The sequence below is a fragment of the Gossypium arboreum genome, chromosome 10 (genome assembly GCF_025698485.1).
Source record: "Gossypium arboreum isolate Shixiya-1 chromosome 10, ASM2569848v2, whole genome shotgun sequence".
NCBI lineage: Eukaryota > Viridiplantae > Streptophyta > Magnoliopsida > Malvales > Malvaceae > Gossypium > Gossypium arboreum.
In genome coordinates, this window is record NC_069079.1 from 2,407,715 (window position 1) to 2,471,336 (window position 63,622).

At 30.9% G+C, this 63,622-nt stretch overlaps 4 protein-coding genes across 7 annotated transcripts; 3 read left to right on the forward strand and 1 right to left on the reverse strand.

Annotated features, from left to right (window-relative positions):
* Window positions 1-5,477: 5,477 nt before the first annotated feature.
* On the reverse strand, window positions 5,478-7,773 carry LOC108487505 (dof zinc finger protein DOF3.1-like). The gene is made up of 2 exons (XM_017791862.2): window positions 7,488-7,773; window positions 5,478-7,280 (listed from the first exon to the last, which is right to left on the reverse strand). The coding sequence occupies exons 1-2, from the start codon at window positions 7,551-7,553 to the stop codon at window positions 6,477-6,479; spliced, it is 870 nt and encodes a 289-aa protein (XP_017647351.1). The 5' UTR covers window positions 7,554-7,773; the 3' UTR covers window positions 5,478-6,476.
* Window positions 7,774-27,189: 19,416 nt separating this feature from the next.
* On the forward strand, window positions 27,190-28,703 carry LOC108488727 (squamosa promoter-binding-like protein 3). The gene is made up of 2 exons (XM_017793014.2): window positions 27,190-27,705; window positions 28,391-28,703. Exons 1-2 carry the CDS (start codon window positions 27,401-27,403, stop codon window positions 28,509-28,511), a joined length of 426 nt encoding a protein of 141 aa, XP_017648503.1. The 5' UTR covers window positions 27,190-27,400; the 3' UTR covers window positions 28,512-28,703.
* Window positions 28,704-38,359: 9,656 nt separating this feature from the next.
* LOC108487293 (receptor-like protein 4) lies at window positions 38,360-48,310 on the forward strand. Of its 4 annotated transcripts, none has more exons than XR_008272195.1 (12): window positions 38,360-38,669; window positions 39,869-40,924; window positions 41,071-41,218; window positions 41,795-41,866; window positions 42,021-42,092; window positions 42,440-42,511; window positions 42,585-42,662; window positions 42,813-42,994; window positions 43,093-43,225; window positions 43,340-43,508; window positions 45,044-45,110; window positions 46,759-48,310. XR_008272195.1 is itself a non-coding variant. In XM_017791595.2 (10 exons), the coding sequence occupies exons 1-9, from the start codon at window positions 38,600-38,602 to the stop codon at window positions 43,212-43,214; spliced, it is 1,872 nt and encodes a 623-aa protein (XP_017647084.1). In that variant the 5' UTR covers window positions 38,360-38,599; the 3' UTR covers window positions 43,215-43,225; window positions 43,340-43,656. The 4 variants fall into 4 exon arrangements, 1 of the variants encoding a protein (XP_017647084.1); XR_001871620.2 differs by having other exon boundaries at window positions 45,048-45,110; window positions 46,759-47,042; XR_001871619.2 differs by lacking the exon at window positions 45,044-45,110 and having other exon boundaries at window positions 46,759-47,042.
* On the forward strand, window positions 47,639-48,310 carry LOC108488460 (ethylene-responsive transcription factor 12). The gene has a single exon (XM_017792738.2). It carries the CDS (start codon window positions 47,639-47,641, stop codon window positions 48,146-48,148), a length of 510 nt encoding a protein of 169 aa, XP_017648227.1. The 3' UTR covers window positions 48,149-48,310.
* Window positions 48,311-63,622: the final 15,312 nt, after the last annotated feature.

A 63,622-nucleotide genomic window follows, 5' to 3' on the forward strand; every position in this document is an offset into this window, starting at 1 on the left:
AGACTGATTTTTGGGGGGTTATTTATTTCCTTTAATAATAATAAAATTTGTGAAGTCTCAATGTCAATGCCAAAATTAGCGTAATGGAGTGAGATCCTTTGTCTAATTGTCTTCTGCTAATTATGTCATAGATAGTGAAGGGTGTGATTGCAACACTCAAGGAAATTTAATTAATTTGTTGCAAACTATTGAGCCACGGAAAAGATGATTGAAGCAAAAGCTAGCTTTTCTTTTGTCCTTTTTCTTCAGCCAAATTGCTCAATGGTCAAAAAGATGAAGATCTTGTTGTTTAATGTGATATTGCAGAAATGTATGTATGTATGTATGTATGTATCAACATAATGGAGTTAGGATTGGCCTAAAAAACATGAAAGCAACTGATATCAGAGTAGAAGGTATATTCACGACTGGGCCTCAAGTACTTAGCTAGCACACAGATTTATGGGCCGGGCTGGGCCTAAGTATTATATTAATAAATTTTATGTTTGTCTAAGTCCGATCCGTCTCGAAATTTAGGCTTAAAATTTTATCTAAACCCGTTCATATTTATAAAATATTAATTCAAGCACATTTTAGGCTCACCCATATTAATTTTTTTTATTTTTTTAAAAAAATATTTATATTATTTTATTTTAATATTGAATAGTTTTATACATAATGAAAATTTTTATGGTCATTTTAACATTTTTTTAATGTTTACATAATAGTAGTATTATATATTTAGTATATGTTTATTTTTTAATGTATTCTAAATTACATAATATAAAGTATTATAAATTTAAAATGGGTCGAGTTCGGGCATTGAATATTCAAGATGAGCCCGACCCATATTTTAAATAGGCCTATTTTTTTGCCCAAACCTATTTTTGGACCTAATATTTTTGTCCAAATCCTCCAATTTCAGTGGGCCTTGAATCAGGTGGGTAGCTCAACCCATAAACAAGTCTAGAAAAATACCAAACTTATACATGAATTTTGTATCATTATATATCAACTTTAATTCGGTGCATTTATATACATCAAACTTTAATTTTGATTCATTTTCACATTTCATTAACCCGCTTACGTATGTGACATAGTTTTCCATTAAATTATTGTAAATTGTTGTCATGACATTTTATTAGGTTAAAAATAAACAAATAAATTTAAATTATTTTCACCTAAATTTAAAAATAAATACATTGAAAAACGCTTTCTTATTTCCCTCATAATTTTTCTTTTATTAATCTAGATGGAAATAATTTAAATTTATTCGTTGATTTTTAACCTAAGAAAATATCGTGTCACTAATTTACACATGATTTAATGGAAAATTGTGCCATATAGAAAACGGGGTTCAATGAAATGTGAATGTTGAACTAAAATTAAAATTTGATCTATACGAATGCACCAAATTAAAGTTGGATATTTGTGAGTTTTTTTAGTGTAGTGTAGTACTTGTATTTAACAAAAATTATATATTTTGATATCCAAAAGTAACAACGTTAACTTTTTAATGTTTAATTCGAGTTTTAGAGTTGATTTGACTAAAAATAGCTAATTGCTAATATTATTAAATTTAAATTTTCATAACTTTTTTAATAAAATAAACAAATAATTATTTCATACATGAGCCGTGGAAAGTTTTTATTCCACAAGTAAGGTTTAGATTTTGCCACATGTTCTTTTATTTTTTAAATACAACTTAATAACACATGACAAAATCTCAACCTCATTTATGGAGTTAAAATTTTCCACCGCCAATATACCGGATAATTATTTAAAATAAATTTAGTTTTAATTTTATGTTTAATTCATTAAATGCAATCAATGGTTATGATTTTTTTTTATGTTTTAAGATTGATTTGATGAAAAATAACCGCTAATATTATTAGTTATTATAAAATTTCATCAAATCACGTCCTGAAATACAAATTCCAACACTCCTAAAACTTATATTTGTCTTGTAAAAACTTCGTATTCCAAACTCGACCAATTCCTCTCATCTATTCTTCTCCAAACTCGACTCCTAACTAGAGTTATTTAAACGAAGTCAAAAGGAAAAAATTTAAATAAGTTAAGCAAACGATACATACAATCAATTGAATCGAACTAAATTTTTTAATAATTTATTAATTAAATTATTCAAATTAATCATACCAACAAACCGATAACTTAACCAACCATATATTAGCCGTACTGTATTTTCACCTCGTGTTTCTAAGTAATCAATTACAAGCCCATAAGAAACCAAAGAAAACACGAAATTAATGCAGACAAGAACTCAACCACAAACAATCAGCTGCCTTCTTTTAATGAATAATAAGGTCAGTTTTTCTCCTTTTTGGTTTGGTCATGTCAGTTTGATGTTTCTGAAAATGTAAGAAAATACAATTTAGAAAAAAAAAAGTAAATAAATAATTATTTTTAGTACACTATAAGAGAAAAATAAATCTTAACAGTAACGTGATTAGCGCAACACGAATTCAGATTATATTTGAGATGATAAACGATTTGATGATTAGATCAACACGAGTTCAAATAAATAAATAATTTTAAGCTGAATATAAGAGTAGCAGTAGATGGAATATGTAAAATTGGTCCCCCCGTAGACAATGGAGGGACACCCACTTAGAGTTCACGTATGCTACAAGTTATGAAATGAAAGCAATGGGACAAATAGTGGGGAAGCTCAGTCGACCAGTAATGGCAGCAAATAGCACCACCACCTATTTAGTGCTATATTTAGTAGATAAAAGAGTGATTAAATTTCCTAGGCTTAATTCAATGTTACACGACAGACCGTCCTATTTTGTACACTACAGCAATATGGATAGGCCTAACTTTAGGGGTTGTGGTTCCAATTTTTTTTTTTCCTTCATTTATTTTTTGAGAATAAATTTTATTACATAAAAAGTATGTATTTTAAACATAACATATAATAAATAATGAAACACATGATTTAAAATCAATTAATAGTAATGCATGCAATATGTATGAAATTAAAATGAACAAAATAAATTAAATTAAGCAACATAAAATTTAAACACGTAAATGCACCAAATTAATAATATTAAATGTATTACAATTATTTATCACGGTGTTGTATCAATCTTAAGTTGATATCGAGTTAACTTGTGATACCAATTCAATTAATAACATTATCGATATATATACACAATTCACGAAAGTTATAAAAGTGTGCATAATAAAATAAAAATGTATAAAACATTAAAGCTTTGGTTGAGCGGTAAAGTTAAAGTTTTATCAACTCGATGCAAATGTCATGAGTTTAAATCCAACCATATTCAAATTATTTATTGATTTCTTAAAAAACATGTTAAAGTACCCTAGAATATAACTTATTTTAAAGACAAAATAACATTTTCGTAATTTTTCTAACTAAGCTGGTGCTCGGTAGACCTAATCATCAGTTAGGTCAAGTCAAGCAAATTTTAGGCCCTTTTTTAAGCCTAGGCCCCACCCGGTAAAATGGGCCTAAAATTTTGCTTAAGCCTGACACATACTAAAAATTCTAAGCTCGACCCGGCCCGCATTATTTTTTTATATTAATTTTGTAACAAATTTTCAAAATATAATATATCAAATACACTAAAAACATCAAAATAAATGTTTCCCAACAAACTGGAAATACATTAAATAATTGCAACTTATCACGCAAATGCCAACAAAATAGTAACAATATAATAGCAAAATAATAACAAAATAACAGGAAAATGGCAGCAAAATATCAACAGAAAAAAAGTTCAAGCTGATTCAGGATGGGCTTGAGCTAAAAAAATCCTACCCGAGGCTCGACTCATTTAAAAAATAAGTCTTATTTTTTGTTCAAGCCTATTTTTCGAAATTATATTTTTACCTAAACCCTCCCACTTTTTAGACAGGCTTTTGGGCTTAAACGAGCAACTCAACCCATGATTAGGTCTAGTGCTCAATTGGTTGGTGAAAATAACTCAAGAGTTTAAATAATAGTATAAATTATTATTTTTGTTTAAATTTAAATTGGGATAAAGTAATATTTAGTCCATAAACTTGACATCTTTTCTCAAGTTCGTCCATAATTTTTTTTGTCCACATTAATCATAAAACTTGGTATAATTATAGAGTTTTTATGTCATCACAAAAATCAAATTTGAGAAAAGTTACCAAATAACAGGAGTAATGTGAACTAAAAAAAGTTTAATGGCTAAACTGAGAAAGATTACTAAGTTCAGGAACTAAATGTCGTCTTATCTCATTTAAATTTGATTAAACGATTCGTTTTTTTCTTTGGATAAATGCATTAACCTGTTTTTCTATTAAAAAATATAAATTTAAAAGTTTTATATTCAAATTTATATAATTTTATAATTAAATTTAAATAAAATAATATGTGATAATTTAGTCTAAATTCATTTTGTTGGATGAATAAGTTGACCCTTGAACAAATTTGTGGTATTTTCAAAGTTCATTTGAAAAAAAATACACAATAAACTAAATCTTTATTGTTGAATCATGCATTAATCCAGGATTTCCTTTGAATTTAGTGATGATTTTATGCTTAAAATCAATTTTGCATTAGTGACTTGTGGACTAAATACTTCTTGATCTTGTGGGGTATAAATGTAACACATATACCATCAACCTATCTATAAATGCAATATATGTGATTAGTGTGTATATATAAATATATATATATATTAAAAAGTCAAATTCCCAATTCCAAAATGTTATGCCATAAACATATTATATTTATTAAATTAAATTTTGCTATTTTAGACTCTTACGTGACAAACATATTATCATATATGTAATGTTATGTTAACTTGTTATGTCTACATAATATTTACAAAGTAATCATATTATTTTAGTTAATAGATTTAACGACTATCATTTGAGTCGAGATTGAAATTTTACAATTGAAAAGTATAGAGACTAAAATGATCAAATTGAAGAATAAGATTACATTATCAACTTACTAGACCAATAGCGAATCTGATCTAAAATAAAATTTAATTGTTATCATTTAGGTCAAAGCTAAAATTCGAAAAATACAAAAATTAAAATTGATCATTCGAAATATAAATGGACTAGTTAACTAATTCAAAGTAAAGAGACTAAACTCACCCTTTTACACCTAGGACAGAGATTAATAGTAAAATTTGACCTTAAATATTTTTATATAATTTAAAATGTTATTATAAATTCCTTTACACATGTGTATGTATATATATATGCGCTAATGTTAGGGTTTCTAAAGAGAAGTTTATATGCATAACTAAAGAATTAATTCGACAAATTAACTCACCCATGTGTATATATATATATGCAATAGCAAGGTTCGCTACGTATATTACATCTAGTTGGATTCTTAAGACATATATATATATATAGGTGCTCCCATATGCATTCTCATCTTTCCCTTTCATTTTAACACAAATTCACATACACAAAACACATGCAGTACTCAAAAACAAAACAAACACCGAGAAAGGAAGTGGTAATGAATTGGTGTTTTCATTACAAGCAGCCAAGCTGCTAAATTCCAAAGTGTGGACCTTTAAAAAAATTTCTCATCACAAAATCCCTGCCATAACTCAACTGTGTTGTTTCTCAATGTCTGGATCGTAAAACCGGCAGAGAATATCCAGCCAACTAAATTCCAAACCTTTAAACAACAAAAATAAACCTATACACATACACATTCATAGCTTTGCGTACATTCATTGTCTGTACCAACTTATTACATAAAAAGAACTTCAATTGATACATAATCTATATAGGCATTGCTCATGCAGCTTTAAGGTTTAAAGATGACACATAAAAGTTATTAACAGTCACACCAACAACAACAAAAAAAAAAAAAAAGAAGAAGAACAACAGACCAGCCACAGTAAATAAGTGCTTAAATTGCAGTTTGCAGGTACAAATCTCCCTCTGTTCTATACTATTAATTATACCCCAACTTCCCAAAACAACAAAAATGGAAAAAAAAAAAGAAATTAAAAGAAGAAAAAAATGAGTTCCTCTTTTACTGAGGACTGCAACATATACCACCCTTTCTAAAAACCCAACCTAAGAACCTGTAATGCAATATATATTTATATATATATACATACAAAATAGAAGCCAAACTTACTGGATTTAAAAAACAAAAAGAAAAAAAAAAGTTGCAGCAAAAGGGAGTTAAAGCCTGTCTCTTCAACATATTGCAGACGGTGATGAAGAGGATCCGAGGTTCCTCTCAGCGCAAATTAAGGGGTTTTTTTCAGCCTTTTTTGAGAATAAAACTACAGGCTGAAATATTCTTGCAGCTGACATGATCGCTCCGATCCAATCTTCCCTTCCCATGCTTTGATCAGTACTCTCAAACTTTAATTCATTCCCACACCATACTTTTGACTATTAGAAACTAAGGACCTAAGGGGAAAAAAAAAGACTCTAGTGAAAGAGGGAGATGATTTGAAAGATCAATAAGGTACTAGTGTTGTTGCTTGCTAAATCAGAGAGGTGACTGAGGACCCAATGTTTGTTGGATCATGCCAAGCACCTATATTTGTGCTCCAATAAAGTGATGGATCAGGTAAAGTAATTTGCTCAAGGTGATTCTGGCATGGTACTTTGATATCTTTCATGGCTGTTGTTTGAAGATCTTGAAAAGGTGGTAAAGCTTCTGTGTTTTTAACACCACCATTGATGAATTTGTGTTGGTTAAGAGTAGAAGCCAAAAGAGAAGCAATGGTGGGTGTAGTAGTGGTAGTAGAAGAAGAAGATGAAGACCCAAAGATATTGGTATAGCTTGAAAGCAATGGTGGGTAATGATCAGTATTATCCCCAGAAGAAAACCCTAATCCAAGACCACTCATTTGAGGTTGGAGATCATAACCAGTGACAGTACTAGAACGAGAAAATGGAAGATTGATAACATCATGATAAGGGTCATTAGCAGTTAAACCATAAAACAAAGGGTTGATATGGTGACTTGAGGTTGTTGAATTAGGATTTACAACACCACCACCAGATGTTGGTGAAGCTCCACCGATAGACGGTGGTGTTGAAGCTGAAACAGTTGGCCTTTTAACACGCTTGTTCTTCCTACATCCACCACCGACGGGAACGTTCCTCAAAGTACCACCTCTAGTCCAATAACGCTTACAAGCTTTACAAAAATGTCTCGGCTGTGATAAACTGTAGTTGTTGTAGTAGCAAAACTTGGTGTTCGATGAATCACAACGAGGACACTTTAAAGCTTGTTGCTGGTGCACCTGTTGTTGTTCTTGGCTTGGTTTCTCCATAAGCTTCTGCAACCAAAGAAGGGTCCAAAATAAAAAGGGAAAGAAAGAAAGAAAGAACTGAAAGAGGTGTTATTAGGGTAAAAATAAACAACACAAGACATAGAGATATTCTCTTCCAAAAGCAAAGCAACAAAAATGGGGTCATCTTTTTTTTTTTCCTCTCTAATAATTGATTGATTGAAAGAGAGAGAGAAAGTGAAAAAAAAAAATAACCTGTGGCCATTCATTAGTAGCTGAAGAAGTGATGACGGCAACCATCTTCTCGCAGTTACGCAACATTTCTTCTTCTTCTTCTTCTTCTCCTCTCAAAGGAATCGTCTGAAACAAAAGAGTAAAGAGACAAAGAGCAGTTGGCAACGTGAGGCTTCGTTAATGGGTTTTTTTTTTTTTTTCGACCGACTCTATATGTGTGAAGATGTGATTTAGCATTACAAGGAATATTACATTTACCCCCTTTTTTAGTCTTTTGATTTGTTAATCATATTTCCACGTGATGGGGTCTGTGGTCTATAATTCAAATTATCTAGGTATTTAATTAAAGGTAAAATTTTTGTTTTAGTCCCTCCATCATGCTCAAATTTGAGGTTAATTTTATATTTTATTTAACATAATTTGATCGTATTTACTTAATCTAAATAGTTAATACTAGTAACACGAATTTTTGCCTAAAAATACATCGTATTTATTGTACCGAAAAGATAATGTAAGAAAAATAAAAATATCAAATTAAATATTGAAAGCAAACTGAAATATCAAATAAAAATAAAAATAAAAACTCGAACACCAAATAATGTATGAACCCTACCTTTAAAAATAACTAATCTAAATAAATTTATATAAAAATAAATAAAATTTCCACCACCCACTAAACCACTTACCCTTTTAATTTCTTCCCACACTTATATCTCATTTCTCAAATTTCTCTTCTTCTCTCACACTTTCTATAAAAATTTTACAAGATAAATGGTCAGTCTTTCAATACTTTCGGGTGGGTCTCTCTAGTTTGATAACTATTCTTCTTTTCTTTTCAAGTTTTATTGATTGGTTTCTAAAAATTAAAATTTCGGCTTTTCTTATGATATATTAAGATTCTTTTGCAAGATTCTTTTTATTTATTGAATAATTTTGGGATATTGATTTTATATGAAATTACCGACATTTTGATTGAATAATAATTTTAGTGATTGATTAATAGAAATCCTTCAAAAAATCAAGATTGATTTATACTTATATAATCTTCAATTTCTTTGAATGTTGCTTAGAAATTTAGTACTCTTTTATCCAGAAATTATTATTACTAATGTGATTATTTTGAATCTTGTGTTAAAAATTGACATATTACATTCTCATGGCACCAAAAACACTTGATTGATTTTTCTTTTTTTTGAAATAAAATTACTAGTTATATCTTGGCTTCAAGAAAACCTTTATGTGTTTAAGTTTTAGATTTATTTATTCTAAATATTTAACAAGAATGAAAAAATATTTAAAAAAAAAGGTTTACTATTGAAATAGACGAAGAACAATTAAAAAAAAAAGTGTACGGCCAAACTAAAATACAAACTAATTTGGTCTATTGAGTCTTAACTCGATTGACATGAGCATTGTTACCAATATAGGAAGGTGTGTGTTCGAGTGCGCTGAAGCGCATTATCCTGTTATTTATGGATTGAGGAGGAGCTATGGGTAATTTTAAGTATTGTGTTAAAAAAGAGCAGATCGGAACCTATAATGAGATTATTCAAAAAAAATACAAATCAATTTGAAAAATGGTCAAAAAAATAAAATTGGGATCAGCCACATACATTGATTTATCATGCATCAGTTTATATTACTTTTATAAATTTTTTAATTTTAAAAAAAAAATTGACCTCACAATCTAATTTTCTAGCTCTCCCCCTAGATACAAGGACCAAAATTTCGAACAATCTTATTATAAGTTTTGATCATATTTGTTTATTTGGGCACAATGCCTAGAATTACCCATAACCCCTCTTAACTCCTAAATAGGAGGATAATGCGCTTTAGCATACTTAAACCCACATCCTCTTATATTGACAACAATATCTATATCAATCGAACTTAAACTCAATTGATTTAATTAAACAAATCTTAAAATGAAATATAAAATAATAGGAAAAGAATATTTGTAATGGAGGACAAATATTCAAAATCCAACAACAAGACAGAGTGGTAAAAGCAGCAGAAGAGATGATGAAACTTGAGAACTTCAAGAAATAATATATATATATACACACATAATATGGTAACATATGAAACTATTCCATTCCACATCACAATGGGTGTAAAAAAACATTCCCCCCTTTGAATATAGTGAGAGGGAATCCCTAGTGAGTGTGGCCTCTCCCATTCCCCAATGCTGTAGCAAATCCCACTCCCTTTACTTTATTATTATTATTTGTAACCCCAAATAATTAATTATATTTACATGCACCTAACCAAGAAATTTAATTGAAATGTGTTTGTAAAGTGTGGTCATTGATTAACATGAAATCTGCATCCCTTATACAATGCCGCTAATCAATGCATGTTTTTGCCATCATTAAATCTTAATTAATGTATGATCAATCGACTAAGTAAGAATGTGTTTAGGTGTAAAATAATATTTTTATGACTTAGCGATTATCAATAGCTGGTGGGGGGAGCTGTTAAAGAGAATTTGAAAATTCCAAGAGAAAGCGACAACACACATGTATATACGAGTATATAGGAAAGGGATAAATTGCACGTTTAGTCTCTAAACTTGGCAATTTTTCTTAATTTAGTCCCTAAACTTTTTTTTCCAGGTTGATTTTTGTGTAATTTTTAGATATATTCTTGAGGGTTCATTCTTTGCTGTGTGTTTCCATGGCTTCCATGCTTATTTTTTATTGCTTTTTGAGAGAAATAAAGGAAGGGAACCGTTAATGGTGTCAGAATAAACAAAGTGATACAGGGCCATGTGGTGAGCAGCACAGCTTAATTATAAACATAAAAAGAAGATGTATAATAATTTTATGTGTTTTAAGTAAAGTTTTGAGTTTAAACCTTGGAAATTAGATGTAATTATCAAATACGAAAAGATTTTCAAATAAAAAAAAAAAGCCAAAAACAAAAAGCAAAGTACAGCTTAGGGAGCAAATGGATTTTGTAGTATTTCAAGGGATCTTCTCATCTCCCTCACACCCCATCCCAATTATTATTGTGCACCCTTTTATTATTTTCTTTAAAAAATATAATAAATAAAAAGGTAAACTATAAAAATAGTTACTTTTATTTGTCTCAATTTATATTTTAGTTATTTAAGTTATTGTTTTGTTACGAAATGGTCACTCTACCGTTAAAATCTGTTATCTCTCAAATGGTAGTTCGATTTGAAAGTTAAAATGGGTTTTAAATGTCAATGTGAATGTCCAACTGGAATGAGAAATTTTAAATTTTTTTTTATGAAAATAGAATACCAAATTTTGCCCTAAAACCCAATCTTCTCTGATTTAAAAAGAAGCAATAATTGAGTTTTTTTTTTTACCATCAGAGAAGAGAAAAGAATAGCAGAACAACGGAGAAGAAGAAGAAGAAATGGATGCACGAACCTCTATACCTACTTGCTATTGTGGTTATCCTTTTTGTTTGTCATATATATAGAAAAAACATGAAAAGACGGATCACTTTTTTGCAAAAAAATCATAATATTTGAAACCAAAACCCTTGTAATGAATAAAAAAAACTCATTACTTATTGTAATCCATGTCTCGACCTTCCATTGAATTGGTTCTATGTTCTTCCATTTTGAATAAAAAATTGAACCGATTGATGAAACACTCAATTTAATTTCTATTGTTTCGATTCAACAAAGATTGCTATGAAAATAGATGGTTTTTTCAATTAAAATAAAAATGAAAACTAAAAGAAAAAAGAGACAAAGGGTTCTTTCCAGTTCAAGGACTAATCTAATGCATTGATTTTGATTATTTCGGGAAACCAAATTAAAATTTTAATTTAATTAATTAAAAATTTTCAATTAATTTACTTGTTTATACATTCACGTTAGCATTTAAAATCCATTTTAACTACCATGTTGGACTATCATTTGGGAGGTACTAGATCTTAACGACAGAGTGATCATTTCGTAACAAAACGATAACGCAAGTGACTAACATTTTAAACATAAGTGACTAAAATGTAATTTGAGGCAAACAAAAGTGACTATTTTGGTAATTTACCCTAAATAACAAAAATGGGTTTGATGTATGGTAAATTTTTTTAATAATCTCATTATAGGTTCTAATCATATATGTCCCTTTTTTTTAACACAATGTCTAAAACTACCCATAACATTTTCCCGACCCATAAATAGGAGAATAATGTGCTTCAGCGAGCACTGAATCCTTTTTTTTACACTGATAACAATATTCATGTCAATCGAGTTAGGACTCAATCCACATTAATATATGGTAATTAAATAAGATATATACTGTCATTTAGCTTTTAACAAAACTTTAGTTTGGGTTATTAATTAATTACATAAATTTACAACTAAGTAAGGGTGAAACTGTATTATTAATTTATTTGGCATGTTTAGGTTTAGGGTAGATGATGATCATCTTAAATCTAAATTAATAATCTGGTTTAGGCCATGTTACTGCTCTAAATTATGCTTACTTTTTTCCTTTTATATGTAATTATTATTTTTGGATGGATTAAATTTAATTATAAGAATCACTGAAGATAATTGGAAAATAATTTAATTAAATTTATAGATTCTTTAATTTAGTATATAATCATATTTGACATGTATACTTTTTATAGGGTGCATGGATAGAGGTAGATGGTTGACGGGGATCGAAAAAATGCATTTTGCCTCTTATACTCAAAAGATGGGCAAAAGTGTATATTAAAAAACTGGTGTGACTGACGAAATAATCAAACAGTACCACGTGTATCTCATTCTGATGTACAAATACCATATTTAATAGAAGAAATGTATGAAAATTTTAAACAGAATAATTTATTTGCTCTTTGATATTTACTCATTTTCTAAGTAAATGGGGCAAAATGCAATCCAGATTTTAATATAGGGACCTCCATAATACTTTTTACCAGTAGAGAACTTGACTCCCTTGATTAAATAGTGCAATTGCACTTTTAATCTATCTTAAAAATTAATAGTTCAAAATGATCGGTTTTTGATTCCACTAAAAATTTAATTATTCAATTTAAATCATTTTAACAAAAAAAAATTTCACCCTCAAAATTTTAAATTTTATTCCAACCCCAACATAAATTTCAAGTTGAAAATGTAATTAAAAAAAGGCATAATTGCAAAATTCACCTTTTTCACTTTAGCTCATAACATTTTTTTTTTTTCAATACCATCAACAGCGTTGCAAAAATGTTCAAATAAGGCCAAAATTCGTCAGTTAACTAACAATCAACAATTTTGTCCTATGTGGCATGATGCCTCAGTTCATAACATGGCAGACGTGACACAACACGTCACTAATGACGTGGCATTTATGATTAAATTTATTAAAATAAAAAAATAGAATTTTTAAAAAGATATAAAATATAGAAAAATTTTATAAAAATTCAAACAGATGTAAAAAAAATTATAGAAAATAAAATATATAGAAATATTAAAAAATTTAAATTCATATTTTTTATTTTTTTATAAATTTTCTATTTTTTTCTTACTATTCATCGTCTTCATCATCCACCTTTTCCCTTCTTCATCATCATTTACATTTCCCTAGCCCAAATCAAAGTCTTTTTTACAGGTAAAAGAACTGAAAATTTACAGCAAAAAACAAAAACTCTTCTCCTTTACCACCCTCGAGCTTCCATACTTATCATCTTCACCACACTCGAACAACCACCACCCTCCACCCAACTAAACCAACCACCATCCCAACTCTTTGAGAACCCAAACCCCAAGAATTTGATATCGCTTACCAAGCCTTACACCAAATTTCAACAAAATCAAACCCAACTAAAATAGTAGCCAAAATCTTGTTTTCCTCAGGCGGAGCAGAGATCAGAATAGGATCCAGCAATGGCGGAAGATCTGGTTCTCGACTCGATGATCAGAGATTGGTTGATGAGAGATGTTGTGATTAGGGTTTTGGCGGGGGAAGCAGTGGCGGCAGCTGGGGAAAACGAAGAGAAAGGATAGTGAGAATCCATTTGTGGAAGCTGCCAAGATGATGAGAATTCATCTGGTGAAAATAGAAGATGTGAAAGAGTAGAGACGAAGATCCAAAGAGTAAAATGAAAAATAAAAAAAGAGTAAAACTAAGAAATAAATGGGAAAAAAAAAAAAGGAAACAGGAAAACAAAGTGAAAATCTGGAGGGGGGAAACGAAACGTAATATTTGGGATTTTTAAAAAAATTATATATATTTGTAATTCTTTTATAATTTTTTAAAATTATGTTTTAATATTTAAAAAAGTCATAAATTTTAATTACCTTTTGAATTTTAAATATTTTCATTTTTTAAATTTTAATAATTTTTGCAAAGCTGTGGGTTAGATTAAAATAAAAAAAAGTGTTAAGGGCTAAAGTAAAAAAAAACTCAGAAACATTAAGGGTGAATTTTGGAATTATACCTAAAAAAACTAAAACAAGATAAATGATAATATTTAACTCCTATTTGTAACCATGTATTAAATACAAACCCAAAAAAGGAAAACGTAATTAGCCAAACATGCACATTAATTTGACGTGATGATCAGCTCCACAATTATAATTAGTACGGTGATGATTTGACATAATTAGTTAAGGTTTTCCCTTTTTCTTTTTGGATTTAGCATTAAAAAAAATTTAATTTTTTCATATGGAAATAACTTATATTATAACGTTACTAAATTATATAGTTTTTAGTTATCAATAAAATAACGTCACATCATCAATTTGAAAGACATACAAATATTATTCTACACTTAATGAAATAAAAATTCTAAGATGATTTAAAAAATATAAAAGACAAAACATGTTTGTTTATTTATTAAAATTTTAATTTTTAAGTAAAGTTAAATTAAGTTAGAGAATATATTAAATACGGACAAATATATAATAAGATTTTTATATTTTTTTATTGAACAATCTCATTATAAATTCTAATAATATCTGTTTTTTTTTTATCACAATGCCTAGAACTTCTCATAACTCCTCCCCTACCCATAAATAGGAGAATAATGCGCTTTAACGCACTTAAACCCACGTACTCAGATAATGAAAGAATGTCCATGCCAATCGAGTTAAAACTCAATCAACAACTTTTACACTTAAGACATTATATTATTGGTGCCCAAAAACTATATATTTTAAGATCATCCTTATAGAATTTATTTCTTTTTAATTCGATAATCATCTTTTATTTTTATCTTAATTTAATTTAAATAAAAATAAGTTCTTTTAAATAAATATTTTTTAATATTATATAGAATATATGTTAACGGTTCGTGGTTTTCTCTTAAAAATGTCATTTTATGATTTACCTATCAATAACAAGTTATCACTAAATTAAAAATTATTGACAAAATTAAGTATAATTTTAGTTAATTATTAATTTTTTATTTTTAATTCAAATAACAAAATGAAATTCTATCTTATTAATATCGTTTTAAGTAGCGAAGCATAGTGGAGATCCAGGGGCCATGATCCTCCCTAAAAATAATAAAATTTTAATTTAACTTTTTAAAAGTTATATAAATATAAATTATTAAAATAATAAAATTATATTTTTACTATTATAAAAACATATAATTTAATTTTAATTTCAGGCTCCGCCACTTACTGAACAAATAGGGAAAATCACATGAAAATCAGAATGGACCATGATTTCATGAAAACTTTAATCAACACCACAAATTGTAATGATGGTTTTGCCCTATCCAAAATTACACAAATTCTCAATCATCTTTTTCTTTTTTGAAACTTTATCCTTATTAATTTGAATGGTTGGTACCAAATTAAAGTTGATATAAATCATGATATGTAAAATAATCACACATGGACCAATAATCATAATGCTTATGTAACAAGCTCATCTTATTTAATATCCATATGGTATTAAAAAAAACAATAACCCACTTACTCTTAAAGTAACAATTAACAGTCAAACCTTGGAATTGGGTCCCTAATTAAGATGGGAAATTTGCAGAAATGCCAGGTTAAGGGTATATAGAAAAACAATATTTATGGGTTTTCGTGGGGTCTTAGGAATGTTGAGGGATGGGACAGCTACATACATTTTTATTTTATTACAAATTTATGCCTTTTTTATTTTTTTGGTTATAGATATGTCCAATTTGTTTGGTTAGAGGAGGGAGTGATGTTGAGATTCCCCCCTTTGTTAAATTGTTAATTAAAAGCACTTACTTTTAGTTTTATTACGAAGAGATTAGTTGTTAATTAAGGATTTTAATTGGGAAATAATGGGGAGTATATGAGATTTGAGAACAGATAAAATCATATCCATAAGCTGAATATCATTATCGATAAGTGTTACATACAGTGATAAGATATATTATATTCTCGAGAAGAGAATGTAAATTCAAACCTTGAAGATGCATGATAATTAAGATGAACAACCACAAACCCTTAATATGTAACGTAAAACGTGTACCAAAGAAAAAAAAAACAAGGTCATGATAGAACATGCCTTTAAGTTTTGGGGCTATTTATATTTATTTTAAAAAAAATAGGATCTATTTAAAATTTTCAAAATTTTAAGGGTTTAATAAGAATCTTCAAAAATATTGAAGGGTCTAATTAAAAATTTTAAAACTTTTGAATGGCTTAATTAGACATTTTAAATTTTTTGAAGGGACTAATTCAGATTTTCAAAATTATGCATAATAAAAGCTTTTCAAAATTAGAGGGGGATGGAGAGGAACGCCCCTTTGGCTCCAATGGCACTCCGGATATTTCTTGATATCTCAAGTTTGAGTCTTACTCTATGTAAATCATGCGTGGGTTTTCTATTTAGATTTATTTTAGTTTAAATCCAGTCATGTATGGGTCTTGTGTAGATCTATTTTGGACTAACTTCGGAGATATTAGTTATTAGCCCGTTGTGTTTTATAATCCAAATTATAGTTATAGTTATTTAAATGTATATTATTTGTAATTGTGACTTTACGAGTATAAGTACAAATATAATTACAATTGCAAGTTAAAAATATTTAAATAACTATCACTAGAATTAATCATTACAAAACATGATCAAACTAATAAATTGAAATATGTTCCGTCCCAGATCATAATGAATTTAGACAGAACCCCCTCATAAGAACTTCAGAACTCAAAATTCTCAATACCTCGATATTACCCTTAAGTCAATGCCTCATTGATAATAGCTTCAATGCAAGAGTTGGATCTAAATATGAATTTCATTTTATCTTATAAAATTTGAGAACTCAATCCTTCATTTTAATTGAAATTTAGTCATCATATTTTATAAAAATTGAGAAGTTAATTCATTTATTGGTAATTATAAAATTTGAATTATTAATTTTTTATAATTTATTGTATACAAATTGTCGAATCTGTTATTTTTACTCATTTTACATAAAAATTGTTGAACTACGGATTAATAAGTCTATAATTTAATGGGAATGTCTAAAATGTTTTCATTTAGAGTAATTTTTAATTTCCATAAAATATAATAATCAAATTCTAATAAATTAAATTAGATGAACTAATTTCTTAATTTTCGTAAAATTGATGAAATATAAAATTATACATGTAAATTATTTATATGTTATTATCACACGCACTATATATATATATATATATATATATATATATATATATATATAAAAAAAAAGCGATGAGACTATTATATAGTCATCAAACCATTATCGATCGAGTTTTGGAAAATGGAAATCGATTTTAAAAAGCAAAACGGAGTCGCCACCAATCTTTTGGGTGTGATTGGATCACCTTTAAAACATTTTGTTTTAAAATCATTAGTTTTAGTCCACGAAATAAAAGAACGGGTTCGAGTCGATTACGTCGAGGAAGGATTAGCACCTCGTAACGCCCAAAAATTGGTACCTAATTGATTATCAAATGTCTTTAATGTCGAAAGAAAAAAAAATTTAAGATGTAGTCCTCTTTAAAATATTTTAACTTTGAAAATTGGGATTCACTAGCGTCAAAGTATTGACATTAAGTTATCTCTTTTTTGAAATTCCTATCTCGAAACAGCAAAACGCTATATCCAATAAGTTAGGACATATTGCTTTGAAATTCCAAGATAGTGGCTTGCATTTAGAAAACCTCTAGAAACTTAGAAGGGTACTTAATTATTCGAATTCAACGAGAAAAGTGACAACCCAATAAGTTAGAGACGCTTTCTCGAAATTTCCAAACACCAAGCATTGCCTTATTTGCAAAAATCTTATTTCGAGGTAACAAATAAATGAATAAAACGAATAAAAGATAATAACAAATAAGCTAGGAAATATTCGAGATTAAAAAAATAGTAATAAATAAACAATCATTATGTAAGACTAAAGAATGATAGTATAGTGAAGATAATAATAATATTAATAGTAATAATACAAATAAAAATTTTAGAATGATGTGTGAAATTATATATATGTATGTGAATATATAGATAAGTAAACAATATATATAGTGAGTGAAGAGTAAAAGGTAAAACAAGTGTATTTAAAGAGTAATGGGTAAAAATATAATAATAGTGCAATAGTAGTAATAACGTAATAGTATTAGAAATATACGATATATAATATTGAAGGTAAATACATAATATATACATATTAGAAATAATCATACTATTAGAAACAACTATTAATAATACTACATAAATAGATATATAGTATACATGATATAGTTAAAAATATATAAAGTAAGATAATATGGAAATAAAAAAAAAATATAAACGATATAATATTAGGGCATATGCAAAACAATAAAAATACAATATTAAAAGATATATATATATAATGTATACATAATATAATATTAAAATATTTACATGGTATATACATAATAATGTAAAAATAAACTATTAGTAATATTATAAATATATACATATAGTAGTAATAATAATATAAAGGTATTTCATATAAACAGTATGCATGTGAAAAAAAAAGAAAAGAGAAAATAATAATTACAAAAGTATGAAATCAAAATAATATGTAGAAACATGTTTATTCTAAAAGAATAATTGAAACTTAATTGAGAGAAGAAACAAAATCCAAGAGATAACTTACAAGTAAAACAAATTATTGAAAGAATTTTGGGCTAAAATTAATTATGTATAAATGTCCGAGATCTAAAATTAAAATGTCCCAAATCTTAAAATACCGCATAAAGGGGCAAATTGAAATAGCACACAGATGCAGCAGGCCAATTTAAAATAATATAAAACTTAAATATGGCCCGATTGAAGGCTAACACAAAGGAGGGACCAATTAAGTAAATTACCCAATTAAAGGTAACATGCACGGTCCCAAGCAAAAAAGTTGATTCCACTCCCCCCATGCTACTTTGTTTTATTATTAATTAAAACTACTCCCCCATACTATTTTGTTTTTATTATTAATTAAAAACATTCCCCCATACTATTTTGTTTTTATTATTAATTAAAACCATACTTTATTTTCTCTTTTTTTTTATCATAAAAAAAAACCTTTTTTTTAAAGAAAAAAACAATAAAAAAAACCTTCCGAGGCCCTTTTTCGCTTCTCTTCTCGAGTAGAGCCCGGATTTGGGGTTAAAATGACCCAAAAACCTTCAAAAATTAATGAGAAGCACCCTAGAACTCAAGAATCCATTCGGTTTCGGCCACGATCCTTGGCGGTGGCTTCCTCGTCGTCCACGATGTTGGAAAGTGAACACCGGTAAGATCCTTCCTCTTTCCCTTTTTTATATTTTTACAAGTTTTTCTTTGTTAAAAATATTTGTAAAATAGATAAAACGAGCGAATAGAAAGAATATCAAAAAATAAAAATAAGGACAAACACCTTTTGAACTTGTTTTCTCCTTTTGATTTCTCCCAAAGTCTCTCGTAATACAACCCCTCTAATACAATCTCTTCTCTCTCAAAATACAATCGATTCTTCCTCAAAATACCATCGATCCCCCCTTACAATCGGTTCTAGTATGGCCTTTATAGCCATTTACAAACTTTATTATATATATTTGTTATCTTTTCTTCTTCTTGTATGGCGCAAAGCGGTGGTGGAGGCATGTGCCACTTGGTAGTGGTTGGAAGTGGGTGGTTGAGGCTTGCGCTAGAGTTTCTAATTTAGAAAATAGGTTGTGGGCTAGGGTTTCTAAGCTTTTGGGCTTCTTTTAGGTTTTAATTTTTGGGTTGTAATTGGGTTGGTAGTTTTGTTTGTAAATGGACTTTTAATGGGCATTTTGATTTTTTTTTCAAAATTTGGTTTATTTATTTTAAGGCCCGGGCAAAATATGGGTTCTACAATAGCAATTAGTCTAGTAGTAGAAAAACCATTAAGGTCTTCATGCAAGGCATTTAGAGCAAGATCAAAGGGTTGAGACCAACAATGAATGTCAATGCTCATTCTTTCTGCAACCTTTGCTAAGCTATCAACTAGCCTATCGCATTCTCGATGCACATGTTTTAAGTTGGTATCCTAATCACGTCTCAACAATTCTCGAATCACATTAACAACATGTGATTTCGGTTAATGTATCGTTAAGTTCCCCTTAATATGGGAACAGATAAATAATGTGCATTTCAAGTGAATTTAATATAGAAAAGTATTCTTTATTTTGTTATATTGTTATAATTATTTGGGTAAACTACACTAAAATAGTTACTAAACTATTTGAACATTTTTATTTAAGTCACTAAACTGTTAAGTCTTTCTTTTAAAGTCCAGCCTGTTAGTTTTGAGCGATGAGTCGACAATTGGTACGGTGGAACAGTGCCCATTGACGACAGAAGAACATATCTCAAATCCAAGCTAATCTAATTGTCGATGTTAGAGATCATAAAAAAATTATTCGGATTTTAGTTCGCAGATTTGTGACATTCAAAGTTATTTCATGAAAAAAAAACTAAACCATATAAGAAGGGGAGGGAGTTTAACCTTTCAATTAGTGTCGGAGGTGAGAACAAAAAAGGCCATATAACGACGATCTTAACAGTTCAGTAACTTAAATGAAAAGTTTCAAATAATTTAATGATTAGCTTGTAATTTTTTTAAATTAAGTGATAAAAAATAAATTTACTAATAATTGAACAACTTGTGACTTACCCTAATTATTTCTGGATATGGTGATGGGACATTGCTAGTTGTGATAGGGGAACCGTGGTCCCTCAGTTAAGCCTATGATTTTATATACAGACAACATAGCTTGATTAGGTTAGGGATTTTGGATATCAAATTTCAAAATTGACTATTCACTCTGCCCATATATTAATAGAGATTATCAATAAATTAATTCAACAAATTAATGGTGTATGGATTTGTACATTATCTGTGCGTCAAGTATAAATTTAAAAATAAAATAAATAAAATCATGCATTATATTCAATGGGCCATGGACCATAACAGACCCCCTAGTAGATTTTGACATCAATGACTGGTTTGACAAAAGAAGAAGCATGTTTTAGCCCATATCTTGTTGTTCTTTAGGAATAGGGCAAAAATCTCAACTGTAGATACAAAATTCTACTCGAAAAGTGAGACGGTTTGAGTAAAATTATATGTCTAAAAATAGGTTTTGATAAATAAAAAAAAACGCTTGTTTTCTAAAGGGCCGAGCTTCAGGTAGTATTTTTTTGCCTGGACTCAGCTCGAATTGGCCTAAACTTTTTTTTACTGCTGTTGTCTTGTTATTATATTTCTATTATTTTGTTATTGTTTGGATACTGTAGAACTCTTGTTTTATTGAAATATATTTTTAATGTATTTTAAATTTGTTGGGAAATATTTATTATTATATTTCTTAAATTTGTTTTTGTATAAAAAGTTAATATAAAAAATTTAATACGGACAACTTTTATTTTGTCCAATTTGACGCCTGAATTTTATTTTGTTCACGTTAGTCTTTCATCTTGACAATTTTTCTCAATTTTGGCCTATGTTGTGAGGACATGGTGCTCTGAAATTATGTCATGTCATCATCTAAAATTTTTATTAAAAATATAATTTTTAAGTGACTATGTCATGAACCGAATTGAAAAAAAAACTTGAGTTCCAAAATTAATATAAACAATTTTTTAAAAAATTAAATTGAAAGAAATTGTGAAATTAGGGATTAAATATTAATGGACTTTGTAGTTTTGGGCTATGACTCAACAATAATAGCCTTCTCTTCCAAAGTGACCCACAAATAAACCTTTTTTCAAAATTGTGCATTTCAAAAGGACTTTGTCTGAACTTGTAGCAGTTTATTACATGTTCAAATCTGTTATTACCATGAATGAGATTGCATGAATACTACATTTGGTAATATGGATTAGATTATAAACATATTATATATTTAGAATATTGATTACGAGTTGTGAAAAATGGGTCATTGTCTTTCACTATAATGCTCAACTACATTTGTCCTAATCAATTGAGGGATGAAAATGAATTTTTTTTCATCAAATCGTTATCATAATTTGTTCCATTAGATTGGATCGTGCCAAATGTTAGGTAATAGGCAGTGATGGAAAATAAAAGAAAAAATAATATATGTAAATTAGCTTGAAATTGCGGATTAGATGTTTAACGAAGACTTACTTTGAATTTCGAGATTTCGAATTTAAGTTTTATCGTGCGTGTATTTACATTATAAAAGGAGATTACTTCTAATTCATTTAACGCAACTTTATAGGTTAAAGAAAGCTGTTGTGCTTGATGGAATCGATTTTACTAAGAGAGGGTGAAATGATAATTGAAAACTCTTTTCTAAAATCTGAAAAATAATTTATAAAAGTTCGATTTCAATTGCCTACTTCTTTTACTTTAGCTCCAGGTGTTAATGATTTTTCTAATTCACTAACTTAAATTATTATCTTTGAAGGATTTTAGGTTTAGGTAGAAATTTGTTCCCTATCTTTTACAATGAATAAGATAGAATTGCTCTAGCTTTTATGCTTAACTAGAGAACCTCCCAGTAGAACTGTTCATGGGTCAAGCTACCCGCTTAGGCCCAAAGGCTCGCTCGAAATTTGGTAAGGTTTGGAAAAAAATATTATGCTCGAAAAATGGGCTTAGGTAAAAAAATAGGCCCGTTTAAAATATGAGTCTGGCTTGGGCTTGAATATTCAATGCTCGAGCCCGACTAGACTCGTTTTTAAGTTTATAATACTTTATATTATGTAATTTATAATACATTAAAAGAAATAAATCTATACTAAATATATAATACTACTCTAATGTAAATATTAAAATAATATTAAAATAACAATATAAAAAAATTTAATAAAAAATTTTAAAAAATATGGACAGGTCTAAAATGGGCATAGGTTAATCTTTTGCAAACATAAGTAGGTTTGTGCAAAATTTTAGATCCATATTTTGGACCAAATTTAAGCAAGTATAAAATATGTTAATATCATATTTAGACTCGGCCCGACCCATGAGTACTTCTATCTCCGAGTTGCAAATTGATGATTTGGTTTTAAAAAAAAAAAATTCTCTAATGTGAGTGTTACAATTAAGCTCTTTAAAATATATGTTTTGGGTTCTCTTGATTTGCTGTGTTGGTATGTCTTGTTTGCATATTTTCAAAAGCATGAAAGTATGTGGATTTAACCAATAAATTTCCATCTTGGGTGTGCAACCATTTGGGTTTTGGAGGACCCTCAAAACAAGGACCTTGGATTGACCAATTATTTCCTATTTAAATTAGCTATAATGTCTCGGACTTGTACCTAATTAGGGGCCTCCATACTATGTTTTTAAGACTTGTAAATATTTTATAATATTCCTCATTTGAAATTTTCAAATTGATTAAGGAGTTAATTGTAAAATTAAATTTAAATATTTGTTATATAAAAAACTTAATAAATTGAACCTTGAAGAGAGTATCTTGACGTGCGGAAGACTATTCCCATTTTTTAAAATCAAGTGCGGAAGACTCTTAATATGGAATTATCCATCTAAATTTTGGTCTCAAATTCCATTAGATCAAAGCTCTCCCCAATCTAATTGCATCAGCACAAATGGGATAAAACTTCTTCTCTAAGATCAAGTCTTGATGACACTTAGACTGAACCTTATCAACCCAAGATTAAGTCTTGTTGATCCTAAAATCAATTCTCAAGCAAATAACTCTCCAAACTCATTTTCTAAATCAAATCTAGACAACCTTTGAAGTGAATTGCATCATCCAAAATCAAGTCTATACAACTCTTGAATTGAAATTCCCATTAAGGAGAAAAACCAAAGGATTTATCTTAAGATCGTAACTGAAATTTTATAAATAAAATTCTTTGATTTGTTTCCAGGTTTCATGTCTTATTTTCGGCTTGAAAGTTCATATATTTTTTAAAGATTAAGTTGATCAAAATTGCCATGACTCGCATGAATAACTTCGTCAACAGTTCAAATCTCTAAGTCTTCCTCAACTCAAAAGTTAGAAGAATAAATATATGCAAAGACACGTTGCCATAACTCATCATCAAAGTTGGACTTTGTGGTTATGATGACAGCTAGCGTTGCTTCCTTTGAGAAACAAGTGGCTTTTGTCGTGAAAGTTTTGAAATCCGCTGCTACATGCATGAAATGAATGGATGATCAAATTGCTTTCATGGTGTCTTCGACTGAAAATCTTAATGAAAACAACAAAACTCCTACCAACGAAACTCAACATCAAGTTTTTCAAGAAGTTGGTGAAATTTCTTTAGATCAACTCTAGGAGCTTATTAACGAATCTATTAACGGTTAAGCTAAAAGTATTGCTCTGCATTCATACACATTAAAAAAAAAAAAAAGCCATGCATTCAAAAAAATTCGTCATTTGAAGATGCTTGAAATTTCTCAGCCCTCAAAGTTTCAATAATTTGACGGCAAAAGAAATCCACATCGACATCATCAACTCAAAATCAAGTCTCGAAAATCTTTAGATCAACTCTCAAGCAATATAAAGCAAGCAACTCTCTAAACTTGTATCCATTCAAGACCAAATCCATTCAATATTAAGTCCTGATGACTTTTAAAGTAAGACGCATCCATCCAAGACCAAATCTAAGTTACTTTTAAATCAAATTTCTATTAAAAAATAAAAAAAAATATTATAACTTAAATTTTATAAATAAAAAATCCTAATTTATCTCAAATTTTAGGTCCTGTTTTTAACTCGAAATTTGGATCCTTTATTTTTAGAAAAAAATTACAAAATCTTGAAAAAGGGAATATTGGAATTCATAAAAAAAAATAGTAGAAATTATTTTCTTCTTCTGTTTTTCCTGTTGGAAAATAGTTGTTAGCAAATTATTGATTCTTCACCTATTAAAGTTGTCCTCGTTTATTCTTCTCCTGGTACCTACAAGTCAATTTCGTAATCCAGGTTTCCATTCCGTCATTGTGGTTGCCTTAGCACTTTGAGCCGTCCATACCATTCAATTTAATAATTTTTAAATTTTTTTTTAATGTCGATTTTACTATCCGTAAATATTAATTTTTTTGAAATTCATGATTATCCCTTCAATATTTTCTTCTCCAAGATATAAATACGAATGTTCTCTCTATAAGTGCAATATGCGCACTTGACTATACATATATAAAATTTAATCTAATATCTTTTAATCAGGGCAGATATGGGCTTTGATCTTCCAAAATAAAAATTATACAATTTAGTCTCTTTATAGATAATGAAATTTTAAGTTAATATATGATATAATAGCACTTTTACCTATTTTGTCCTTTCAAAGTTGATTTAATCTTAAATTAATAAATGATAAAATTATATTTTAATCTCTCAAAATTTATAATTCAATTCTGACTCACATTAAAAAAATTCTTAATTAGCTACTGCATATAATCATAATACATATTTTATTTTAATCTTGTTACAGTGTTCTCATCTAAACACAAATCTCTCATTTATATATATATGTATATGCATGTATTTATCCATGTGTTGGAGACTATGATAGTGTAATAGGGCAACCATGTATAATGAATGCATGGGGGGTCCTATAGTACAGAAGCTGACAACAACGTGAACCCAACTGCGCATGGTTCCCTGGAATCGAATTGACTCAACTTGATGCAGCTGACCATGACCTCGTACAATTAGACAATGGGGACCAATCTACACGATAATGTACGTACGAGATGATGGCTGTGGTCCTGTTTTTTTCGACCATGGAACTAGTCGTAGTAACCGGGGCACGAGGCCTAGTTAAGCTAGCTAGGTTCCCACTTATCTGCAACCCCGTTGGCTATCACCAATTTGAGACAACAATGCAAAAAACAAAAAGCCATCGTGAGAAATTATAATAGGCTGCTATAAAGACTATATATATATAAAAGCTTAACTTCATTGGACCATTTGGTTTTCTTTACAATGGGTTTTTAACCCTTTCATTTAATACAACTTTTAGATGTTTGCCAGCAAAAACTGTCCCCATTTTATGAAAAGGACTGTCCAAATTTAACCCATAATTTATATGCAGTATTGAACAAGTCAAGGACACCAACAACTGATATAGATAAATCTGTCTTTGCCAAAATTTGGGTTCTTTTTTTTTTTTTCCATTAATGCTTTTTGGAAACGAGACGAGTTTCTTGCTTTGTGATTGGACAAACCAAGCTGCCTTAGAAAATATGAAGAAGAAAAATTGAAATTTTTTTTTCACTCATTGGTTCAAATATTTGATTGAGGGTGATGTTTTTCACTATATTCTGACAATATTTTAATGTGATATAGTTACCTTCTGTATATATGTGTTGCTGCATTAAAAGTCAATAAAAGTCTACAGGTAGATGTCAATTATGAATATATATATATACTTACTCTATCAAAAATATATATAAACTATTTGATGAGGGGAGTGACAAAGATTTTGTATAAATAAAAAATTTAATTGTGATGTGCACATTTATTAAGTGTTTATAAACAAGTGTTAGGTGTAATGGTAAGTAGGGTTTTCAAAATAGGATTGGTGGTTGAACAAATCAGATTATTAGTTTATCGGATTAATTAATCTGACCGGTTCGATTAATAAATCATTAAAGAAATTTAAAAAATATAAAATATAAAAAATTTGATTCAACCTTTTTTCACGGCTCAACTAGTTAGTATCGGTTCCCAAGTCCACTGTCTAATGGCTTACCTCGACCGGTCTAGTCCGGTTCTGACAATATTGGTGGTAAGATAGATTGCACTCTTAGGAAATGAACTCATATTCAAACCGTGAAGACAACATTATTAGGAGAGATAGCCATGAACCCTAAAAGAATTAGTCTTCTTAGACCGTAAAATATATATAAAAAAAATAGTTTAGTCATATATATAATAAACTATATGTCTTAATATCAATAAACTAATGGACTAATAGAGAAATGATTGTATGAAACTGTAGTTCCACGCCATCTTTATCTCTTTTCAATGGGAGAATGACAAATCAAATTTTTCCTCTTGATTTTTAACATTTTTAGTTAGATTTGAATTTTTTTCAGAGGAAAATTTTGATTTGTCATTCTCACATTAAAAAATAATAAGTATGACGTGGAATTAAAGTTTCTTACAATCCCTTTGGACTAATAATATTGTAAAAGTAAAGAATTAAGTTTAGAGATGAATAACAATCAACCTCAAGTTGTGGACTAATTATCGGATGCTCAACTTCCCAGAGATAGTCTAAGTTGAAACAATTTACTGTGAGTGGACTTTGGTAAAAAATTATGGTTTGTACAGCTATGATTAAGCCCCTGTGAACTAAAATTTATTCCTTAGAGCTTTCAAACTTTTTAACTGTTGAACTAATGCTGACAGGGACATAAATGGAACTTTATGGTCCTCATACATGATTCTCCTCTTCTTCTTCTTCTTTTTCTCCCTTTTTTTAACCTTATTATCTCTCAAAGAGACTATTTTTTTATTCTTCTTCTTCATAGAAAACCTCTTCATCTCATTCATCTCCTCTTTTCTTTTGTGATTTTTTAAGCAAAACCCAGAAATGGCAACAAGCAAAGCTGAAGGGAAAAGGAGACTGAAGGAAATGGGGGAGGAGGAAGAAGAAGAAGAAGAGGACGAGGATAATAGTACTACTGGTGACGATGACAAGAAGAAAAAAGGCAAAAGAGGGTCCAATACGGTGGTCGGAGGCTCCTGTCTTCCAGCCTGTCAGGTCGAGAACTGCACTGCCGACATGACCGATGCCAAACGGTACCATCGGCGACATAAGGTGTGTGAGTTCCATGCCAAGGCTGCTGTGGTTCGAGTTGCTGGGATCCATCAACGCTTTTGTCAACAATGTAGCAGGTTTCAAACAAAACCCTAATTCTTTAACTGCTGTCATAGACTTTTAACGGTTTAACCTAACAATTTCATCACTTTAACTGTGATTATGTCTGCTTTTAATTTCTATTTCTAAGCAAACATTTTAGTTCTATTTTTATATCTTGATGTCTGAATACATGATTTTTTGCAATTTTTCTTACCTTAATTAGATGCCTCCTTCATTTTACTTATAAATCATTGATCTAATTTTGTGATTATTTATAGATATTCATGAATTCTTATTATCATTATTTGTAAGGGTACTACATAGTACACAGACTTCTTAAAAGCATAGGCAATAATACCTCACAATAAACCTATCAAATTCTCATTTATGCTTTTTTTTAAATTTAAACAAATTTTTTCAAAATACAAGTTAGGAAATTCCTTTTAAAAATAAATAAATTTTGTATTATATATATGGTGAAAGATACAGTATCATTGACAAAGGTTGTACAAAAGAAGCCCACTTTTATTTTCATAATATATATATAGAGAGAGAGAGACATTAACAGCAGTATAACATTAGACTAGATAGATTCAATAAGCATTGATATTATCATTGTTTTTTATATAAAAAAATTTATTTTCTAGGAAATTACATTTCATTTTCTTTTAAAGAGGTTCATTCTCATATATAGCATTAAAACTGGTGATGCTAATGCAGGTTCCATGAGTTATCAGAGTTTGATGAAACAAAAAGGAGCTGTCGACGACGTTTGGCCGGACACAACGAGCGCCGTCGGAAAAGTTCATCGGAATATCATGGAGAAGGCTCAAATTATTAAAACTAGCTAAGAAGGCAAGCCTAAGATATATATATATATATATATATGCAAAAAAGAGTCAATTCAGTCTTGAATTTAATATGATCCTATGTATGGGAATGGACTTTCCCAGATGATCATGTAACTATATGGAATTTACTAATTAAGCATGCTCTCTCTCTTCTGTCAATCTTAATTTTACCCCTATAATAATGTCACCTTTTTCATGCTTGCTCTACTATTATATCTTTTATGTATGTAATGCCTTCATATATGCTTCTTAATTTGTGGGTTTCTTTTGGTTGCTTTAATGTTTTTGTTGAATGCTTTTGTTTCCTTACATGCATTGTGTGATTCATATTCTTTTTCATGAAAAAAAAAATAATAACATTAGGGTTAATTTTTTATCGCGATAATATATTATTTAGTATTTTAGTTTAGTTTTAATATTCAATTTGGTGTCTAAGATTTTATCTCAATTTAGTGTTTAAGTTTAGTTTCAATGCTGACTTTGGTGCCTACGTTTTTTTTTTCTTGGTCTTAGATAAGAACATGAATGTGGCTTCAATGCTCAATTTGTATCTTAAATATCTATGTTGTTTTTACTAGAGCACACGTGTCAAATATTTTTTGAACTAGATATGATGCCATTTGATCTGAGTATCAAATTAAACATAGAAACCAAATTCAAGAACCAAATTAGAATAAAAACAAATCCAAATATCAAATTTAGTATTGTTACCAAACTCAGATACTAAATAATATATTAACCCATTTTTATACAGATTGTCAGCAAGTGAATAGAAAAAAAAAAAAGCTAAAAATGCCTCAAAAGACTTTTTTTTTGTTTGAGATCTTCTAATAATTACATTGAGCTCCAATTAAACTTAAATCAAACTGAATCAAACTTAAACAAGAGATAAACTTTTTCATTATTAAATTTTTTCTTTCACGAAATTTGAATCCAAAACTTTCCTTAAAACATGGAATCATAATTCATTTAATTCATCCTTAAACAGGAAAAAAAACAACCAAATTAATTTCCGACAGGGAAGGGGCCGGTGTCTTTTTATGTGTCATAATCAAAAGTCGCATTAAATTTTTTTCACATGAACAACATCTACTCTAGCTTGCGCCGTTGGTGATAGGTAACTGCTGTTTTTTCATATGTCAAATAGAGAAACAGTCAAAAAAAAAAAAGGAGTTGACAGTTGGAATTTCCTAACATGTTAGTGTCTTAAAAACCACCTAAACAAGCTTTTTTTTTTTTTGAAATTATGGGTCTCTCTCATAAATCTTCAACTTTTATCTCGATCGAATCTATCATGGAGAATAATGAGAACATAAAACAGTAGCATTACGTACCGACCATCGTTTTCCTTTTGCTTTGGCCATTGGAATATCGAAGGCTGTTTAATACTACAGAGAAAGTGTTTGTTGTTTTGTTCTTGTTGCTTTGCATCATATACCAAATTTGAACGGTTGGTCGACAGAATTGTGTTCAATATCGTCCTTTGGTTACAGTCCCTTTTTTATTTTGAGTCGAGTTATAAATTGGAAGAGGAGAAATTACGTTAACAGGATTTGAATTCCGGTAGATGAAATTATTGTCTTAAATTTTAAAACGTTTTAATTAAGTTATCAAAATATCAATATTGTATTAATTAGGTTCTTTAATCAGTGGCTTAGATATTAAATGTTAGATGAAATTAGATTCAGCAGCTTTTGATGAAGGTTGGGAATTGACTTCTACAGCATGTGCCTAGAGATAACAATAATAACACAGATTATATAGCTAAAATGACTTTTGATAGAGAAGATAGCTTGATTTATATAGAAAAACCTCTAATGTAATTAGCTTATTTTTATTCACCAAAAAATTAAACATATACATTCATTGCATGGACGGTTTAAGTTTCAACACAATAGATTTAAGTTTTCTATATGGTAGGTGTCATAGGTTGTGCATTCTAATCTTGAGACAGTAGGTATAAACACACTTAAGATTTGATCAATATGTTTTAATTATACTCATCATGTCTGAATTAGAGTTTAATGCCCAACCTGACAATTAAGCTAATAGAAAATTGAGTGATACAATATCACTCTCCTTCTAAGATTAGGTCACGTCAAGTTTAATTTTTTCGATAAAATTATCATCACTCACATTATTAATAAATATTACAATCTTATCACATCAAATCACATAATTAATAATCTATTAATCAAAAAGACACGTAATAGCTTATGAATGTCTCCCTTAAATACATCATCAAAAACTCCAGACATGAATGAGATCATCAACTCTCCCTTTGTCACTTATGACTCTCGATCCACCGAGTGAACTGCCTCGACACTTCAACTTCCAATTATATCTTTGTATGAATTCAACACCCAGAGATTATTAGGATTTCTAGGGTTTAACCATTAGTTGTTTCCCTTGATATTATGATCAAAACATAATAAACATTAGAAGCATCCTGTGATTAGATGATCTGATTGATATAATTGCAGCTGCATTATAAGCATGAAAAGTTGTAGCCACGTGTCATGCGTTTAGAGAGTGGCCCGTGGTTCCCAATCCCACTCATGTCTCTCGGTTGATATTGCTGTGTTCCAAAATCTGATGAATTGACTAAAGTTTATTTTGATTTTCTTTTTTTGGAAAATAAAGTTGGAGCAAATAAGCCCAAGGTTCCTTTTCTTTCATAGATGAATCGAGTATGTCCACTATAAGGATTTGGATATCGAATATGAAGATTTAATATTTTATCATTTGTTTTTCTCGATTGAGTCTTAATTCGATTGACACGTTAACATTGTTATCAATGTAAGAGAACATAAATTCAGATCTGTTAAAATGCATTATCCTTTTATTTATGGGTTAGAGAGGAACTATGAATAGTTCTAGGTATTGTGTCAAAAAAAAGAACAAATATGATCAGAACATGTAAATTTAGGGAGATCAATATGATATACGAAGAGTAAATATATATACTCAAAAAGCAGGTATGATCAAAATCTATAATGAGTAATTTAAAAAATATTGAAGAGTAAATATATATTTTGAAAGAAAAACTATAGCTCATAAACTCAGCAAAAGCTTAAAAAGTGAAAGTAGAAGATTACAAGTTACAATTAAGGGATAAATAACAATGGAATTACATTTTCTTTTAATTTGTAATGCACAAAAAAATACAAACAAAATATAAATATAAAAATACAAATTTAGTTTTGGGGTTTAAATTTAATTTATTTGATATATAAATGCATGCAAATACATGTTGAACATAATTATAATTGTCTTGATTTGCATATATTGTTGATTAAAGCTTTATTATCATTTGATATGAGGTCAAATCTTATCATCTTAATATTGTATAAGAAAACATATTTTTATATTTTTCGGATTAAAATATATTGTATCATTTTAAAATTAATTTAAAATTACTTAAAATCTTAATAATAGTAAAAGAAAATCAACTTTTAATTTTATTTAAGAGATAAATCTCAGAACTATACACAAACGGGACATAGCTAAAGAGGCAAGTAGTATCCTTGGCCCCCCTAAGTAAGGGGTATAATATCTCTTTTAGTCCCTTTTAGTTATAAAGTATTCAATTTAAGTCATTTTTTAGCAAAAAATTTAACTTTGACCCCCCAAAGTTCTAAAATTTTGTCCCCCAATAATGATTTGCTGGCTTTGCCCCAGTACATGAACTTTGATTTTAATTCAAGTGTATATATTTAAAGAAATAACTATATCGCTTTATTTTTATATTAGATAAATAAAATTATTTATATATATGTTAATGATTTATGAAAATTAAATTAAATTAAAATTTTAAATATAAAATAATAATTCATGTATAACATTACATATTTAAGTTAAATGATATATGAATTTTATTCCTTTATTTAATAATCGATGCATATTTAGGACCAATTTAATCTCAATAAGATTTCAATTGCATCTTCCCATCCAAAATGATTGGGCCATTGAAGAGAAAGAAGCGTACAAGGCCTGCTGGATGAAATTTTTGTATGTTCCTTTGACCCAACCTTCAATATATATATATATAGGAAACACTTAAAAATTGCAATTCTTTATTACTGATGTGATGAATACATAATAACATTTTGCAAATGGTGAATTGATAAGGGGAGTGACATTTTCTCTCGATTTTGAGGAGAGTTAAAAGAGGTTCACAGAATTTAGAGATTTTCTTCAGAGTCGAGAGATAAAAAATCAAAATTAAAATCGAACATAAACAATACGTCCATTGAAGGTTCGAAATTGACTCAGAGAGCGACCTTTCCTCATCATGAATAAACAAAAATTTGTCTCAGCCAGTCTGCAAGTTCATGCAAATGAGTGCAAAGAATTGTTTCCATGTCAAATACCATCAAAACAGAAGGATTTAGAATTCGTTATCATAAAAAGATAAATAAATAAAATGTACATATTTGTTTCATTATTTTACTTCCCCCTGTTTCATTGGTAAATCCACCAAACAAATAAACCAAAACAAAGACATTGGTCCAAAATATCCCAAAGGAACCTTATGTTATATAACCTTCGGGACTAAGAGCCCAAATCAACAACAAAATCAATGGGAACCCACAAGCAAAACATGATCTCCATGGATGTTGCAGCTGATAGTACTTCACTTGATTCACTCTCATTTGCTGGCCTCGTATGCATTCAAGATCAACAATCCAAGCCTCCTCCCCATAGAGCCTATCACAGCAATAAAGATGACCAAGAGTTCGAGTTCATTTCCGGTACGAATCCGCTCGGCAGTAGCAAAGTGTCGATTGAAAACCATGCCACCGATCACGAAAGAGTTTCTCCTGAACCGAATCAAGGTAAAAAGGAGCAGAGTGCGTCTAGGTCATGGTTTGGGCAGAAATTGCTTCTATCATTCGTTTCCCCATGCAGGGAATGTCATGCTGTGAGGCCGACTACGAAACCACATACAGGGCAACAAGAAAGTAGTATCAAGTTACATTAACTTCGAGTCTATTGTTTCTTTTCTGTTTGGTCCTTTCAGAATTGAATCAATTTAGAGTTAAGTGTAGTTGAATAAAAGTTACATAGAGAGACCTTATATACCATACTTCATCACTGTTGATTCACTGTTTGGGTTAAATTCAGCAATATAACGGCAGTTGGTTTTTAGAACCATTATATAATTTCACTGCTCATTTATATATGATTCATCATCAGCCATGAATGGTGATTAAACTTGTGCTAATGGTGTGAAGCTTGACCGATAGATATTAGATGGTAGATACTCTGAATTTTTCAACTTCAACAATAGTTAACCTCATGAATGACAACGGTTCAGTTCAAATCAGTTTTGAAATAATTCAGTGAGGCAATTTAGAGGTGGTTAAAGTTTTGTCCATGAAAGAGTTTACGGATTCAACGAATTTTGAGTTCTCAAGAATAGTGGGAGATCAGATATGTACTCAGAGATTGCTGATAAAGATTAGCCTTACATGAAAAGCAAACTAATAGATTTTTGAATTGTCTCTTGTGATTGTTTCTATGACTTTTTAACAAGACAAAGCATTTAGCGTTTTTAGCATTTAATTTGATGCAATATTTTTGTTTTAATTTTCAACAAAAAAAAAAACTCAAACTAATAGCAACTCAAATATAAAAGATATTGATGAAAAAATATGGGTTAATAATTAATAACGATTCACCTGAAGATTAAGATATAGAAATGATTTTTTAAGATATGAGAGAGAAGAGCTCTCATGATTTTTCTAATATCGAGAAAAAAAATGAAATACCTTTTAAGTCATTACTCATAAGAAGAAAATTTATATAAATCACAAGTTTTATGTGACAAGCGTGAGATATATAAGGTTATGTATAGATGGCATATAGCCCACGTGTTTGTAGTCATTTAACACTTTGATAAGATCATATAAAGTTAATCAAATAAAATAACAACAAAATTAATGGAACAAAATTAAATTTCATTTATTCAAATAAGTTGGATTAAATAATTTTTATATAATTTTTAATTTTTTCAATAATTCAAATATAAAATTGACTATAAATTAAATAAAACATAATTATTGACTCCATGGGAATAAAAATTTTAACATAAATAAAATCAAAATCAAATTGATATTTTTCCCCTCAACCCTAGCCAGCCTTGCTCCGCAATCGCAATGGTCTTGGGCTAATTTCTTTTAATGAAAGCCAACTTTGTGAATGTTAAAATATGATCCTTATCTCTTGCCGTATAAAGAATCTAATTCATATAAAGAAGGTTAAAATATGGTTTTGGTTCCTGTATTTTTATATATTTAGAATTTAGTCCACTATTTTTATTTTAGAATATTTAATTTTTTTAAAATTTAAGTCCAATTATAAGTATTAATAAAATTATTTTATTAAAATCAAGTTTATTACAACATTATCTTTTTATTACACAACTATTGAATGAGTTATTTTCTAATTTTAAAATGTCATAATAACAAATTTAATCAAGAATTTTAATTATATTAACAATTAAATCCTAAAATTCAAATTATTATAAAAAATAGTTGATAATACCATTATTAATAAAAATAAAAAAATACATATCATATACAATTTTATCTAATTAGTCTAGTGCATATTTGTTAGATTCTTCTCTCTTTAATATTTAACACATGCACTTTATTATCATATGTTGGTCATTGACCGAGTTCATCATCTAAATTTGAATCGCATCATTAAAATTATCAATATCTCATTTTTCCATGTACTTTTCAAGTCTGAATCATCTCAATTTCACCTACGGTTTAAGTTTTGAAATATGAAAACTATTTTTATAAGTTATGATAAAAATTATAACATTTTTACAAATAATTATATTATTTTTATAATGTATAATATGAACACATAAATAAATTATGTCCATAAAATTTTATAAATAAATATATTATAACACTTTTATAATATGTATATTAATTTTTATAATAATTTTTTGGTCATAACTTTAGAAATTTTAGGATTTAAATAATATTAATTTTTGTTATAATTTTATAAAAATATTTTTTAATAATATAATTTTTAGGACTTATATATAAGAAATTAATTATTTGTCATAATCATCCCAAACACTCAATTCATATCCATGTTTATAATATAATTTTTATATCATGTATAAAAATAATTTTTAAAATTGACTTTGAGTATACTTAGCCAAAAATTATTTTATAGACCCTTCCTACTATCTATGGTTCCTTCCAATAATTCAATGACATTTCAACAATTTTTTAATGTCATTAACACATAATTTTGGTAATTTTTTACCCTGAACCCCGTATTAGAATCCTAAACCTTGAATCCAAAATATTTAACCCTAAATATTAAACTTGAGCATTAAGCCCTAAACCTCAAACTCGAACTTAGGATTCCAAGATCAGGGTTCAAGATAAAAAATTACCAAAATTATGTGTTAATAACGTAGAAAAATTATTGAAATGTCATTAAATAATTGGAAATGATAACTATAGATGATGTGATGGAAAAGATCATAAAATAATCTCTTATTATTACTTATGTAATTACTTCGATTCTTACTCTCCCTAAAATTAAAAGAAAATGTCATTATAAATAAATAGACCAAAATTTAATTACCAATTTACTTTTGAAACACGATTTTAATGTTAAATCGTAATTTAATTACAACATGCAGATGCAACCCTGTCATGTTTAAATCGACACATGTGTTACAAATTTACAATACACCGCCCCAACCCCATGCCTATCTTCTCGAAATACATAAAATAATTTATTTTTAAAGTCAATTAAATAAAAAAATCCATTAAATTCCATTCCATAAAAAGAAATATCGGCAATAGATACGGATCATATATATACATTTATTACAAATTATTTTATCTTAGTGATATTTTGAGTCTCTTTTTTCTTTTCTTTAGGGAGAGAGTGTTTACTTCTTTTGCTTATAATAATAGTATAATACCTTAGACTAAAAATATAAATATAATTTAATTAAAAATAAGGATTAAATTGATAAAAAATAAAATATTTATATTTATCTAAATTAGAGTTCATATTTATTTTGTGAGGGTGTGACTTGCATTTATCGGTAAGTTTGCATGCACTTAAGACAACAATCAATGAACAATCGAAGAAGGGTTAAAACAGGTAGGGCTTGTTGGGATGACGCAATGTAAACCCCAAGCAAATGCGGCATCGACGTCGTGATGAGGAAAGTTGACATGTCACGATGTGTTTTCCTCTTTGGCAACCATGTTTTAAACTTCAAGCAGGATTGCTTCTCCCAATTTGACTTTGATTATTCCAATGATATTTTAGCATAATTAGAACTCTAATATAAACCTACTTAAAAGGGTTATTGTATTCTTGTTTTGACATGTCAATCAACAAAGTCTTTTCTTTTAGGAGCAACTAAATGTAGTCGCAAATGAGTTTTTGGTGAGAGCTTCGTGGAAACTATTGAGAGAATTTTGTTCCCGAGTTAGGGTTTTATTTTCGGGGTTTGGGTAATGTATATTTAGTGCATTTAAGTTTATATTCTCTATATTGTACTATCGTTTGTTTACTCATTTAGTAAAAAGTCAAAACATCTTTTGTCTGTGATTTTTAACCTCTTCGAAGGAATCTTTCATATAAATATATGTGTGTTTGATCTTTTTTATTTTACTCTGTTTCTTATACGAGTCGGTCCTTAACCCATTTCAATCCAATAATTATTATAATATAGGTTAACATTAACAATTAAACATCATAAATGCTATGGTAGGTTAACTTTAACACACATTGAATTGCATTATTTCAACATTAACTAATTTCGTTGAAGAAGGGTCCTTTGGGTGAGTAATTTAAAAGCTCGTCCATTTTCCCAGCCAACGAAATATAGATAATAATTGCTGTATATATATTTAATTAATCAAAATAACATATAAGGCTAGTCAAAATATTAGGTAGAGTTAGTAGTCAACGGCTACATAATTTTAAGAATTTAATTTTGTTATTATTAAATTTTCATACATTGTTAATAAGTAACATCATGCAATTATTTTAATTTTATCTTTAAAATTGAAAAATAGGAGGGCCAAAGCTAAACATTTTATGTTAAAATGACTTAAATTGATAAATTAATTTATTAAGGGGTCAAAAAATACAAATTTCCCAAACAATTATACCATTCAATTAAAGGGCCAAAGTTTTAACCACGACCTTGGTCTAGACGATAGCATTTGGTATAGGAATCAAATTAAACATTGAAAAAAATTAAATACTAAATTAAAAAAAACTTAAATACAAAATTAAACATTGAAATTAAACCAGATACAAAATAGTAAATTAACCAAAAGGAAAAAAAAATCATAACTTGACCCCATTTCTAAGTTGCTTTGTCGATAAAGGCATTACTGTGGCACATAACACTCCGCGGATTGCGCACCAAATCGTGCCCAAGTGAAAGTCAAAAGTCAACAAAGCAACTCCTCTCTCTGACCATCATACCATTACCCTAAACCGTCCGATCAAAAAGTCAAACAAACATCATAAGGTCATTTAAGTAAATTCAACAAAATTTTCGTTTCCTCCCTCCTTTTTCAGTTCTACTCGTCAGTAGTCACGTGCCTTTCATCGACGAGTTTGTTTCACAAATACATATATCACGTGGCATTATAGTAAATCAACCTAAAAACTTTCCCTTTCTTTTTTTTCACATCACCAGTCCACCACCAGGCCCCGCCACTAAATCTCCACCGCCCCACCATTTCGTTACCCACTTCCATCACCGTCTGATTAGACGGGTCCATTAACATTGATGAAACTCACCTGTCGCTGATTATCTCCAACTCTATTTAGTCAACTTAATGAAGAAATTTTTAAAATTACCAACAGTTTTTGCTGCAATCACGTCCCCAGCATAAACACACACATACGCTCTTTCTCTCTAAAAAAGCAAGAAATAATAATAATAAAAGATAAAAAGAGAATGTGAGAAAATGATGAGACCATAGCCAAAAAAAAAAAAGAGAGATAGCAAAAAAGAAAGCACAGAGGAAGTGAATCGAAGGCTTAAACTTAAGCTTAAAAGATGCTGAGATTTACTCTTTTATGGCTTCTCGTTTTCTTTTTATCTCTTGTTTCATCTTCAGCTCGGCCCGGTTAGCTTCTGTTACTGCATTTTTTAAAATAACATGTTGTTTAATTTTGTTATCTGTGTTATTTTTAGTTCATTAGAGATTCGGTTGGATATGTTTGATGTGTGAATTACATTTGTTTTTATTAAGCTTCTTGTAAACGAGTCTTGTTTTGTTATAATTCAGTTTACGATTCTTTTTTTCGCTTTGGTGATTTGGTAGATTGGCTGGTTTTTGGAATGTGAATTTAGTGTTTTGTGTTGATTTTCAGTGAGTTGTGAGAATTACATTTATTTTGATTAAGCTTCTTATAAACGAGGCTTGTTTTTTTATAATTCAGTTTACGATTCGTTTTTTCGCTTTGGTGATTTGGTAGATTGGCTGGTTTTTGGAATGTGAATTTAGTGTTTTGTGTTGATTTTCAGTGAGTTGTGAGAATTACATTTATTTTGATTAAGCTTCTTATAAATGAGTCTTGTTTTTTATAATTCAGTTTACGATTCGTTTTTTCGCTTTGGTGATTTGGTCGATTGGCTGGTTTTTGAAATGTGAATTTAGTGTTTTGTATTGATGTTAGTGGGCTGTGAGAATTACATTTCATTTTGATTAAGCTTCTTATAAACGTTTCTTGTTTTTTTATAATTCAGTTTAGGATTCAATTTTTTGCTTTGGTTTGTTTGGTCGATTGGCTGTTTTTTTTAAACGTGAATTGAGTGTTTCGTGTTGTTGTTTAGTGAGTTGTGAGATTGAGTCAAAAGGAACGGTTCGGGGGATATGAATGTGTTTTTTGTGGAAACTTCAAGTTAACAGTGTCTGGATCGAAAATGTAGGAAAAAAAATCGAAAGCAAAATCATTAATGTACATTTAAAAAAAGGAAGAAAAAATTGCTGTGAAAAGAAAACAATTCTGCCATGGCCAGACAGAGGAACAACATGAATATTTTATGGCTTTCTTGTGGATACAGTTGGCCGTACCATGCCACTGGAATTTCTTCACCGATACATATTACTATGTTGGTGAAATAGAATTGTATGTCAAATCTTTCTATGGACTTGTGAAATAAGAAATCAAAAGAAAATTATAAGCATTACCATTTCTTGCAACAGTGAGTTGTAGCATAGAGTTTGTAGATAAAAGTGTATTCACTTTTCATATTTTATCCAATACATTCTTCTTATATGGTTAGTTCTTGGCACTAAATGGTCATGTTTTCTTGCTACAGCACCTTTTGCTATGCGCATAAGCTGTGGGGCTCGTCAAAATGTCCGAACAGCACCAACATATGCACTTTGGTATAAAGATTTTGGGTATACAGGTGGAATTCCAGCTAATGCAACAACTCCAAGTTTCATTACTCCTCCTCTAAAAACACTCCGATATTTCCCTCTATCTGAAGGTCCGGAAAATTGCTACGGGATTAATAGAGTACCGAAGGGACACTATACTGTGAGGATTTTCTTTGGATTAATTAAACAGCCTGATTTTGACAATGAACCTCTATTTGAGATATCTGTTGAAGGCACCTTGATTCATTCACTGAAGTCAGGCTGGACTAGCCATGATGACCAGGTGTTTGCTGAATCCCTTGTGTTTCTTTTAGATGGCACAGTATCTATTTGTTTCCATAGCACTGGTCATGGAGATCCAGCAATTATTTCTATTGAAATTCTTCAAGTTGATGATAAAGCATACTATTCTGGTCCAGAGAGGGGCAAAGGTGTTATCCTGAAAACAACTTCAAGACTGACTTGTGGCACATCAAAGCCAAGATTTGATGAGGACTATAGTGGGGATCATTGGGGAGGAGATAGATATTGGGAACCCATCAGAACTTTTGGGCAAAATGCTGACGAGCCGAGATCTACTGAAAATAGCATTAAACAAGCTTCAGATGCACCAAACTTCTATCCAGAAGCCCTTTATCAAAGTGCAGTTGTTAGTACTGATAGCCAGCCAGATCTAGCTTATACAATAGATGTGGATCCCAATAAGAACTACTCCATATGGTTACACTTTGCAGAGATTGATGCTTTAGTCACAGATGCTGGGCAAAGGGTGTTTGATGTTCTGCTTAATGGTGACACTATATTTAAAGAGATAGATATTGTGAAGATGAGTGGTGACCGGTATACTGCACTAGTGCTTAATAGAACTGTTGCTGTTAGTGGTAGGACAGTGACAATAACCCTTCATCCTAAAGAAGGCCACCATGCTATCATTAATGCCATTGAAATCTTTCAAGTAATAGCTGCTGAGTCCAAAACTTCATCAGCAGAAGGTAATGCTTTCTTCTATTATTTCTGCAGACTGTTTATGCTGATGTGTGTGATTGGTCATTGGAAATTGTTTTTTACTGCTCATGACCAAGGTTCTTCATGGAAGGTGGTAGATATTTACTAACTTGTTGATAATTCCTGATTCTAGTTAGGGCTTTACAGGCATTGAAGAGATCACTGGGGCTTCCAAATCGTTTTGCGTGGAATGGAGACCCATGTGTTCCCAAGGAGCATCCATGGAGTGGAGCTGATTGTCAATTTGATAAATCTGGCAGGAAGTGGTTCATTGATGGCCTGTACACTCTTGAGCTTTTTCCTAATCATTGAGTTTTATTATTGATTTCTGCTGAGAATATCTCTTCTTTTTAGTATGCTTCTGTTGATGTCTATGCTATGGCCTATTCATTGTTCTTGATAGCTAAAGCTATTCTTAAACTGTTTTCACCATTTGAGTTTGTTTGTGTCATGTTAAAAAAATATGAGAACATGTGCATATGCGAGGAAATTATATTATCATATGAGGAGAAATTGTGAGTCACAGCTGCTTCCATTGATCTCTCTATTTGGTTTTACCTAACCCATTTGTCCCTAATATCTGCACTTCATTCATTCCTACATCATCTCTGCTCTCTGATGTTCTAAATGCAAAGAAAGCATCAATGATCATATACGCAAATTAGTTTTTGGAGGGGAAGCATCAATTACATATAGCAAGTGTTTCCTAGAATATAAATGTATCCATTTTATGAGCCTAAAATATGACTGTTTTAAACTTATATTTGCAACTTTATCATTTAAAGCTTAATATACGTTGCCTTCATCAGATATATTGGTTTACCATAAGTAATTGTCTTTTAATTTATGCATGACAGTGATCTTTCCAACCAAGGTCTTAAGGGGTTCTTGCCTGATGACATTTCCAAACTAATTCATCTACAGAGCTTGTAAGTACAGATAGTTTTTTTCTAAGTTTCACTGACAGAAAAATTATTTTCCCTTGCTTGCTTTCTCGAACTATCCAAATATTTTCGCATATTCTTAATTTTACAATAAATGAACCTCCATTTCTCTTGTTTATGTTGAGCTTGGCCTTGATAGAAACTTGAGTGGAAACACAATTCACGGGGTCATTCCATCATCACTTGGAACTATAACCAGCTTAGAATTGCTGTAAGTGTATCGTGGTTTCTTTTCCTTATTGAATATTCCTTTGATTGTAATGATTTGTGTATTTTCTACATGAACATGCAATGTTGGGTTTGATATAACCATCATAACTAATGTTTTCTTGATCAGTAGCACATCCTTGGAGTTGTTTGTTGCGTTCTTTCAATAGCAATCACACTTGAAAGGACACTAAACTCTTGATGCTAGACATTGGCATTCTTTTCTTGAAGGAAACTTTGAGTTTAGAGTCTGATGTCTGGCTAAGAGAAGCACATGGCTATTTCACTTTAGAACACATTTTGCTAGGCTCTATCAATGTTATTCATATGATATCTGGATACAAATTGCAGGGACCTCTCCTACAATTTCCTCAATGGATCAATTCCTGAAAGCCTAGGGAACTTGACCGCATTGCGCAGATTGTAAGAATTCATTTGCTTTACCTGGAATCTGAACATACGACTGAAGAACCTGATTGAAATTCTGATTGTGCAGGAATCTTAATGGCAACTCTTTGTCTGGAAGAGTCCCAGGTGCACTTGGAGGAAGGCTTTTGAATGGAGCTAGCTTTAAGTATGTTCTCCCAGAATTTCATTAGTATTTGCCTGAAGTGTTCTTTATGAATATCAAAACTGCCACATAATGATCAATAAGTAAACAAATTCTTATACAAGACATAAACAAGCACATGCACTTGCACATGCTTACTCTAGTTGCTTGCAGTTTTACTGACAATGCTGGTCTCTGCGGCATACCCGGATTACCTACATGTGGACCCCACCTCTCTGCCGGAGCAAAGGTCGGCATTGCCTTCGGTGTATCTCTATCATTTTTACTTGTTGTTATCTGTTCAGTTTGTTATTGGAAAAGACGGCAGAACATTCTTCGAGCACAGCAGATAGCAGGTTAGTACCTTCATGATTTAACAACCTAAAAAATTTATTTGGTGCTTTTTTCTCTCTTTTCTCTGCATTACATATTCATATTTCATTGGCTTGTGCAGCAAGAGGTGCTCCGTATGCAAAAGCAAGAACCCAATTCTCTCACGATATCCAAATGTCAAGGCACCATAATCATGGCCATACTCGGACAGCTGCTGAGAATGGACCAAGCTTGCTATCGTGATTAAAATCATAGTAATAATTCCAACTCTTTTTCTTGTTTGGTTTTGCTAGCACCACAATCATTTCTTTAGCTCATGATGCTTCTGCCTAAATCTCCTTTATTTTTTAAAACTCTCTCCTTAAAAGGCCCCTGTAGAATCACTTCGAAAAGGTCTGATACCCCAACAGTCACAAAAAAAAGGCAGCAAAACTGAAGTACATTATCTTCTGTGATGTGTGAATTTTGAAAGGAAAATCATTGTCTACTCGCTCGGGACGTGGCAAAGTGGGAACACAACGAACACCTAATTCTCATGTAAGCTTTGTTTTTGTCAGTTTAAATTCATTCTAATTGTTTCTTAGATATTTGTTTAGATTTTCACTTTAGCAAAATAGCATATGTTTATGTGCAAATAGTCTTGTTTATAGATCAATATACAAATAATAATAATTTACAATTATAATTTAAGGTCTTATTTATCCTTTATTTTTTATGAAATTTTTCTGCATTCGACAAAATTTTTCATTAAATTTGAATTCAAGTAATATTGAATTCTTAAACGCGAGACAAGTTTTTTAGTGCTGTTTTTTCGTTCATATGATTCGAATTCAAAATTTTTATCATTCATCTTGATAGTAAAGGGTTTATCTTTATAGTTGTCTATTATTAGGGGTAAAGAAAATTTGATTTTATGATTCCTAATTAAATTTTTTCATGGTTTGAATTATTCGCTCCAGCTTGAAAGCTTGTTCGATTGTCTCGTTTAAAATATTGGTCGAGTTTGGGCTTGAACATTTAAAGCTCAACCTCATCTTAACTTATTTTTATTGTTTGTAATATTTTTATATTATGTTATTTTTATATATTATATAATTTATAATTTATGAAAATTAAATCTATAGTTATATTATGAATAAAATATTAATAATGAAAAATATATAAATTTATTAAATATTAAATTAATAATAATATAAATATATATTTTAACTTTTTTTAAATATGAGCTAACTTAAATCAGGATTAGATTTGTCAATTACAAATTTGAATAGGTTTAGGTAAATTTTAGTTTCATATTTTAAGTCAAGTCAATGACAAGCATAATGTGTAAATATTATCCGACCTAATCCATGGAAATCTCGAGTTTTAACCCAGCCCGATTGATAGAGTCAATTTTTTTTTTTTAAAATCAAGGGTTTTAATTTTTCAATTAGTTAAATTGGGATCGGGTATAGAAAAATCTACTAAAACAGTTTTAGTTGTAATGGTAAAACATTTAAAATAATGGATATAAAAAAAATGATGTTAACATAAATATAGATAAAAATAACTAATTGTCTAATTAAGAAGTATTATTATTATATTTTGATAAAAATTAAAAGTATAAAGGTTGAAATGTGTGTATAGTATTTATATTTGTATTACCTAAGAATTTGGTGCATTTATTTTTAAAATTTTTAAATTTGGTTTAACTTTTTTGTTAAATTATTGTTGTGACATTGTAAAATATAAAAAATTTAATGTGATGTTAACGATCAATAACATGATGACACGTGTAGCATGTCAAAATGTGAGGCTACTACGTATCATAATGATACATTATCGTATTTGAACGGTGTTAATTAGGTGTTTAAAAAAATATTAAATTGGCTTGAAATTTTCAAGTTTAAACATCCTATAAATCCAAAATAAATTCAAGTACTAAATAAATACAATTTACAAAGTTGAGGTAATTTTGTATATATTAATCCTTTAATTTTGAGGCAAGTAATAATTACGTATGGATAGTAATTCAAATTTGTTTTAATTATGACGCCAAATTCTGTATTGATTGACATCATGCTTCGGTCTAGGCAGGTTAGAGGTCTGACATTGTGATTTCCAGGCAGCGAATCCATTCACTAAGTCCAAACAAATAAGGTATACGAATGTTTTTGTTAATAAATACAAAAACCGATATTTATTAAAATTAATCAATATATGATTTATAATAAATTATAATTAAAAAAAGTTATTTAATTGATAATTTATTTTAAATTTTAGATAAGCTATTAGTAAATTGAAAGATTTTTTAATTTTTCTTAAAAAATACTCTCTCCTTGCTAGTAGAGGTGTTGAGGTTCGGTTTTAAAAAAATTTATGCTCAAATTCATTTTCGACCCAACCTGATCGATTCAAAAAGTTTATTTCACTATTCAAAAGAGAATATTTTATTTATATTTTATATATTTTTATAATTAAATTTAAATTTTAAAAATATTTTTATTATTTAAATTAAATTTCAAGCCGATCCAAAATGCAAAAATAATTATTTAAACCCAACCCCAAGATAGAATGAGCTATCACTAATAGGTCATCAAATAAATCATTATGAGGACTTAGAAATTTAAATTGTGATCTATCAATATTTTAGATTCGAACTAATATACATGTAAAATTTTATTATTCATATTATGAATTTGTGATTATATTTTTAATAATACTAGTTATTTTAACCTTTTAAATATTTATTAAAGTAAATTTTATAACTAATTTTATATATTCGATAAACTCATTAAAAAATAAATATTAACCATAAAATTTAAAACTATTACGTATCTAAAATAAGGATGAAACCCTAGATCAATTCATTCTTATTTAATATTGATGTAGTGCAATACCAGGACAAGAACGAACAGCTCTAAAAACATACAACAAAAATAAATAAATAAATAAAAATAATAACATCACGTGAGGAGGTGTCAGTAACCTGCAGTGATTTTCACTCCCCCTACCCCTTTCCTCCTTTCACAGTTTCTCTTCCCAACACTGGACTGCTGCTGCTACCCTTTTTTTCCTGACTCTCAAAACCGAGTCCAACACGCCACCCCACTTCACTCCTGACTCACTCCCTCCCCAACTCAAACTCGGTCCTGTCTCCTGCAACTCAGACACCTCCTTATGTACCTTCCACGTGGGGTCTCTACCTCTCTCTCTGATATTTACCCTCCCACTCAACTACCCCACACGTCATACCCTCTCCTCCTGCTCTCTGATCCTCTCTCTGCCATCTCCACCAGTCCCCACTCTTATATTAATCATCATCTTTTCTATTTCTTTTAGGCATAATACCTTTTCTCGCCTTCCAACTTTAAGAAAAACTCACTTTAGTCCCATTTTTTTCACCTTTAAATATACGTTTTTTATTAAATCACTTCAAAATTTATAAAAATTAATTTTTAAAAATGTTATGCAGTAATATACATGTAAATTGCAACATGAATAAGACACTAATATTTAATTAATTTTTAAAATTACAAATCATTAAATTTATTAAAAATATAAAAATTTAAAATTAATTAAATACTGACATGTCAATTCACATATATGTTATGTCAATAAAATTAACAAAAGTAAATTTTTCATCTATTTCGGGTAATTAGATAAAAATACAAGTTTAAAGATTAAAAAGAAGCTAAAAAATAAATAGAGGCCTAAAATGATTTTTTTGTAAAGTTAAGAGGGTCAAACACGATATTATGCCTTTCTTTTATTTATAGTTTTTATACTGAAAGAATATTAAATGCAGGCGCCGCTGAATACCCGTACAGAAGAAAAAAGAATAGGGCATACGTAAGCACCGGCGCTGAGTTCACTCACTTGACAGACACACCTCCCCTCTGCTCCTCACGTCTAATCAGGCGGCGGCTCTCTCTTTTCTTTATTTAAATATATACTTATTTTATAATGGGTTAAATGTCTTGGTTAGTCCTTGAGCTTTCATCTAATGGGCAATGTGATATTTATATAAAGAAAAGGTCTAATTTGATACAAAACTTTAAATTAATGATTGGTGTTGGGATTTGAATTTAATTTGTATAGTTTTTATTAAATTATCATTTATGTTAAGTAATAAATAAAATTTTTAAAATTATATTAAAAATATTATATCAATCATATAATGAGACATGACATTCATTTATACGTCTTTGTGAAGTCATCGCGAAATTAGATGATGTTAAAGCTTTGGGGTACGTTGGTACATAATAGAATAGTAAGATTTCTAAAATTAGATTAATGATCGAATCAGTTAGGTTATCGACTAAGTCACAAGTCAACAGATCTTAATCACACCGATGCTCCAAACCAATTTAATCCAATTCAAACAACATTCCGGAATAGTATAGATACCAAATTGAATATTTTGATTATACAAATACTGGATTAGATATTAAATTAAAGTTGAGGGGCTAACTATGGAATTAGCATTTAACATTTAAATTTGCAGTAATGGGTATAGGAGAGACCGTAGTGGGTCACTTCTTTTTAACTACAAACAGACGCACACAAAGTCCCCTCCGGTCTTCCTTTTCATATCATATTTACTTTTTCTTTTTCTTTTTTCTTTATATTTTCTCTTCCACTAATACTAATAACCCCAAAAGCTAAAACCTTTCAGCTTCTCTTTCATGGCGTCCTCAAGGGAAGGTCACTACAGAGGTGTAAGGAAGAGACCGTGGGGGAGATACGCAGCTGAAATACGTGATCCATGGAAGAAAACGAGGGTTTGGTTAGGTACATTCGACACACCCGAAGAAGCTGCACTCGCTTACGACGGAGCAGCTAGGTCCCTCCGTGGTGCCAAAGCTAAAACCAACTTCCCCACACCGTCTTCCTCTTCTTCTCCGCCGCCGGCTCTTTCTCTTGATCTCAATCTCGCTTCTCATAATCCCCATCGTTGGGCTTTAGCTTCACCTCATCACCATCACCGTTTTGCCGCCGTGGGTGATTTCCTTCATGCTGGTGGTATTAAAGATATGAACTTTGGTCCCGACCCATCGTCTTCGACGAGACCCAATGTCCTCTCCGTTTCCACTTCCCCTCCGGTGACCGCAAATGGTAACACGGCGTCGTTTCTTGGGATTGTTCGACGTGGTTTGCCTATAGATTTGAATGAGCCACCTCCACTGTGGCTGTGAATGTGGTTTTTCTTCTCTAGGCATTTTGCAGGCGCCCTTTTTAATCTTTTAACCCTTCCTTAGGCATCTTTGCTACTTCTGTTTAGTAATTATTCTGTATTTTGAGAACTAGGAATCATAAAAAAAAAAAACATATTAAAAACTGAGGACCTTTTGTGTAAATATATGTTTTTTTCCTTAACTTATGTATGAATTAAAACACTTTATCAGCTGTTTTTCTCCTTTATTTTTTATTTCATTTTAATGCATGAATATGATTTAATCGTCGATTTTAATCTGCCACCCGGGAACCGAACAGATACAGAAAGCCATAAAGCAAGTATTTTTGTTGAAGAAAAAAAGAAAAAGCACATGCACGCGCAGGTTAGGTGCGAGTGGGGCTTGGACAGTTGGCGATGGCAGCTAACACTGTGTAAACTTGGGGGGTGTATTTAGACGTGGTAAAAATTCGAACCAAAGCGTGTGGATTTTGCATTCCTATTATAGCTCGCGTGTTCAGAGATGTGGTTTACATAAAAGCAGCAGCTTGTTGTTTAGACCAACTCGCTTCTTCGCGCGTTCTTTCTACTCTCTAGTTCCTATTATATTGCCCTCCGAAATCTTAGTTTATTATTTAGTTTTGTTGATTGATTATTCATTTTCCAAGTTATTTTATAAAATTTTAATTACAATTTCTTCATTGATAAAATACAATTTTATCATTGTCTTTTCTGGCATTATGGTATCACTATAATACACTATAATATTTAATTTTACTATTTTTATAGTAAATATAGAAAATATATTTCCCATTTGGAATCTTATCAATGGATCTTATAACATTTTCAACACTCCAAAATATTGGGTCATGCTTTAATTTTAGAGTGAGGTACTTCTTACCTAAACCCTAATTTGCTTTTTCAAATAAAAATGGGGTTTTAAAAAATGAAGGGAAATTTTGTAGAAAAGGAAGGCAAATGATGGGGGTAGGGTTCTTAGTTACACTCGATTTCATGGGAAAATGTGGTCCATTTTTTATCTTTTCCTTGCTTACCTATTGCATGCCTTAAAACCTATGGAAGTTATCCATTACCAATATGATATTTGCTTCTTTTCATATTAATCAATAATAGGAAAATATAATAACACTGTTGTGTATGATATTAAAGTTTCCTAGCCTTAATTCTATAATAGTATCCAAATTGATAAACATTTTTAAAATACAGATATTGCATTATATATTTTATGAAAATACAGATATCAAATAATGTACAAATTGATAGCTCAAGTACTACATTAGATATTTTCAAAGTACATGTACCACATTGGGCATTTTATAAAAGAACAAGTACAAAATGGTTACCTTACAGTACACCCATTATGTGGGTGACAAAAAATTCTTGTCTGTGTTCGTAAAGAATCTCAAAATTATATCCATATTCGTTTGTTTAAAATTATATATGCTTGTATTCTCTTGTTTGTATTAAATGTATTTGTTTTTAAACATCAAACAAATATGTTTGTGAACATGACACGAACTTGTTCATGAACATATAATTGAACATAACCATATTTGTAAATAATTATACATTTAATCGTGAATAATAAGAAAAACATAAATAAACACACAAACAATAGCAATTTATCAATACTATAATAACCGAACATTAAACAAGCTTCAATGATTTATTAAATGAGGTTATTCATGAATATTGGTGAATTAAAATGTCTCGAAATCTTGTTCATGTTCGTTCACTTAGCATTATAAACAAATGTAAATGAAGAAAAACTTAAATTGTTCATCCAACACCGTATTCATTTACAACCTTAATATATTCTAGTAATACTAACAATGATACAAGTATGATATAAAAAGCACAAATTTGAAGTAGATTGATAAGCCAAAATCAAAAGCCAAATAGGGTTAAAACATAATGGCAAAGATATTAAAAGCAATGTACCATACTATTATTGCACTATGCTTATTAAAGGATCATGCGGAATGGAAAGACTTTTTGAGTCAAAATAAAAAAAGCAAATTGGTATATGGGATTGGATAGGAAATTAGGGATGAAAGCCTATGATAGCCTTCCGTTGAATAGTTTCCACCCCAAAAAAATTCCCATTGCCATATTGGTTGTGTACCCCCCATGGATAAATAAAGGCCAAAAACATAATAATGTGGTTGAGGCGGCCTAGCTAGCTAGGGAATACCAACATTGGATCGTTTTACCCCCAAAAATGATGGCTTAGGGTTTGGCAAATCATGGTATAGAAACATTGAATGGTATTCAAACCACATCATGGGAAGGTTGTCTTGTTGCAACAAAAGATAAATTAATAAGATGTATACATTAAAGATTGTTTAGGTAATTCAGTGAATACATTTATATTTGTAGGGTTTCTTTCAGTGTTGAAATTTGTTACAAAAGTTGAATACTGTTGATACAATGTATCAACAGAAGACAAGATGGAGGGTGATGAAGTCCCGATTCAGAAAGCAAAATTCAAACTCCGAATCTGAGATTACTTAAATTATGAGTATTTCAGATCGATAATCAAATTGAATTACGAATCGGACTATGATAGATTTTATTATGATTATATAACAAGTACAAACATCAATTTAAACCTAATCAATCTAAAGATCATTGTAGTTTTAGTCTCGAGGACTTCTAATGAACTCACTCAGCAGCAAACCTAACATTTCCTACTTGATGTTTATAAACTACTCTGGAACACTTTCAACAGCAAACACCTCTTACAAAATGGAATAAATGACAAAAATTGCATCAAGCAAAATAACTCCAATAGATTTGCTTTAATACTCTTATGTTCATGGTTTTCATGGAAGATTGTAGTCCCTAGTTAAACTCAGTGACGATTAGATTTTCAGGTATTCTTCATTTCGGTTTTAAAAATTTATATTTGAGGTTTGTGATTATTTTTCTCAACAATTTTAACTTTAAGATTTGAGCATGCGTCTCCCCTTAAAATACATGTCTGGTCAATACATCCATCGTTTATTGCTAAATTTATGACAATTAAATAACCCCCTTTATGTAACAATATCACCCATAAATCAACTATATCTTTATCCCTAAAAAAAAGGATAAATCCTACTAATTAACAAATCTTCACATTACAAATCAAATCTAATCAAATCTCTATGAGTTAAAAATATTGACTTGTAAGATATGTTCGTGCTATTGCAATATTTATAACATTCATTTAAACAACAATTTACCTAAGTTTGATTATCGCTTTTAAAAAAGTCATTTTTTTTTATTTCTCAAGATATCTTTTGTAAACTCATTAAGTGATAAATACTGATCACGAGTTTTAAAACTACTCTATACCCACGTTTAATTATCAACTCGCACAAGTAAAATATTTATCATTATTTTATTACCTCGATGGGTTATATTTAAGTAAATTTAACCTATGGTTCATAGCATGTAATGAAAGCTAATAGTTTTCTCATTGACAACTTTTTCTCCTACGTTTTTCATATATATAAATATATATGTATATATATATTCATTGTAAGACCCAAATTTTGCCCGGAACCCAATAAAACCAAACCCGAATTAAACCTAGCCTATTATCCAGTTACAAGCCCAAACCCAATTTTGCCCCAACCTAATCCCAACCCAAACACAAAAAATAAATAAATAAATAAATAAATAAAAACATTGGCTACCTACTCCACCACCTTTGTTGGCCACCCACCTTGGCCACCAACTCCACCACCCTTGGCCACCTAAACCACCCCAACCACTCCACTTGTAAAATTTGGCTATAAAAGCCATTCAAGACTTTGTTTTTAGGGGTGGGTTTTTGGTTTTTTGGAGAAGGATTGTTCTTTGTTTTGGGGGAGGTTTTTTTTGTTTTTTGGAGGTGTTTTTTTTTTTGGGAAAGAAGGTTGTTTTTGTTTCTTGGAAAGGCTAATTTTTGGAGATTAATCGAAGATCAAAGCAAAAGAGGTTTCTTTTGTCTATTCTCATCTTTAGTTCTTTGTTTGTTTATTGTTTTCCTTTCAATTTTATTTTATTTTTTTTATACGAAAGTAAAAATAAAAGTAAGAAGCTTACCCATATTTTCATTACCGAAAAAGGTTTTTTTTTTAGGTCCGGCCGCCGTGTACGGTGGTGCCGATGGCGGCCTGTGGGGGTCCATGACCTAAGCAAAGCCGGACCAACGGCCGGATTTAGAAAAGAGGGAAAAAGAGAGTTGAGAGCTTTGTTTTATTATTTTATTATTTTTACTATTATTTATATTATTATTATTATTTCTCATGTATATATTATTATTTATATTATTATTATATTATATATGCCCTCTCCATATTTATTTATATTATTACTATCATTATTGTTACTTTTATTATTATTTATTTCTAACTACTATTATATATATATATGTATTATTGTTTGTATTATTATTATTATTATCACCCTATTGTTATTACTTTACTTTTGTATTCTAATATATTATTAATATTACTCATATTTTCATTATTTTTGCTATCACTATTATTATTATATATTAGTGTATATTTTATGTCTATACATATATATATTTATATATAGTATTGTTTTTATTACTTTAATTTAATATTTTTATTATATTTGCTTTTTGTATTTCTATATTTATTATTATTATTATATAGTAGTGTGTATTTCTATTATATACATATATATATATATATATTTATATATAGTATTATTGTTTACTTTACTTTAATATTATTCTTATTATCATTATATCCAACCCAATAATAATTCTTTCATAAAGTAATATTCGTATTTGGTAATTCGAGACAATCGTGCCCTAACTTATTGGGTTTCGATTTTCTCCTTTAACCTAAATAACGGAATACTCTTTTAAATCATGACATGAGTTTTGAAAATGCTTATTCTCGGAGATACGAGGTGTTGTGCCCTAACTTACTGGGTATGGCATTTTGTTATCTCGAAATAAGATTTTTGCAAGTAAAGGCAATATTCGGTGTTTGGGAATTCGAGGAAACGTGCCTAACTTACTAGGTTTCGATTTTCATCGTTCACCTTAACTAACTGAATAACCTTTTGAAATACACAATTTTTATATAAAAGCCAAGCTCGTTCTCGAAAATTCAAGATGTCGTGTCCTAACTTCTTGGATGTGACATTTTATATTGTAAGACGAGAAGGTCCTTAACATTTGAGCATTTTCTTTACAAAGAGGGATCGTATTTTAAATTCTTTCAAGTTTTCAAATTTTCGACACTAAGACACTAATTAATCAACTAGGTACCAATTTTGGGCGTATCGAGGGTGCTAATCCTTCCTCGTGCGTGCGTAATCGACTTCGAACTCATTTTCGATTTTCGTAGACCAAAAATTATCGTTTTAGTAAATCTTAACTTTTATTAAAATGATTAACTTAAGGTGATCCGATCACACCTAAAAAGATTGGTGGCGACTCCTGTTTTCGTTTTTTTTTCTCCAAGTCGATACCCGTTTTTTTCAAAAAAAATGGTTACGACAGCTTGGCGACTCCACTGGGGAGTTTTATAAGAGAGTCGAGCCACAAGTTGATAAACTTTTGTCTTTTTTCGAAAATTGAGAATTTGGTTTTGATATACGATCTCTTCATTGCGTTTCACCCATTTTTCGTACTGTTTTCATCATTTTATTCCTATTTTCTTTAATCGTTTCAAGTTTTCATGCATATATCTTCTCGCATTGCATTGCATGACCGTTGTGGTCACACCCTTAAGTGGGAGTGAGAAACTACGTCTTCGTGAGGTTTTCACCTCCGTGCAGGATAGTGGATCACTTTCGGAATACATCCGTACCTATGGTTTCGTGAGATTTTCATCTCCGTGTAGCCATAGGGAAATGTATTCTCCTAAACTGAACTCGGTCTATATGAGCCTATAATGGGTGAGGATCGAGGAATCTGCTGGTTCAGGTACCCTTACTCTAGAACCAAACCACATATAGAGAGACCTAGGAGCCCACCCTAGGTAGAGCCACTCCGAACCCCTAGTGGTCACCCGAATTGCGTTATTTGTTATTTATTTATCCTGCACTAACGTGTTTTATTTTTGTTTTGTTTATAATTGCATTACATTACATCATCCTAGGAAGGAGGTGTTGATTCATATTTGATTGCTAAATAGAATAGTTTGTCATAAGAAACTGAATTTTTTGATAAAGTGGATTATAATACGGTTGTCTAAATATGATCCAAGTGAACACATGAAAGAAGACTGATAGCCTGTGAAGAAATACAAGACTTTGCTTCATTGCCTTAAGACAGAAACTGACAAAGACTATTCGAGAGACGTCACGTCTTGACCTTCTTAAAGGAGCTGACAAGTATCACAGTAATAAGTGAGCAATGAGTCGCAGCCTGGATCGAGCAAAAAAAGAGTTAATATAGACATCTCTTGGAGAATTCGTCAGACTCGACCATAAGATTCGGATATGAAGAGGAAGATAGGTGTCTTCACTTGGAATATGAGAGAAAAGCCGTATATGTAGTCCGTTTTATGTAAAGGAATTTACTTACTAGAAAAGTTGTTCTAATGAAATTAAATTTAGAATCAATGCCTTCCTTTTTTTTGCATTCATGCATTTGCATTACATTACATCAAAGAAAAGAATGTGTTGATTCGAAATTCAATTCCTAAATAGAATAGTTTGTCATAAGGAAACGAATTTCTTGATAAAGTAGATTATAGTGCGATCGCCTGAATATAATCCAAGTAAACACGATGAGAGAAAGCTGGTAGTTCACGGAGGAATACATGATGTAATTGCCAGAGATTCAAGCCAACAAAGGCATGACGAGAGAAAGCTGGAAGTCCACGAAGGAATACATGACTTGATTTAATTGCCGACGAAGATTATTCAAGAGCCGGCACTTTTGATAAATATCATGGAGATAAGTGAGTAAGAGATCGAGGCTCAGATTAAGCAGCAAGGAACTAGTAAAGGCATCTTTTAGAGAATTTACAGGATTCGACCATGAAGAAAAGATCAGCGTTTACTTGGGATATGAAGGGCAATACCGCATATGTAATATATTTTCATGTAAAGAAATATGTTTTCTAGAAAAGTTATTCTAATGGAATTGAATTCAAGATCAACATCTTCCTTTCTTTTGCATTCATTCCATACATTTGCATTACATTGCAACATTTGCATTAAACTTTCACTAAAGAACCCTGATTAAACAAAATTATTTCGATTAATCTGAAACCAACGAGAATCAAGCAACCGAACACGCCCACTATACCCGCCAGTAAAACCAAAGCAATGGACCAGAGATTAGAAAGGATAGAACAAATGCAAAGGGAGATGCAAGAACAATTACAAGAGCATATGCAAGAGCAACTGGCTAAGGTACAGCAAGATATGAGGGACCATATGTTAGAGTCCCGAAAAGCATGATGGATCAATTAACTCGCTCATCGGGTGGTGGATTAGAAAAGGGGAAAAGCCCTTTGATCAATGCGGGAGAAGATAATGAAGATCCTACCTACCCTCCGGGTTTTACCACACCTCATGTGCCCCTGCAAACTGAGGCACCTCCTAGAAGGCCATCTGTCACAGTGAGGCCTCAACATGGGCCAGTGGATGCTAGAATCCCCATAAATTTCCCATCTGGGTTGGGAAATAATTTAGGTGATAGCTTGGTCAACCCTATTACTCCTGATCTGGATTTAATAGAGAAGGAAAGAATGGCCACTTAATCCTCGAAACAATTGGAAGATCGTTGCAGGTGGTTAGAGGAGAAGTTTAGGGTTTTAGAAGGCGCTGGCAATCATCAGGGGATCGATGCCAAAGACTTAAGTTTGGTTCCAGATTTGGTGCTTCCTCATAAATTTAAGATGCGAGTTTGAAAAGTACAACGGACTACTTGCCCGAGGCGCATATAACAATGTTTTGTAGAAGGATGATCGGCTATGTGAACAACGATCAACTATTGATCCATTGTTTTCGGGATGACCTAATGGGAGCAATGGCTAGGTGGTACAATCAGTTGAGCCGTGCAAAGATCAGTTCATGGAGAGATCTTGCACAAGCTTTCATGCAACAAGATAACCATGTGGTGATATGACGCCAGATAGGATCACACTACAAAACATGGAAAAAAAGCCGAGTGAGAGTTTCAGCAAGATGCACAACGGTGGAGGAAATAGCGATGCAAGTCCACCACCTCTTTTGGAGAAGGAAACGACCATGCTCTTCATTAATACTTTGAAGGCCCCATTCATCACCCATATGATTGGGAATACTACCAAAATTTTTTCGATATGGTAATGGCAAAGAGATGATTGAGAATGCCATAAGAGGTGGCAAGATTGAAGTTAGAGAAACTACCAAGAGGTCGGCCCAAAGAAAAGGAGAATGAAGTGAACAAAGATGAGCTCATATAATAGAGATCACTCAAGGTCAATAACGTCAATCAACCAAAGGTGACTACGAGGGGCAACAAGGTTCGACAAAGCGGGAATCAAGTGTAAGGCAAAATTTTGAAAAGCTCCAATTTACGCCAATCCCAATGTCATATAAGGAGTTATATCAAAGTTTATTTGATTCACACGTGGTGCCCCCATATTATATAAGCTCGTTGCAACCCCCATACCCCAAATGGTATGATTCAAACGCTCAATATGATTATCATGCGGGAGTATCGGGCATTCAATAGAAAACATCGCCTTCAAGAAGGCAGTTGAAAGACTCCTCGAGATGGGGATTGTGAAGTTTGATGACACCCCTGGTACAAAGAGTCCGTTACCAAATCACGATGATAAGAGCAAATGATTAAAGGACTCTGTCAAAGATGGAAAAATAAGAAAAGGATTAGTAGCATCGGATCCTAAGTAAAGAAACTTGTGAGGCATTCGTCCTTACAAACCTGGAAATGTTTTAAATGATTAGTCTGTAGAGGAACCTCTTGTAGTTTTTAGAGCTAATCTAGAGTAATATTCAAAACACGCTTGTTGCTTTAAGCCTGGAAGCAATTAAACCCCTTTTGTGAAATAGGCTTGTATCCTAAGTCTTTATTTCAATAAAATGTATCTTTTTGAGCAAATATTCTTTGATTTCATCTCATACGGTACAAATAATTGTTCTTAGATTTTTTGTTCTTTGGAATTTATTTCAAATATTCATTTATTCTTCATTCATGATCATACCATACAAATAATCATCCTTAGAATCATTTATTTCTTTGGAATCTGCCTTCAGTAGGTCCCCAGATATCAATGATGTGAGTAACGCTGTCATTGACTTCGAGTCTCCTTTTGAGCGAAATATGGGCCTAAAGGGATCTCAACAGTCTGAAGATAATAGAGATGTAGACTACTCTCTAATTTGTTAAGGATGGTAGAGTAAGATGAAAACAGATCCTCTCTTACAAAAAGACAGTAGACAGTAGACCTATGACAAGAGAAAGATGCAAACATCGGAGTCTGCATTACCACAAAGGCAAAGCGAGACATCATTGAGTCACTTCATAGAATTTAAAGATTTTTTGCATGATCATATCAAGATACGCCTGGCTCCTAAGACAGGAGGATGTTGCAGGGTTTTGAATGACATATGCTAATGGTTTTACGATGGCTAGGCTAATCATGAGATTTGGGTTCTGCTGGCCCACTATAGAATGGGATTGCATCAGTATGCTGTAAATGCCAAATTTATAGAGAGAAAATTCATGTGCCCCTTCATGTGGGGCATAGAGGTTATGGGCCGATCTCTTTGAAAGTTTCTAACCAATACTGATTCGCCTTTGGGGTCATCGTTTACCCCAAGAAAAGGATAAAAGTTGTTTCATATGCCAATGTCACTAGGTCGACAGTTATCAAATTTCAAAAAAAAGGGGTGCCAATAAAGAGTGCCAGAAAATCATGTCTAACACAGCTGTACAATGTCAAAAGGTCACAGTCTGTTTAAAGATTAGGAGTTATATGGCAAAGGCAAAGGCAAAGGCAAAGGTAAAGGCAAAAAAAAAAAAAACAAAAAACACAAAAACACGAAAAAAAATTCTAAAAAAAAAAGCGGAAAAAAGAGAGGCCATGGCGAAACCCCGCAAATGGAGCCTTGAGACTAAAAGGGATTCGAGTTGAAAACCCGAAAAGGGCAGCTCAAATTTGGATCAAAGTGGGGCATACATTAGTCTTGCTATGCTTGAATTAACAATGACGAAGTATGCTACGTATTGGGGCATCGAAAAAGTACTCGGATCCCTAAACACATATTAAACTCAGAAAGGTCCTCAAGAAGTTGGTACAGAAAAGCTCAGGCTACGATATCTGGGGCATCTAGCTTCCATTTTGCCCATTTTGAATTTGTTATCTTTGATTCTTCTCAAGATATGTCCAAATAAATTTTCTTCTTATTGCATTGCTATCTTTGATTAAATCATTCGTTTTGAGTTGATTTCATTCTTATTGCATTTGCAATCTTTGATTAATTTATCCATTTCGAGCTATGGTCATAATCAATTTCCTTCTTGTTCATTGTTTTGATCTTTTCAAGCATTTTGCATTGAAATAATGATTAATGGACTAATAACACTTTCACAAAAGAAGTTTTGCATATTACTCGGAAGTTTCTAAATAATACAAAACCACAAACAGGACTATTGTTTAGAACTCACCAAGCTTAAGGGTTGGAAATATTATCTCTTTGGACTCTTTATTGGTTGAACCAAAAGACAAGACATTTCATCGGTGATACAACCTCGACAAATGACGAGTGATGTCAACCTAAGTGTAAAGAGGGTCATTCTCGAGAAAAGAAATGATACTTTGCATTCATGTACATCCGGTCATTACACCTGGGAATAGTGTAACATATCAAACGATTGAAGATGATACAAATACTATGCCTTTGAGTTGCAAATAAATGGATGGAAGAAACCAAATGTTATTCCTCCGAAATTGCGAGAGGAGGCACAAACTTTATGTCCTAAAAGGTACAGTGGAAGGACTCTAAAATTACAATGGGGCAAGCTTTCCGAGCAAAATGTGATTGTTTCTTTGACTTTTCATCAAGAATACCAATAGAACAAGATGCCAACAATGTCGTTAGCGATAATGTCCTAATGAACAACGCACAATGATACCTTAAGCCTTTTTAAGGGCTCATGACATTTCTACATTCATATAATAACACATCTAGTTATGAGCATTTGATTCATTTCAATCATAGCATCCTAATTATTTGACACATTCATAACACATCTAGTTAGGAGCATTTGATTCATTTCGATCATAGCATCCTAATCATTTGACATAAGCATAGATATATGGGCCGATTCTACAGGTGATGTCCCTAGAATCAGTGAATTCACAAGCCTTAAGCCCCTAAGCAATAGGGTAACAGGCTGAAGATTTACAGATCTTAACCCCCTAAGCAGTAGGGAAACAGATCGAAGACGAAGAGTCTTAAACCCCTAATCGGTAGGGTAACAGACCGAATTTCAAATCTTATTTCCCTAAGCAGTAGGGAAACAGATCGAAGATGAAGATCTTAACCACCTAAGCAGTAGGGAAACAGATCGAAGATGAAAATCTTAACCCCCTAAGCAGTAGGGAAACAGATCGAAGATGATGGGCTTTAATCCCCTAAGCAGTAGGGTAACAAACCGAATTTACAAGCCTTAAACCCCTAAGCAGTAGGGTAACTGGCTGAAGATTTACAGATCTTAACCCTCTAAGCAGTAGGGAAACAGATAAAAAATGATTGGCTTTAACCCCCTAAGCAGTAGGGTAACAAGCCGGATTTACAAGCCTTAAACCCCTAAGCAGTAGGGTAACAGGCTGAAGATTTACAAACCTTAACCCCCAACCAAGAGGGTAACAGTTGAATTCTAGATCTTAACCTCTTAGCGGTTGGGAAATAGATCGAAGATGATGGGCCTTAAACCCCAAATAGTAGGGTAACAATTGGAAATTACAAATTTCTTTTTCCCGAAATGGCATTGAGCGGCTAAAAGCCACAGAGATCTCCTTGAAGTTTCAGAGGATCTTTTCTTCCTAAAATGGCGTTGGGCGGCTAAAAGCCACAACAGATCTCTTTGAAGTTTCAAAACCTCTTCTTCCGAAATGGCATTGGAGAGGCTAAAAGCCAGCAGATCTCCTTGAAGTTTCAGTGGAAGAAGATAAAACAAGTCTTATCTCCCGAAGTTGCAGAGGAGCAGATCGAAGATAGCAGATCGACATTCCCTGTGCTTACAAGTGAAACAGATCCAAGATTTCAAAGATGGCATCCTCATGCTTATAGGGAACAAGTTGAAAACAATGATTTGGGATCCCCGTGCTTATAGGAACAAATCGAAGATAGCAGATCGACATTCTGTGCTTACGAAGTGAAGCGGATCAAAGATTTCAACATGGCATCCACGCGCTTATAGGGAACAAGTTGAAAACATCGATTGGCATCCACGTGCTTATAGGAACAAATCGAAGATAGCGAATCGACATTCTCGTGCTTACGGTGAAGCGGATCAAAGATTTCAACATGGCATCCCCGTGCTTATAGGGAACAAGTTGAAAACAATGATTTGGCATCCACGTGCTTATAGGGAACAAATCGAAGATAGCAGATCGACATTCTGTGCTTACAAAGAAGCGGATCGAAGATTTCAACATGGCATCCACGTGCTTATAGGGAACAAGTTGAAAACATCGATTTGGCATCCCCGTGCTTATAGGGAACAAGTTGAAAACATCGATTTGGCATCCTGTGCTTATAGGGAACAAATCGAAGATAGCAGATTGACATTCCCTGCTTACGGTGAAGCGGATCAAAGATTTCAACATGGCATCCCCGCTTATAGGGAACAAGTTGAAAACAGCAGATTTGGCATCCCTGTGCTTATAGGAACAAATCGAAGATAGCAGATCTGGCATTCTGTGCTTACAAAGTGAAGCGGATCGAAGATTTCAGATGGCATCCACTGTGCTTATAGGGAACAAGTTGAAAACATCGATTGGCATCCACTGCTTATAGGAACAGATCGAAGATAGCAGATCGACATTCCTGTGTTTACGATGAAGCGATCGAAGATTTCAAAGATGGCATCCACGCTTATAGGGAACAAGTTGAAAACATCGATTTGGCATCCTCAGCATTTATAGGGAACAAATCGAAGATAGCAGATCTGACATTCCTGTGCTTACATTGAAGCAGATCAAAGATTTCATCATGGCATCCCTGTGCTTATAGGGAACAAGTTGAAAACATCAGATTTGGCATCCCTGTGCTTATAGGGAATAAGTTGAAAACAACAGATTTGGCATCCCTGTGCTTATAGGGAACGGATCGAAGATAGCAGATCTGACATTCCTGTGCTTACAGTGAAGTAGATCGAAGACTTCAGCATGACATCCCTGTGCTTATAGGGAACAAGTTGAAAACAGCAAATCTGACATTCCTGTGCTTACAGTGAAGCAGATCAAAGATAGCGGATATCGCCTTCCTGAGTTGTACTGAAGCAGATTGAAGCCGTCAAGAGGCCATTTTAAAGAAGATCAAGAACTCAAGACTCGGCGAGCCCTGACAAAATTGGTCTTTTTGTAGTCTTTGCTCCATTCTCGTTACACGATAATGAGCAAAGAGGGGCAGCTGTAAGACCCAAATTTTGCCCGGAACCCAATAAAACCAAACCCGAATTAAACCTAGCCTATTATCCAGTTACAAGCCCAAACCCAATTTTGGCCCAACCTAATCCCAACCCAAACACAAAAAATAAATAAATAAAAACCTTGGCTACCTACTCCACCACCTTTGTTGGCCACCCACCTTGGCCACCAACTCCACTACCCTTGGCCACCTAAACCACCCCAACCACTCCACTTGTAAAATTTGGCTATAAAAGCCATTCAAGACTTTATTTTTAGGGGTGGGTTTTTGGTTTTTTGGAGGAGGATTGTTCTTTGTTTTGGGGGAGGTTTTTTTTGTTTTTTGGAGGTGTTTTTTTTTGTTTTTTTGGAAAGAAGGTTGTTTTTGTTTCTTGGAAAGGCTAATTTTTGGAGATTAATCAAAGATCAAAGCAAAAGAGGTTTCTTTTGTCTATTCTTATCTTTAGTTCTTTGTTTGTTTATTGTTTTCCTTTCAATTTTATTTTGTTTTTTTATCTGAAAGTAAAATAAAAGTAAGAAGCTTACCCATATTTTCATTACCGAAAAAGGTTTTTTTTAGGTCCCATTGTAGTGTGCATACCGATGATGTGACTTTGTGGGGTCCATGACCTAAAAAAAGGACCAACGGCGGATTTAGAAAAGAGGAAAAGAGAGTTGAGAGCTTTGTTTTATTATTTTATTATTTTTACTATTATTTATATTATTATTATTATTTCTCATGTATATATTATTATTTATATTATTATTATATTATATATGCCTCTCCATATTTATTTATATTATTACTATCATTATTGTTACTTTTATTATTATTTATTTCTAACTACTATTATATATATATGTATTATTGTTTGTATTATTATTATTATCACCCTATTGTTATTACTTTACTTTTGTATTCTAATATATTATTAATATTACTCATATTTTCATTATTTTTGCTATCACTATTATTATTATATATTAGTGTATATTTTATGTCTATACATATATATATTTATATATAGTATTGTTTTTATTACTTTAATTTAATATTTTATTATATTTGCTTTTTGTATTTCTATATTTATTATTATTATATAGTAGTGTGTATTTCTATTATATACATATATATATATATATATTTATATATAGTATTATTGTTTACTTTACTTTAATATTATTCTTATTATCATTATATCCAACCCAATAATAATTCTTTCATAAAAGTAATATTCCGTATTTGGTAATTCGAGACAATCGTGCCCTAACTTATTGGGTTTCGATTTTTCTCCTTTAACCTAAATAACGAAATACTCTTTTAAATCGCGACATGAGTTTTGAAAAATGCTTATTCTCGGAGATACGAGGTGTTGTGCCCTAACTTACTGGGTATGGCATTTTGTTATCTCGAAATAAGATTTTTGCAAGTAAAGGCAATATTCGGTGTTTGGGAATTCGAGGAAACGTGCCTAACTTCATCGGGTTTCGATTTTCATCGTTCACCTTAACTAACTGAATAACCTTTTGAAATACACGAATTTTTATATAAAAGCCAAGCTCGTTCTCGAAAATTCAAGATGTCGTGTCCTAACTTACTGGATGTGACATTTTATATTGTAAGACGAGAAGGTCCTTAACATTTGAGCATTTTCTTTACAAAGAGGGATCGTATTTTAAATTCTTTCAAGTTTTTAAATTTTCGACACTAAGACACTAATTAATCAACTAGGTACCAATTTTGGGCGTGTCGAGGGTGCTAATCCTTCCTCGTATGTAACCGACTCGAACTCATTTTCGATTTTCAGAGACCAAAATTATCGTTTTAGAAAATCTTAACTTTTATTAAAATGATTAACTTAAGG

What these genes read in the sequence shown, in the direction of transcription:
- LOC108487505 (XM_017791862.2), bottom strand. Translation starts at nt 7,553, where the DNA reads ATGTTGCGTAACTGCGAGAAGATGGTTGCCGTCATCACTTCTTCAGCT. An exon ending in CTACTAATGAATGGCCACAG is followed by an intron (nt 7,281 to 7,487) that starts GTTATTTTTTTT and finishes CTTTGGTTGCAG; the next exon opens with AAGCTTATGGAGAAACCAAG.
- LOC108488727 (XM_017793014.2), top strand. Translation starts at nt 27,401, where the DNA reads ATGGCAACAAGCAAAGCTGAAGGGAAAAGGAGACTGAAGGAAATGGGG. An exon ending in TTTTGTCAACAATGTAGCAG is followed by an intron (nt 27,706 to 28,390) that starts GTTTCAAACAAA and finishes ATGCTAATGCAG; the next exon opens with GTTCCATGAGTTATCAGAGT.
- LOC108487293 (XM_017791595.2), top strand. Translation starts at nt 38,600, where the DNA reads ATGCTGAGATTTACTCTTTTATGGCTTCTCGTTTTCTTTTTATCTCTT. An exon ending in CTAATTCATCTACAGAGCTT is followed by an intron (nt 41,867 to 42,020) that starts GTAAGTACAGAT and finishes TGGCCTTGATAG; the next exon opens with AAACTTGAGTGGAAACACAA. An exon ending in TCGAGCACAGCAGATAGCAG is followed by an intron (nt 42,995 to 43,092) that starts GTTAGTACCTTC and finishes TGGCTTGTGCAG; the next exon opens with CAAGAGGTGCTCCGTATGCA.
- LOC108488460 (XM_017792738.2), top strand. Translation starts at nt 47,639, where the DNA reads ATGGCGTCCTCAAGGGAAGGTCACTACAGAGGTGTAAGGAAGAGACCG.